A 72,089-nucleotide genomic window follows, 5' to 3' on the forward strand; every position below is an offset into this window, starting at 1 on the left:
TCCAGATAGTGGAAGGAGGATCTGGGTGTCATCTGCAAAGTTAGCATAGATGACACCCATGGCATCCAGAGCTGCAAAGAGCAGTTTAGTATATGCATTGTAGAGGGTGGGGGATAGGGATGAGCCTTGCGGGACACCTTTGGGAACTGGTATGGGGTTGGCTGATTCTTTGCCAATGAAACTCTGAGGTCCTGTCTGCTAAGAAGGATTTGATCCAGTCAGTAGCATCCTTGGACAGGTTGAAGTCATTGGCTAGTGTAACACAGAGTTTATCATGGTCAACCAAATCAAAAGCAACTGAAAGAACTAGTAGCATTAGTAGGCAGAGTTTGCCTGTTTATCTGGAGGAATCCATTTGGATGTTTAGGTCGAGAAGGGCCGTGTCAGTGCTGTGGTTAGGGCCGAATCCTGACTGTCAGTCTCCCAGTAGTTGATAGTGTTCTAGCTGTTTTTGTAGTTGGGAATTTGCTATTTTGTCAATTATTTTCAGGAGCAATGGGACCGTTTTAATAGGTCGGTAGTTTGTGGGGATTGAAGGATCTAGGGTTGTTTTATTTAGGAGGGGGTTACCCATGCTTTTTTAATACTGGTGGGGACTGTGTTTGTGTTGAAGGAGGCATTGACGAATTCGGTAATGATGGGTGAAAGGGAAGGGCACAGAATTTGACTAGGTGGGATGGGAATTGGTCTTCTTTACAGTTAGAGACTTTGCGTTTGGCTATTGTGTATAGCACTTCTTTGTGTGAGACTGGTGAGAAATGAAATGGAGTGTCAAGGAGGGTGTTGGGTGGGTTTGTTATGATGGTAGGAGGTGTTTGTCCCGCTAGGAGTTTTTTTTTACTGTCAATTTTCTTTTGTAGCAGTGAGATTTTGGAGGCTAGGGCGTCTTGTATTGTGGTGCACCAGGCTTTGGTGGGTGCTCTGACTTGACAGGGATTCTCTAGCTCTCCAAGGATATTGACGATGCAAAGGTTGAAGACATTCGCTGTATGGGAGATTATGGCTGATTTGTAATTTTTGTTAGCTTCTTCAAAGGCCTTTGATGATTCTGGGGTGTTTGTCTTTCTGTGGAGGTGCTCGAGTGATCTTTTTATACATCTCAGGGAGACTACCTCCTCGTTGAACCAGTAGAAGGAGCATTTATCTGGTCTCCGAGATTTGCTAGTGATGGGCGAAGGTGAGGTCTGTGGTGTTGTTTTCCAAAGTGAAGCTGATGATAAAGTAGTCTGACCAGTCAACAGGGAGGATGGACTCAATCATGATTTGAGAGTTGAGAGTGAGAGTGAGGATCCAGTCCAGAGTTCTACCTTTGGCATGGTTGGGTTCATTGATCTCACATGGCTGTATTGAAGGCTGATGCATCGAGATCTAGGGGACCATTGTAGCCTAGGTGCATGTCTCCAAGGATGATACATTTAGTATTAGGCTTGATGATGGGTGCTAGTAGTAGAGGGATATCCAGATTTGGGTGAGTATTTTTGTTTGGTGATCTGTACACTACCAGAAAATTGGAGGTGGTTTTGGGATTGGAGGTGAATTTAACTAATAGGAGTTTGTACCCCTGTATTTGTTCCATTGGGCAGGCTCTGATTTGCAAGGTGGTTCTGGCTATTCGTGTGACTCTGCCTCCTTCAGTGTTTGTTCTGTCTGTCCTGAGGATGCTGAATCCTGGGGGGATAGCAAGGGCTATGAGTGGGCCTGTAGCCATGTTTCAGTGACTACCAGGATGTCAAGTTGTTGATCCACAATGAGGTCATGGATACCTGTCCCACTCGGGGTGACATAGCAAAAACAAAGCGGTGATGGCTGGAAGGTTTAGAATTAATCTTAACCACTGGCAATGCTCTGGGCAACCCTCCAGACCACCGTTCTTCGCCTGCCAAGCCATTACAGAAGGGAAAGACCATATGCAAATCAGGCTTGGCCCCACCCCGAGCAATGCCAGTGGTTAAGATTCAGTCTAAACCTTCCAGCCATCACCTCTTTGTTTTTGCTTTGTCACCCCGAGTGGGACGGGTATGCCCAGACGTGGGTCCCGTGCCTGCTGGGCCTAGAGACCCAAGCTACTCCTCACTGATGAGCCCCAACAAGGGCGAAACATGTTTGGGGATGCTTGTGGTCTCGTGCAGAAGGGATGTGACCTAGCAGTTCGGGCTGGACTGCCCCTTTTGGGGTGGGGCCAAGCCTGATTTGCATATGGTCTTTCCCCTTCTGTAATGGCTTGGCAGGTGAAGAACGATGGTCTGGAGGGTTGCCCCGAGCAATGCCAGTGTTTAAGATTCAGTCTAAACCTTCCAGCCATCACCTCTTTGTTTTTGCTTTGTTGAGTCTGTCAAGACCTACTGTAGGTGTTGAGTTGTAGTTTGTTTCAGAGGGTCAGGGGTGTTTGGCAGTATTGTGACTGGGGCTAGGGATAATTGGTACTGCTTTGCTCGTGGTGTTGGTAGGAAAATTGGTTCTGGGTACCGTTTGGGCAGAAAATGGGGGTAGGGAGGGGAGGAACGGGGTAGGGCAGGGGATTGGGTAGTGGCGCGTTGAACCCAATCTGTCTAGGCCTTCATAGGTGTTGATGAAATATCCTCCTGTACATGGTACGGCATGGGGCATTATACAGAAAGGGAACATGATGGTGGTCAGGCATTATTTAGAGGGATTTATACTCTAAGTATATGTAATATGCGACACAATGGCATGGGAGGAATGACCAAGGGATTGCTAGGCTGTGCGGCCCTATAGGCCTAGTAGTCATGTATCACTATAAGCATTGAGTTCTAACAACTTAGCTAATCATTAGGTTGAGATGACAGCAATCAGGTCTTGGGCTGATGCGATTGGAGAGTGGCAGCAAATGAGTCAGAATTTGCAAATAGACTTGTGCAACTGTGCAAGTGCAGCATACACCTCATTATTAGCAGGTAGGCTAGTGCAACTGTGAAAAGCTAGCATACAATTCAGTATTAGCAATTAGGCTAGTGCAACTGTGGCAAGGCAGCATACAACTCAGTATTAGCAGGTAGGCTAGTGCAACTGTGAAAAGGTAGCATGCAATTTGGTATTAGCAATTAGGCTAGTGCAACTGTGGCAAGGCAGCATACAGCTCAGTATTAGTAATTAGGCTTGTGCAACTGTGGGTGGCAGCATACAGTTCAGTAATAGCAAGTGGGCTAGTGCAGCAAACAAGTCAATATTTGCAGGTAGGCTAGTACACAAAGCTTTTGCTGCTGAGGAGCGGCAAGAATCAAGCTATACAGTGATGTGAATAGTTATTATGAAACGGTAATGAACTTTGAGGGAGGTCTCTGTTAGGCGGACTGTCATTGGCTTCGTGAACATAGCATTTGGCAATAGTTAAACATGTGATATTGAGTGGGTCACACTGCAAGGAGATTGTGGGATGACGGTGCAGACACATCATGGTATGCTGTCTCGCTGAGTTGTACTGTGGCTGTAATGTCAAGTAGTGCAATAGTTTGTGTTTATAGTCCAGGCAAGCAGTATTGATAGCTAGCCTAGGTTAGCGATTATCATGGGTGAAACAGGCAGGACTATGCCGATGGGCAGGTCAAATACTATCTTGCTTACCAGTGGGGATTTTGATGCAATCGGTAGATTAGCGTCCAGCGGCCACAGTGCGGCAAGACAGGCAAAGAGAGGATCCTTAGTCCTGATCCTTTGTCGAAAGATCCGTCTGGCGCCTTCCGGTGCCTGTGTTGGCTGGAAGAAGGCTGCAGGTCATGGGGTCAGTCATTCTGCTGGCCTGTTCGTGTTGCTTGGCAACGTGGTTCTTCAGGATTCAGATATCACAACAATGACATCTTTGGCGTGCATGTGGGGTTTGTGTGCTGAGCGCGGTGTGGGCACTTCATTAAAAAGATTAAAAGTGGGCAATATTTAGCAGCTAACACCGCTCAAGGTGCAGTGGAGGCCATGTGGGCCTTACCCCAGTGGGTAGGGGTCAAGGGGCTATGTCGCACCTCCTCCGTCGTCTGGTATAGCAGCATCAGGGGTTCCAGCCCTCAGCGGCAGCTGCAGGGGAACTGGAGGGCAAAGAGATGACCCTTTCTGTTATCTAACTTTGATCCCTACTAGTTTTGCACAACCTAAATTACTTCTTTATGGCAGAGGCTTCTACATTGATTGTGTAAAACATAATTTCCTGGAATCTGTCTTAGTTTGTTTCATCTTTCACCCGTAAACACTTGGGTGGTAGGGCTGTCTCAGCTGGTACCATTTCTTACCTGGATGGTATTGGCAAGGGGCAGGAAACAGTACTTGCATACTCATCTAAGTAATGGCAGTAGGTGCTACCTGCATACTCATCCGTCCCAGTACACTCCCCCCTCTGGTCGAATCATTGACCACCCCATCACTTCTGCCTGTCTCATTATAGCAATCCTTTGGTAGCTATATTTCCATGAACTCCCTCAGGGTACCACCTTGGGTAATCTATTGTTCTGGACCATATGTCATGAAACTGCAATTTCCATCCACTTCACAATCCACCCAATGTTCAGTGTAATTGTGGGGGTCAACAGAACATGTGAACATTGTCCCAGAGGGTCCAATAGGGTGTTTCATTGGGTACATATGGCCGATTCATCTGTTTGTGTATATCTGTGCATTTGTCACCCACCTTTACTATTGTTGTCCTTTCCAGTGCCTTCTTTCAGGATGTTTTACGTGGGTTCAGTGCTATTTTCAGGACACAATTAGCTGTCAGGGCCAGTAGCAGTATGGCCAGTAATATTTTGAATACACTCTCCAACCAGGTGGGTACCCATGAAAACAGGCAATTAAACCAGTCACCGTTTTCAATATCCTCCACTACTGACACCAGTTTGGTGTGCTGCACCTGTAAGGTCGATATGACCTCTATAAGGGACCCATTCTGCTCATTGTTTGCTGGTGTGTACATACAGCAGGATGAGCCTATCTTGGCACACACACCCCCTCTGTGGCTAAGATGAGATCAAGAATATAGCTATTTTGGAGAGCCATTAATCTTACTGCTCTCAATACCCCTCGCCCCCTTCATTGTGGCATATGTTGCTTCCAAAGCTCCCACCTGATTATTTGTACCCACTTGGCATGTGTTGCTGCTTGCAAGCCAGGGCCATCATAGAAGGTAAAGAACATTGCAGTCCTGATGAACAATTTGTTAATCTGGTATTTCATCATATGACACAATCGTTTTGCTAAACATTAAAACTCCCTTCGGGTATGTTTTAGAATAAGAGAACTTTCTTTCTCGTGTGTGTGTTGTAAGGAAAGCATGGTATCAAGCAGTAAGACAGATATACGTTATCATAGTTCAAGGGTGTTTATTGAACTTCAATTAGGTTTGAAAAATACCTTTCTAATCCTAAATCCAAAGATGGGAGCAAACTATGACCATCAAATAATAACAAAGTCCTAGTCGAGTCTGTTAGAAGAAAAGGGCCAATACTAATAAACCTATTGCCAATCCTTACTTCTAAATACAAATAGTGTGGGAAACAATGTAATACAAAAAAAGTGTTCAAGAAATGATATGTCATGATATTCATGCCATTGGCTACCATTCCCCATGTTTACAGGACGGCACAAAGTGGCACAACCAAGCTTAGCACACTCTGTGGCTTCACTAGCACGAGGATGTAGTTCAAAACCTCAACATCAGGTACTTCTGTGCCAAAGTCTCTTTGCCATTCAAAGTCTCTTATTCAAAGGGCCTGATGCAACATGACAAACATTAAAGTTTCTTTCTTCTTGTTCACCCTGTGTCCCCCTCCACTGGGCTCAGACCCACTTTAACACAAAAACTTCAATAAGTCTCCTTCTGCCAGCCTTGGACCAAATGTTTCTACTTTTCCAAAACTTTCTCTACTTCATCAAAATCAAAGATTTGCGACTGTGCAGAGGATTTTGCTTGACCCGTCGCAGGACCATTTTGATTCACAATCACTTGTTCTCTTCTTGATATAACCTTTTTCTCAGTTTCACGTTTGCCACTTCTCAGCTGGATACCTTACAGAGACTTCGATTGAGCACCCACACAGTGCTGGATCATTGTGTCAAAGGTATTTTATCTTGTTTTTAAAGTTCAGTCACTGATCAGAAGTTCAACTTTACTTGCGTCTCTTATCACACATGTTTTAACAATGTTTGTTCCAGCGCTCACCATATAAAGTTGCTGTTTGCAACCTTGACTTAAATACATCTTGATCATTGACACAGGAGGGCCCCCGGTATCTCTGACACACAATGCAGGATTCTTTAGCCTGGTTTCCTGGTCTTACGCTTTCTATTCTTGAGGTCTCTGGGAAGTAATGTTTTCTTGTCGGAAATGTCAAGGGAACCTCCCTTCTTGTGATCCTCTTCTGTTTTGCCATCTTTCTTCCATCATTCAGCTGTTGTCTTTAAAGCGCTGTTTCCTTGTGTGCTTTGCCTCGCTCAGAGTTTGCTCTCATCTTCTGTTTATCTTTGTGGGGAAGCTTAATGCAAGTCAGGTGCATGTGATGGTCAGGAATTGTTTACCTCGCCCGACCATTGTATTGGGACACATCAGGTATACTGCCCGGGTGTATGTTTTCTCTCATAGCGGGCTGTCCATGTAAAAGTATTCATGTTGTAAAAGGGGGGGGGTGGAGTTCCTAAATATCCTACCTGGTAGAATGGGGTATAAAGTGTTATAGGGAAAGGGATACCGTGTCTCACCATCCACTGTCCCAGTCCCACTCCCCGAACATCACCCATGTGATCCTCCCGCACTCGTCCACCCCCCGGAACTGGATCCAGAAGCAATGGCTATGTCCAGGCCATCTCGATGACAGACACCTGGGACTAGTGGGTGAAATACCTTCTGGTTTCTCCAAGTGTTCATCAGGAGAAAATCACCAATCTGCACCTCACTCTTTGGCACCACCAGATCTGGTCAACGTATTACTACTGTGGAGCATAGGCCTCCCAAATTTGGAGAGAGCTGCAAATAGAACCAGGAGCCCAATAGTGGTCCATTAATACAGCCATGCTATGATATGTATATGGCATTTACAAAGGTGTGGCTAGCTCGACCGCAAACGGTCCCTCAAATCTGGGCATGTGCCATTCTCTGGCAAAGTTTTGTCAAAGGAACAGATCTCCAGGGTACAATGGAAGGGGCTGTAACAACTAACACAGTCAACATGTTAATTTCAATCTTCGGTGAGTCTTGAGCCCCCACTGTCTTGCTTGTGCCTGTTTGGAGACACATTTAAGAGATTTAGTCATAGCCACCAAGTAATCATGCATCTCTTTGCCAAGCACTGTTGCTGAATTCTCAGCATCTGTTTGGGTACGTGGAACAGATCTCCAGGGTACAGTGGAAGGGGCTGTAACAACTAACACAGTCAACATGTTAATTTCAATCTTTGGTGAGTCTTGAGCCCCCACTGTCTTGCTTGTGCCTGTTTGGAGACACATTTAAGAGATTTAGTCATAGCCACCAAGTAATCATGCATCTCTTTGCCAAGCACTGTTGCTGAATTCTCAGCATCTGTTTGGGTACGTGTGGGTGAGCAATTGGGGAACTCATGCTTGTGAGGTGTCAGCTGGTGGTCGGATCCTGGCTAATTGTATAAGACAAAAGAGCCAGGGGGAGGCAATGAAAACAATTTTGTGCAACCTGTCTTTCAGTTTCACAATGCGTTCCTTCAACATTCTTAATGTATCACCTGAAGTGAATTTTTGACATACTGTACAGTTAATGATGAATTCGGCCACGTGCCTGTTCAATTCCGGGATGAACCAGTGATCCAAAATCGATGCTGCAAGACACTCACTTAAGGTATGTGCTAGGTAGTGTAATAATTCCAGCGCCACTGTAAGTAACTCGACAGGCATGACAGGTTTCCCTGTGTTATCCTGTCACCAAATTAGCTCTTTGAGGGAAAATAAGCATCCCCTTTTCTTCCAGAATTCCTGCTCTTCTTGTGATCCGTGTCCCTGCAACTCTACAATCTGTGTTACTGGCAGATTATTAAAACTTTCTTTCATCACCTTGTTGCGCATGTGTGTGCATCTGTTTGGGGCAGTTGTAATGTCTAATATGGCAGGGAAATATGTTGCCCTTTTGGTTTCTGATTCGAACAAACATCATTGTGGGAAATCTAATCTACACCTCTTGTGTGCGCTGCGCACTTCACTATGGCGACTGCTGAGGGACATTGCAGCGCTTCTATCAGTCTCTCTAACAATAATGCATGTTGAACTGGCATGCAATTTGCTCGCTGGAAGCCCATCCTTTTCCAACGTGACAGACCCGATAGTAATGTTGTAATCATATAGGTGGATTTGCAGTACAACGTTACCACCTCATTCTGATGTGCTTCAAGCACTAAAAGCATGGTGACCTATTCTGCTGCTTGCGCTAAAAAATGTGCTGCCAATCTTGGGTTTTCTACTACCTCAAACTCTACATTTTAATTCACCTTCACTATGCTGTCCCACTATGTCTCTGTCTACAAACAGGTATATCCCTCTGTTTTTGTTATTGGGGTTCAGTGGTGAACAGGGATAAGTTAAACCAAACATCAACAGCCACCACACTCTACCCCCTCCACCTACCTTTACTGATTTCAGATGACTATGTTGTGAATGACATAGCAGTCCGTTTCTTTAATCACTTCACTCAGAACTCCCACTTATGAAAATATAAAAATACACATTTTATTCTTTTTCTGAAGTTTCTACATCTCTAACTTGTAAGCTCTCTTAAAACATACTAATACAAAATGCAAAAAAGTGCAGATGGGGTTAGATAAAAAGTGACTATTGTGCTTAATACAATACAATTAAGTCATTTAGTTCATGTTCACACATATTCTTACCAGGAATGCAATATTGCTCTCAAATATGTTTTTTAGACCTTTGTGGCTACAGTGAGATACACTTGTTTATCTAGCCCAATCTATATTCTAAATAAACACTCCTCACATGTCTCTGTCTTTTGAGGGAACCTCATATCTCTCACTTCCCTTGAGATTGTTGTTGCTAAATATGTCTAGACATTCAATTAGTATAACAAAGCAGGGATATAATAAAACAATGTTGACACCAATTCCTTTTTGTCCCTTCTTTACAGAGATCCACTCATACACAGCATGCATGTGTTTATTAGTTTCTAGGTCTTCATCAGGACAGAAGTTGATTGTGTATGTTCCAAGATCCTTTTGCTCACAAACCCTAGCTGGCTTTGTCAATTCTTATTTTTCTTCAAGGGGGAGCTCTGCCCTTTCTTTATTCCTGCATGTTTTGAGTTCCATTTGCAGTCTTTGTGTGCTCCTGTTTTGCGTACAGTTTTGGCAACCTGTCTTTCTTTTTCAAACCACTGGAGTCACAGCATCACCCGTGAGTCGGATCTTCGCACCATGAGGCTGCTGTTGGTCAGCTCCTGGTCAGCATCCTTGTTTTTCCTAACTCTGTCTCTGTCCAGAACTTTGATTGATCATAGATGACCCATCAACGAATAGAATTATGCCCCCTCCTACAACATTTTCTTTTACATGGGGCACGTCATCATAATAATCAATATATGTAGTACAATCATGTACATTATCTTCCTTCTGCAATGCTTCTTCTTTAAATGTTGCAGGATTCACTGTGCAGCACCTAACAATTTTGATAGATGGATTAGATATTACCTCGGCCAGATGCTCGCGACGCGGTTAACATGCTTTTGGGCTTTTCAAGAATGGCAAACGGGCATGCTCAACATATAGTCTTACTGAACAGCCCATCGTTATATTGAATGATTTCTCAATTGCAAAAGCTGCTGCAGCCAATGCTTGCTCACATGGTTAATTGCCTCTCATTACTGGATCTAAATGCATGCGGTTTGTAACCCATTGAGGTTTTTTGTGCTAGAACAGCCATAATCACAGTTCCATCTGGATGGGAGAGCAGGAAAAACATGTAATTATAATCTGGGATCCCTAACATCGGAGCTTCTTGCTTTTTTCAAAGACATCTGTACTCTTGCCTGTTCACACAAGATCACTTTTGTCTTTCCGTGCTTCTTGAGTCCTTCTTAGAGAGGCCGAACATTTGTTCTATAATCAAAGTCCCATGCACAGCAATAATTCCAGAGTCTGAAAAACGGCTGTAACTCCTTTATTGTTTTTGGCCGGGGTGTTCTGATAATAGTTTCTGCCCTTTCAGGTGTCACCTATCTTCCTTCTTTTGATATTATTTGGCCCAAGTACAATATTTCCTCCTGACAATATTGCAGTTTCTTATTGCCCACTTTGTACCCTTTGTCAGCTAGTACTGTCATTAGTTTCACTGAGTCCTTACTGTACTCTTCCTCTGTGGAGGTGCAACAAACTCAGGTCAGTGCAGGTAAGTGTCGAGTGTTTGATTCTACTCCATTTCTAAATGTTTGAGCACTGTGTACACACGCAAAGCGTCTGGAGCATTTTAAAGAAAAGAAATGAAATGAAGTTTACAACTATATTACAAGATGGAATGAATGAAAACAACAAAATGAAATGACAATTTGGTAAATGAATGGCCAATAGATACCATCCATATTCCAGCATGGGATTACACTATATATTCCTGGGTGTTAGCCTTATGACTTTGTGCTAAAAAGGTTGAATTTAGAAGTGGAGTAGAATCAAACACTCAACACTTACCTGCACTGACCTGAGTTTGTTGCACCTCCCCACAGGTCACCGGAGTAAAACCAGTTGAACCAGTTGAGAGTGGCAGAAGTGGAAGAACCAGGGAAGGCCATAGTCTCTGGAGAAGAGAATTGTCCACAACATAGTGGCACACAATAAGCACACTTTCTCCAATAGGTGTATATGATCTAGCTGCTGTGCTAACTTTCTCTGATCAAGATAATTGCTGAGTATTTTGTTGAATAGCCAATAATTTGGGAATTGTTTATATTCAGGTTGTGCTATTTTGGGGAAACAAGGATTCATATAGTAAAATGGACTGATGCCAATATCTGAACCACCTGCGCCGATTGACAAGAGCAGGTGAGTCATATTATGACTAATGATGAGTCAGTCCAGATATTAATTATATCATGAAGTAACGAGAGGGGTGACATAGAACTGAGAGTGTTTTTAATTGTTTTATAGAGACCTGAGCTCACCCTACCTGAAAAGACAGCATACAGAAGTTCTGCTGTTGGTTCGTACTGAAGAAGGTTGCTATACTAAGAAGACCCTAATAGTGGTTATGGGAACAATCGAAACACGTGTAGACATTTGGAATCTGTGAGATTAACCTCTACACAGATGGGCTGATTGTGCAACAGACCTGAACCCAGAAAAATGTACTATATTAAAACTGTCATATCTAACCAAAGATGGTTAGATAAAGAAGATACAAAGTACGAATGGAATGGAGAATGAGAGTGAATGAGTGGTAGTATATTTTGATAGGTGAGCTTTGTCTTAGAATTGTTTGTTCTTAGAATTCATTTAGTTTTTTCTAGAAACACAACACAGGTTATTGGATTAAATTGTAAAAAATCTTTCAAAACATTTTCTTTGTAGAATATATTTTGGTATTGTTTTTAAAAAAAATATGTGCATGATACTATAAATCTGATTTTATTGATTGAACTAATTGAATCATTAGTCGATATTTGTAAAAAGACTGTATATTAGGACAAGAGGTCGCCCCTCTCTCTGATTGGTCCAATATATATTGTTTCACTGTCTACAGCCTGAAGGACCAGTTGTGATACCAGTCATCCCCATTGTTGTTTTGACTCTTCTTCAGGGTATTCCTGACATAAAATGTGATATAAAATTGTAATATTTTTGTCCCACGATTCCTTTGTCTCTAAACACCATTTCTCTGACATCGTCTCTGTCTTGTATGTAAGCGACTGGGTCTTCATCCGGTCCCAGATCTCATGTCATTATCGCGCTCATGTCTCTGTCTGGAAATGGTATTCTGAGTGCTCTCCAAATGTCTACTTGGCAATTATTAAAAGTTGCCCCATCATGTCTGGTATTTTGCACTATCACCTCAGGGTACCCTGCCCTTTTCCAAGTGCCTTATGATTGCTCTCCCAATATGGCAGCAAACAAGCGTTTCATGTCCCCAACCGACAAAGTCATGCAAGTTGTTTCCATATCTAACTAATAAATCCACTTCCCTGCACCTGCTGTAAGTAACAGCTATTTATATATCAAGTTATTTTTGTCTCTTTGTTGCCAGGGTATGTATTTAGAGGATTCCGTAAAGGGACGTGTACGAAGAATGAACAAAGATCTTGTGAATTTTAGTCATGAAAAAACATTCCGTACACGCAAGAGAACTACCAACAGGAACGCCAAGCAGCAGGTTTTACAGCTAATAGTGCTCGCGGTCAGAGAAAAGTCGCTTTTGCCAATACCTCATTCAGCTCAAGCGATGGGAGTACGTATGGTTCGGCTTCCACTAATCGTGGAAGAAGTAATTACTGCAAGCAAAATAGAGGTAACATTTCTAGAGGAAGGAACAACTCCAATAGAAGTCAAACGAGAGGCAACCCCGCAAACAGCGGTAATTCACAACTTTTTTTAGAACGGAGTCCGGAGGCCTGGGACTTGGAACCCAGAGTGACCACAAGGAGTATGCAGGCATTGTGGTAAATTTGTTCTCATACATACCCACACAGATCGAAATGAGATTACTCGAAAGGGGTATGGGTTTTGTGTATACAAATCTACACAATCCACTCAAATTCCGACAAGAATTTCATCAACTGGTGAGAAAGATTCATTTACATCAATTCTTTCATAATGCCTGTGAAATAGAATCCTCTGAATCAGGCCTCCAGAACAGATCTAATTTTTGTGCCCCCAGTTCCACCTATAGTCCAGAAGCTAGAGTCTTTGAACATAGGGTCCTTAAAGACCCTGAGCAACTGGAACAAACCCACAGAAAAACTACGTTCCATAACACAAGCACTGCTGAGACTCGAGCAATGAATGATCTCCTGAACAATCACGGAATAATTGTCTGCAAGGCAGATAAGGGAGGTGCAATAGTCCTCCTAAATCGGGAGGACTACATACTGGAATGCAATCGACAACTATTGGATCTTACATGTTATCAACCTCTTGAAGAAGATCCAATGATAAAATTGGCTAAGACCATTACGAATAAAATCACAAAAGGGTGGATAACCAAAAAAGAAGCAGATTTCTTGGTGAAGGATAAACCAATAATCCCCCAATTTTATGTGCTTCCTAAAATCCATAAATCTTTAATTCGACCTCCAGGAAGACCTATTGTGTCCGGTGTGAATTCAGTCTTAGAGCCCTTGTCTCGTTTTGCGGATACATTCTTACAACCATTAGTGAAGAACATGACTTCATATGTTCAGGACACAACACAGATCATTATGGAAGTAGAGGGTATGCCTTTTGATTCACAAACCAAACTTCTATTGAGTTTAGATGTGACAGCATTGTATACGAGTATACCGCAACAGGCTTCACTTGGAATGTTGGAGGATAAATTGCTGAGGGACCACACTACTGTCAAGTAACCCATATCTTTCATCTATGGTGTGCCGAAATGGCCTTGACTGAAAATTATTTCCATTTCAATGGGAATTTTTTGAAACAAATTCAGGGGACAGCAATGGGAGCCACACTAGCACCTAGTGTGGCTTACCTGTATATGGAGTTCTTTGAGACTGGAACAATCATGACTAACACTAATCCCTTTCAGGACAATATTAGACTTTGGTGTCGCTATATTGACGACATCTTTGTTGTTTGGAGAGGCACGTCAGCACAATTGGAAGAGTTTCTGAAATGGTTTAATCAACAGAACGTGTTCTTAAAATTTACATCCTCATATAGTATTCAGGCGGTGGATTTTTTGGATATTACCATCATGTCAGACGTCTTACATAATCTTTTTGTAAAACCATTTAACAAACCAACTGATAAGAACTCTGTTCTACCCTATGATAGTTTTCATCCCAAGCATATACGGACAATCTTCCTATCGGACAATTCCTGAGATTGAAGAGGAACAGTTCAAGAAGAAGAGATTATAAAACAGAAGCCAACAATATGCAGACACACCTCCTGAAGCGAGGCTACCCAAAGCACATTGTGAATGTTGCTTGGAAGAGAGCTGAAAATAACAATAGAGAATCCCTTCTTCAGTACAAACAGCAGAGGAACGACAAGGTCAAAGATGATCATCTAGTGTTTGTTAACACCTATAGCCATATGTCTAACACCATCAGACGTCTTATTTGCAAACATTGGGAGCTATTGAAAAGGGCTCCAATCCGATTGCTAGACCAATCATAGCTTTCAAACAAAGCAGTAATATCAAAGAAGCAATAACCCGAAACGACATCACAGTAAGATCTACAACTCCCCCCACTTTGACACGACTTTGGGGTCTTCAAGCGCCTAAAGGCCATCTTCCATGCAGATCCTGCAAGTGTTGTGCCTTTACAAAAAAAAGTACATCTATAGACATTGGTCTAAAAACCCCCTGGTTACAGAAGACTCTTACAAACTGTAATACAAGTTGGGTAATTTATATAATATGGTGCCCGTGCAATAAAACATATGTAGGGAAGACGGAGAGAAAAGTTAAGTTACGCATAGGTGAACATCGAAGTTGTCTGAAAAACCGGACCAAAAATGCCCCATTGGTAGACCATTGGGTAGAGAGTATTCACCACATACAGGATCTCTCTTGGTCGGTGATCTACAAATTAAAACCCAGTAATGATGTCAATCGCGATAGAATTGCTCTGTCAAATAAAGAACGTGAACTCATTAATTTGACTAAAAGCATGACACACGGCCCCAATGAGAAAATTGATTGGGTAGCACAGACCTGGTGATCAGTGTCGAGGAGCCACGTTAAGAAATTATGAGTCTAACGTGGTGTCTCTTTCAACACACGTATCCACATCAATACATAAGCACTCAGACATACTTCCTGTTTCTCGGGGGTCCCAATCTGTTTTTATTGTCTATGACTGATATGCGGTTCTCATTGAGCATGTACATTTGGATTTTCTCATTCAGCGCGCACACTCTGTCTCTTTTCCCCTACCCGACCTCGGTTTGTGGACGCATGCTTTGGGTCGGTTCAGAGTGTGGCGGGTGGGCAGAACGCGTCAGCGATGTAGCTTTTTCGGGTATGCCCACGTTGAATGATGCTGTCACGTGATTCTTTGGATTCACGTGTCAGTAACGGGTACGCCAAAGGGCCTTTTTTGATTGGCTTCTATTTCGGCATCTGGAAGCATTTAAACATGCTCCGATACACGGCCAGTACAGAGGTTGTTTTCGTGTCTGGCGGGGACCGATATCATTCGTAACGTGATCTGCAGCATAGCAGTTTGTTACTGATTTAATTGAAGGTAAGTGAAGCTCTCGCCATCGGGTGTTCAATTGGGTTGAGTAGTTCACTCTCAGCATGAGCCCAAGGGGCATCCCAGTGTGAATTAAGGAGAAAGTGCCGGTTTATGGGAAGTGACTGATAACGTGGGATGATTCAGTTAGCTTGCCGTAGCTGTTAGACTTTGTGTAGACCTTGAAAATTAAATGTACACATGAACGGACAAAATGCACGTCTGGCTACATTCGAATTATATTTATGAACAATAGGCACGTGTAATACTGTATGTTTCCCTTATATAGTGCTACACATAAGGGCACCCGGACGAGGTGCGAGCGAGATCGTAATAACGTGAGTTCAATCCGCTGTGGCGCTGGACATTCTGCCGGTTAAAACACGAGACAGAAAGTTTGTGGCTAATCTAAGGGATTTCTTCTCCTACCTAGTTGTGGGTAAGACTTAATGTTTCACCATTTTTTACCGGCTGGGCTAAGTTGTCTTCTCTGATTGGATGTGGTCAATTAGAGTTCCTGACCGTAGAATTCTTGATTTACTGATTTCAGAATCGAGATGTGTGGTTGAGTTGATGCTCCATTCAAATGAAATGTGCTCCCGTACCTTGAACTGAGCACTTGCCGGAGTTGCATTCAAAGGACCGGAGGGCAACCATGCAAAAGGTGTACCCTGGACCACATTGGAATGTGAATCTCCCCGAGTTTGTTTAGGAGCACAGACCTGTTACTCTGGTGAGCCCATAAGGCACGACATGGAATATTGAAAGTTCAAGACCTCACTTGGTTGTGAAATAATGTTTTTTTCTCAAATAGTTTGATTGTGAGTTAGCGCAATTAGAGCCCAATGCAATATACGATCGGCTGGATTAGGAACTGCCAACTCTTGATTGGTGAAATATGATGTTTTGGGTGGTGTTCTTTTTCTGTAATTCTTTCTTTTTCTCTGACTGTGATCCCTACTTTATGCTGATCTAGAATCTTTGTTCGGGCTTCTGCCATATGAAGAACTCTTTTGGGGTTCTGTGATTGACTTTCTCACCTGTTTGGTTTTCCGCCTACCCTAAGGTTGCTAGATCTAGCCAATTCTCCGGCATTATGAGATTCAGGGGGATGGGAACCTGAGATACAGGTGTCATTTTCTGAAACTGCTGTAAACAGAGCTAATTATAAGCATTGATATATCGGGCATAAGAATTGTGATTTGCCTTTGATTTAAAATGTTTTGATACATAACCGAGAATAGAAATTGATAGACTGTTCTCCTGTACCGCTTTCTTGTAGGAGAAGAGTTTGTTTGAAGCCCTCTCCCTGGATTTTCTACGAAAAACACAGATTTGAAAATCCACCACACAAAGTATTTACATTTTGAAGGGAATAACCTCAATTGTGGAAACAGAAGACTTTGATCACTGCTATGATGCAATGATTCCATTTTTCCTGCCCCTGAAGAATTTCTATGGAATTACCCGCTAAAAGGAAAGAAACATGTTGGGCTTGTTTTTATGATTGCTGAAATTTACTGATTGTGTATGAATGAACAACGATTCATGAATGAGTGTGTATGGTACAGATGATGAGTGGGATAGTAAGTAAATGAATTGTATCATGCATTATCACTGGGTTTAAGCCACTTAACCATCTAGGTCCCCACCTTCGGGACTTAATTGTGGAATCGTGTTGTAATGGTAGTGCACTTTAGTGTTCTGTGTTTTATCTTCAATTGCTGATTTATAACATGCTAGTGAATGACTGTAGTTTATGAGAAGTTACCTATATCAATTTTTGTATTTATCACATTTATTGTATCTGTATGAATAATAATTAAAATATGCAATTTTTATATTTTTTTACCTTCTTTGTCTTCCATAAGTGATGACAATGGTGTTCATTGAAGACATGCACTAACATTCTCTGACTCTACAGGAAAGTGGTAATTTTTGAGTCACAAGCTCTTTTGTTCCCTTAATGTGAGGGTCTTCTTGTGATTCTAAGTTTTCCCTCAACCTCCTAGTGTTTTGTCAGGGTATATATTGTCCTAGTCCTCTGCCTTTCTCTAATAATGGAAATCGTGTCAGTCCACTTCTGTGCATGGATGCACCCCCACCCTTTATCTTTGTTGGTGTTGCTGCCATTCAAACCTTTTTACGGCCTGGTTGACCCCTTAATCTGTTTACATATGGCATGTCTCTCTGGGTGCAATGGATACCTAATAGGCTCTATCGCTCTGCCCTTAAGTCTATCAAATCTATCTCTCTCCACACAGGAGTGCTTTTAGAAGGTGCTTGTTGTGTAGCTTCCTCATTCCAGCTCTCATTGTCATCTTCCAAAACTGTATGTCTTTCTTCTTCCAGCCCTTCTTCATCCTCCACTGCTTCCTTAACATCTACCATTGTCAGGGGCTCTCTCACATACGTCCCACTCATCTCCTCAAATACTTCCCTTCCCATACCTTGAAGAGACTTCCCCCAACTCTCTCTTCTGCTCATGCTGTATTGGCCGCTCACTTGATCTGTCATTGTTCCTTCTCATAACGTCTCCCCTTTCTCTGTCTGTCAGTCTATGTCTGCTATGTCATTGGGCCTCATTATAAGTATGCAGACCGGCATACTCCGAGTTCCGCAAGCGGGTGCCTTTCAGCCCGCCAGGTTTGACCTGGCGGGAGGAACGGCACACACTCGCAGACCTTGACGGTAGCACCAGCACTATTATGAATGGTGGAAGTGCTACCGTCCTCCCCATTCACATTGAGTCCTATGGGACTTGAATGGGAATGGGGAGTAATTTTCCCTGGCACCTGGCAATGGGGAATTACCGGACCGCCAGGGCTGTAATGTCCCGGTAATTCTTCATTGCCAAGGGCCGGAAAAAAATGACCCTGGCGGCAGTCGTGCTGTTTTTTACCGGAACGACTACCGCCAGGGTCGTAATGAGGCCCATTGACTTCCTTTCAGAGTCTCTCTTTTCCTCTCATTTCCTTTCTCCTTCCCTCTTCCTCCTCCCTTTCCTCAATGCATGTTTCCATCCTTGAGTGCCTTCTCTTTAGAATCATCTGTGTCTTTTCAATCACGTTTGAGTATTAGTTGCCCTCTTGTCCAATTATCTGACAAATGTACCATATCATCTTTGTCTCCCTACATGCTTCTTGCTCCTTGATAGTTGTCCTCTGCTTCTTTTAATTTTGTTTGCAAACTATGCTGTGCGTCATATTCTACTTGCAGTGACAATGTTCTTTATCTGTTCACCTTTTCTAGCCTTATGTTATCATCATCACTATATGCTTGGGCAAATATTTGGGGTTGGTATACCCTGCCGCAGCCTTTAATTGATATAGTCCCTGTACAGTCGAGGATGGGGCACTTGTTAGAAGAGGAGGAGGTGGAATAGGAGCCGTATATATGTTCACATGTGTTGCTGCACTTTTTTTGAATGAGTACCATCTTGGGGCCACGGCCTACACATTTTGCTGGCTGTATCTTTTACCCACTAAACGTGGTATTTCATGATCTTATCTTTTTATCTGAGAAGTAACTTACACAAATGAACAATAGACGTGTCTGACATGATAACAATATAAAACACAGCTTACCAATGGTCGAAAAACACTGCTTCAAAACTTTCTCACCTTTGTCTCTCCTTTTTACTACCGCATCACGAAAAATAATTTCTACTACATTAACACACCCACATCTCTCTCTGAGACACATGTTTCAAAATCCTTCTCCTGATCAGCCCCATAAACATGCTGCTCAAAGCCGAAACCAATTTTCCTTATGTATAACACAAGCTTACCGTTCAACTAACACAAAAAAAATCTATATCCTTAGGCAATACTGCAACACAATAAAATGGTGCCAACAATCATAAACACAAATCAACAATACAGTTGTCCTTGCATTATGCGGGGGATACTTCCCTTGTATATCTTTGCACCTAAAAGCGGCTAACTGTTTAATATTTCAATGTCTTAATATCTCAAATATCTCACAAATCAACAATGCACAAAAACATCAAATCCCCAGTTTTGTCAGGCACTATTTATATTCACATGCAAGTATCCTCTGAGGGTCTGCGGCATTGAGTCTCCTCTATCTGCCTGCTCCACCCTCTGCGCCCAGCGGGGCGGTCTGTTAGACCAGGCAGCACTTTGTATCATCAGGGGCTCTTGCTGTCCTCTCTTCCCAGGTGCACGTTATTCCACTCTCTCCAGGTAGCCCTTGCCCTCCAAGGTGGACGTGCCGAGGAATACCTGAGAGTTTGCAAAAACTCCTACCGAACCATCCTCTGCTACCAATTGTTGAGGAGGGCCCAGTTTATTGTAGTAATAAACTCAAACTCAAAGTGCATGGGAAAGCCTAGCTTTATTCAAAACACAGAATAATGCCTGGATTAGCATACAGGTAGCTCTTGTTCTTACATTGAGTGTGCACGGCTTCTGTATCAAAAATACATCCATGACATCACACTACAATATCGATTGCAAAATATATGAGCATCTCACGTTGATTAATACCCAAGCTACATAAAGAATACTCTGAGAAACCAGGAATGAGATGAGGACACAGAGGATTTATGGTTTTGGTTATACACTTTTATTTAAATCAAGAAGTGGTTTGAAATTACCCCTAACCTAGGAGGTATATCCCTACCTCAACCAATAACTGAAACCATAATTGTAGGGAATGGCTCCACTTCCAAGGTTTACTTTTTCCCCCAAAGTGAAGAGTTACAAAAATAAAAATTAACCAAGTTCCTTGTAGCCCCAAGAGGGTAACCCCCTCCTCTCGGTGTGCTTACAGTTCCAGGGAATGTCGCCCTTCTCCAGATTCCTCCTTGTATTCAAGACAGCTGACAATCCCAAAGGCATGAATCCTCTGTGCATTTTATTTTCCAATATTTGCAATTTGGGTGTGGGTCCCAGACTCGCAAGTTACCTGGTATACTCCCCTTCCAGGTTTTCTCTCCACCTTGAAAACAACTCACAATCTCAAGGGCATGGGTCTTCCTTAGATTCTCTTCAACTGTAGTTTATCACACACCTTTTGACTTTGCCTGGTGTACCCCCCTAACAGGTATTGGATGCAGTCTTTCAAATATTTAACTTTCCCTGATATACTCTCCTGGCAGGGTTTCGACACATGACCTTGCCTGGTATACTCTCCTGCAGCGACTAATTTATTTGTTTATTATTATTTATTTTAAAACATTTGCAAAGCGCTCCAAACGCGTGGGCATAAAGGCACTGGTTGCAGGATTAATAACAGAAAATGAACCACAATGTCACGTGGGTTGGCTCAGCCCAGGGCTGGGCCTTGAGAGAAGAGCAGAGTCTTGAGGTGTTTATGAAAGGTCCAGTAAGATTGCTCTGATCGTAGTGTAAGGGGTAGAGAGTTCCAGTTCTTACTGGTGATGAATAGGAAGCTCTTGCTTCTATCTCAGTATGGTCTGTATCTTGGTGTGATAAGGCAGTGAGTGTGAGTGTACCAGGTGGGTCTTCATGTTTGCACTTTTTTGATCTGTTCAGTTAGGTAGATGGGGACGGGTTGTAAAGGTAGTTGTGGGTGATTGCTAGGGTTTTACACATGATGCTCTCACGTATGGGGAGCCAGTGAGAATTTCTTCTAGCCTCTGATATGTGCTCTCGCCTTGTGATGTTTAGGACAGCCCTGAGTGCATTATTCTGAATGACCTGGAATTTGTTAATGTTGCAGGAGGAGATGCCTGCAAAAAGGGCTTTGCAGAAGTCAGGTCTTGAGCTGACAAGTGCTCGGGTGATGGTGAGGCAGCTGTCAGTGTCAAGGAAGGGTCTGCTGACGTTAATTAGCTTAGTGGTGTGTTCAGCTGAGGAAGCAATGGCATTGACTTGACGTGCAAGGGAGAGGGTGGCATCACGGTGCATGCCCAAGGTATTCTCTGGAAACTTGAAAAGAACAGCCATTGATAGTTAAGATGCTATCCATATTGCCCAACTTGTTGAGAAGGGCTTGAGAGCTGACCAGGAGAATCTCACTTTTCTCATCCGAGAGGCAAAGGAGATGAGGGTCATCCAGACCTGGACAGTTGGGCATACTGTGTGTAGAGTAGATGAGTCATTAGAATCGTTTCCAGAAAGAGGAAGGAGGATTTGTTTGTCATCCACGTAATTAGTGCAGTGGATGCCAAGGTCATCCAGATGGCCAAACAATGGTTTGCGTGAAAATGTTCTAGAGGGTTGGGGAAATGCACAAGCCTGTGGCATGCTGCTGGTGACCGGAGATGGAGAAGCAGAAGCATTGTCCACGAAGACTCTCATGGATCTGTTGGCAAAGAATGAGGCGATCGATGAGCTAGCTTTAGGTGAGAAGTTAGCCACTGAGGCAAGGTGCCGATATAAAATGTAGTGATCCACATGGTCAAAGGATGCGGATAAGTCTAGCACAATCATTAGAGCTGGCTTGGATGAATCTATGATCTCATCAATTTGGTTCTTGAGCTCCAATAGTGCAGATTTTGTGCCATGGCCAGGGCGGAAACCAGATTGATTCAGACCTTAGATATTGTTGAATTATAAGAATGGCTGGATCTGCAGATAGGCTGCCCGATCCAAGATTTTCAGGAGGAAAGGGACGGTGGTGATCGGGCGGTAGTTTGTAGGGATGGAGGGGTCAAGGAAGGGTTCTATTCAATCTTTCAACCATTTGACGTACAGTCTCTCTGAAATGTTTTACTTATATGCAGTTATCTTTCCTTTTGCCCACATGTTGGCTCATCACTTCCTGTTTCACAAAGTTTGTTTCAATATTTGTATTTGTATTTGTTGTATTTCCTATTTTCAGGTATGTGCCAGCGACATGTTCATGTTATGGTTTAAGACCACGTTAAACCCTTCTCAGGTTTCATTCAGAATTTCTCTTGCTACTTTCATGAAGCAGCATGCATTCTTAGGCACCCTGTTAACCCATCCACCTCTGCTGGGTTTACTGCGACATTTGAAAGCTTCTCTGCCCTCTTTTTTTCTTCTCCATGCAGTGTGTTGGCTCAGCGTGTGTCCCATCAGCTTCTGTAGCTTTGCTACATTCAGTTGCACTCTGTGCAGTTCATGCTGCCTCTCTAACACAGGCGACAAGCCCTCTGCCAATTGTTTTCCTCTCACGCTGTCAGGATTTGCCTCAGCTTCACTTTCGATGGTGTGCTCTCCCGTAGCATGTTGTCCCTTCTCTGTGCAGCTTGCAGCATCACCCAGCTTTTGCACTTCTCTCTCATGTCATCCATCAGCTGCTGTGAATTTAAAGTTCCCAATAGAATGGAGGAACTTCCAAAGACGAGACCACTGAGTTTGCTTATCGGTCCCAGTCATCTTCAATGTCTGTTCTCCTCTCAGTTAAAGTCATGGGGTCTTTAGTGTGATGAAACTGACAATGGTCCTCACTGGGAGTAATCTCTACTGCTCCCTGCCTCTTCCTTGTCTCAGTTATTAACATATCACTCCCTGTCTGATGTGGGGACTATGAAGAAGACTTTGCAAGGGTTTGAAGGAGAGGGTTTACAATATGCCATTGAGGCATGAGAAAAAGAAGAAACATCTCTTATAGCAAAGGGCGGTATGTATCTTTATCGAACAATGTCTAGTCATGCCCCTAAGGGTTGCCTCCCCCCTTGTGGCCCTCCCTGATTTATCTGCCCCCTGGGTGAGGATCAGGTAGCAGCTGCCATCCCCTGGCCACAGGAGGAGAAGCTACCTCCGGGGAAAGAGTGATGACTTAGTTTCATCGCAATACATACGTGTTAGTTCTATGATTAGGTCAGACATATCAGTCTCCTCAGGGATGTTCCTGATGGCTTAACCTGGGTCCAGCCCCTTACAAACACTATTTTTGATAAATCATTACAACTATTCCGGATTTTTTGGCCCCGTTCATTATAGGCAGTGCGGTAAGAGGGATTTCTATTGGTTGACCATTACGATCAACCTGCAATAGGTCTAGAGTGCCTTCTCGTATCAAAAATCTCCTTTGCGCCAAAATGAAGAGAAACCAATTGGAGATCTGGTCACATTCAACCATTCCAGACATAGACCAATCACAGACCACGGTGGTCCCAGTCATCCCAGCACAACAGATATCCTGGCAAACAGGATGTCTATTGGAACTAGACAGCTCCAGCCCACATCCTTGGCGCACACACACAAGGCATGCAGAAGCCCGCAAAATCTTCGGTTTGTGCAGGATTTCTGCATGACCAAATAAGGAATTTTCTGGGTCTGCTCAACTTGGGGAAGGCAAAAGGACAAGATGGCCAAAGGACAGAACATAGGACCTTGTGGCATGGCCATTTTAAGCACTGGCCACTGTCATGGCCCAAACACGGTAAATGCGGTTTGGACCATAGAAAAGAGTAAAATATGCTTTAAAAGTAACTGCTGCCACCAGCTCAGTCCTGGGCACACTTGTACATTCACAAAAAATATTGTGTGGGCTTCTAGGGCCTCAAAACTGAAAAACAGACCCCCGCACACTCTACTGGAAGGTAAATTGTAACTGATTTCCCCTTAACAAGATGAGCAAAAGCCAAGTGGAATACAGTAGAAGGCTGGGCTCCAATGTTAAAAGTCAGGCTAGGATGGTCAGGCAAAAGCAAAAAGTGGGGGGTTTCACAACTGGAGGGAAAATTGCACATAAATGTAGATCTTTCCTAACACTGTTGGGAGGAGAGAAGTCTCTGGTCCGCAATAATTCCTAATAAAAGTACTCCCATACTTCCCAGGCCATGTGCCCTATATGCTTTCTTTGCATTTTAGCTTTGTGTATCATCTTGTGTCTGTGTATGTGCTAGGGAGTTTGACAAGTGTATTATCTTCACTTGGCTCTTAATGAATAACTAGTGTTCTTCATGTCTTGATCACTTGTTAGGGAACTGTGACTATTAATTGAGTTTTTAGCTTATTCTAACTTGCATGTTCTATTCCTTGTGGCCTCTTGTGACACCCTTCACCTATTCTCTATGGAGTCTTTTGGCATGATATTCTTGTGCACCTGGACATCAATGACGCTCTGTGATCCTATTAATTCAATAACTTGGAAGGCTAATGATTCATCTCCTGGGAACAATTATCTATTTCCTTCTTTGCCTGACCTGGCCGTTTCTACAACTGCAGTCGGGGCAACTTCACAGCTTCTTAAATACATGTGTTTTTGTAAATTTAGCATCTCATCTGAGATCTTGCTAATTTCTAGGCCTGCTGTGGCCTCTGTGCTGGGAAAATGACTGTAGTCTTGTGATCTGATATGATATGATATGATAGGTTGTTCATAATGCGCTTAATACCCAGAGGTTTCTAAGCGCGGAGCCGGGGATTGAACCTGTGTTGCTCTGTGTAATTTTCTTCCAAGGCAAGCATGTTGCCCCTGAGCTATCCTCCCAAGACAAATGCTGGTGACCTCCATGATGGTGACCTATATTCAGGTCTAGTCATGTTGCATTCACCTTGTGCATCTGCTAGACGTTGGGTTCACTGCCCATGTACTCTGCACCTAACCTGCCTATAATTTCATCTACCATATCAGTGTAGTGAGTCCCTCTCTTGGTATCCTGGAATCTTCATCCCTTCTATACTATATCCAGCTAACTACTTGGGCTTTCTGCTATCTAACTCTGATCCCTACTAGTGTCACACAACCTAAACTATTTATTTATCACAGAGTCATGTACATTGATTGTTTAAAGCATTGTTTCTTGGAATCTGTCTTAGTTTGTCTTGTCTTTCACTCCTAGATGCCTGGGGCAGTACGGCTGTCTCAGCTGGTACATATATCACCTGGACAGTAATGGCGAAGAGCATGAGCAGGAAGCAGTATTTGATACACATCTGAGTAGGGGCAGTAGATGTTTCCTGCATATTCATCTGCACAATTACATGTTATTTCTGGTATCTTGCCCCATTCAATGCCCACACTCCCTGAGGGGTCCCCCAGCATCCTATGTCCACAAGTCCCCATTCCCTCTGCTGGACGCTGCCCCTCCTTGAACAATTGAAGGGGCCCTGTGTTAGGTTGAGGTGGTGTACCAGCAGGTAAGGTTGTGCACTGTCAATCTTGTTCATGGCTGGTGATGTAAGCACCCCAAACGTGGCATGATGTGGCACACGTAGAGTTTGCATGGATGTTGTTATTTGCTGATGTGTGGGTGATGTCACTGAAGATGTGAGTTGGCCTAGATGACTGAATGTGTGCATGTCTCTTTGATGAGATATGCGTGTGCTTTGGTGGTTGCACATCCACGACGTACTGCTTGGAGACAGACTCCTCTGAGATGTTCCTGTGCACATGCTTTTGGTGAGGGCTGATGCAGTAGCTTCATTTTTTGTGTGGCCTTCCATTTGTACTCCTGTCATGTCAGTCGTGCATGCCCTCTCCTGCCATGTGTCATATCTGGTAGCCAATCCATAATCAGGCGTTGACTGGCCTACTGGCAACTCCAGTAATTTCATGGTAGTTCTTCACCCTGCACCCTTTCTGACTGACCTTCCCAGGTTCAACTGGGCCCCTTTCTCTCCCCTATCACGCTCTGCACCTGCAGCATCCCTCAAAGCTCTGTCCTCTCGCTGTGGCTCTTCAACATCTACCTTGCTCCTCTGGCCCACCTAATCTCTTCCTTCTTTCCTCACTTCCAGTGTTACGCTGATGACACGCAGCTCTCCTTCAATCCTCCCTCTACTGCAGCCTCTTCCTCCTCTTTCATTCCTGACTGTCTGATTGCTATTCGGCATGGTGGGCTGCAAATTATCTCTGCCTTAATGACAATAAGACTCAGGTTCTTCTCATTGGACCCCAGCTCCCTCTTTCCATCTGGCAACCCCACATGGGTCCCCTCACCCCACCCTCTGTGAGGCAAAAAACCTTGGTGTCATCTTTGACTCCTCTCTCCTGTAGTAATATATATAGCGCTTTATAATATTTATAGCGCTTTAGGGTATATAGCGCTTCACTAAGTGTGATGACATTTCTTTTTTCTGTGCTCAATTTGCAGAAAGCAGAAAGCCTGCATAGCAGGAAAAAATAATTGATACACTTGCTCGATGAACAAGAATTCCTTTGTTAGAAAAGTAAAGCGTGCAGTTGAAAAAAATCCTTTTTAATATGATTGGAGGAAAGTGTCTGCAGATATGCCACGTAAAATGTGGAGAGGCTCTAAGTTTTTCTAATGGGAAGATGACAGTAGGGAGGTTAGTTCGTGCTGACTGGGCTCTGAAGACAGAAGTGCCTTGACACTGAGCGCTGGCTGGAGAACCTCTCGTTCTCGCCACGCATTCCAAGCATCCAAGATTACAGGAGCAGTTTGTTGGCTGGGACTGCTTTTCTGAGGGGAGCAAGGACAAGGTCGTGTGGGATAGATTCAAATAAATACCTCTGGTAAGCAGACACAGTTTAAGTGAGGTCACTGTGTGCTGTTGGATGAATGACCGATCTAAAAATGTCATGTAGGCAGAGTAACAAAGGAAATCCCCTGCATTTTAATTTGTCATGTTTATAATGTTCATATTTTTAAAAAGGCTTGTTTGCTCTGTTTCTGTTTTTTTTTCTCTTCTTCTTTTGTTACAGATAATGGTGAAATGTACATGGTAAGATTTGAATTGTGAATTGTACTTGTCTGCAATATAACCAATATATAAAAATGAACTGTTTAGAGTCTTGTATTGCATTTGGGATTTTATATGTGGACACAGGGGAGATCATCTCTTTGGTAATACATTTGTCAATCTGCCCATGCAGATAGAATAACAAATAGAATAAGCGTGTGTGAAAAAATACGTGTGTGTGTGTCCTCCTTGCATGTTGTTTGGAGGGAATCTAATATAACACATAGATTACTGGAGGTCTATGAGCCAGTAATGATGCCTACAGGCGCATAGATCACTAGTGAAGGTAAGCCCGAGATACCGGCCACAGGCTGTAGGTGGCAGTCTATATAAAAGTGTTGGTTTTCTTGTGTGTATAGGTCCAAGGCTCTCTATAGATCACTAGGAGGTATTCCATTAGAAAAGAAGGTTTTGTTTATGATGGGGTTATGATGTAAGGAAGAAAACTATGCTCACCATTAAAATACTTCAAACCATATATTACTAGGTTCTCCAATATAATATAACAAGGTATGGTCACTAAAATGATATGAGGCCAAACCCAATCTAAATGCAAGGATAAGTTATCACCAAACTACTGCTCATCTTTTAGCGGTAAGAAAAATACTGCCAAACTCCAAATTTACACAAAATATCCTACATACATGGTGCGTTGACCGGGAAAGTAGCTGTAGAGCTCCTACTGGGTGTGGCAAGTGTATCTCACACTACCATACGTGCATTAGAGGGAACCCATTTCATGATAGCAGTGTGACACTAAAAGTGAATTTTGGAATGTCTCAAATGGAGGCCACATTCTCAGAGCTAGTGCAATATCTGGAGGCAAAGCTATATGCACATGGGACATGGTCATCAAATAAAGCCACAGAATGGTGAAGTACAGAAAGAACCACTAGACAGCATTTTTGCAGAAGGTAGCATAATTCAGGTCTGCCTTTTGAGACTACTAAATGCAGCTGATAAACATGCAGAAAAAGATTGTCTGATACGGCTATGTGGCAAGACATGGTTTATCATAAATAGATCCCTGCAAATGCAAGACAATGATGCCAAGCTGATTAATAGGTTAAAAGCTGATCTGGATGGAGCAAGTGAAAAAGAGGAAATGTTAAGAGCAGAATTGGAGGTATGTCAAAAGGACATGCAGTCAAAATTTAGAGATCTCGACACTCAATTGTCTCAAAGCAAGAAGCAGTTTGAGGATAGTGAACAAGAATTGAAACACTTGAAAGCGTTGGTAGATCATATTAGGCAAGACAAAGATGAAATGCAGGTTTTGCAAAAAGAACATTTTAAGAAAGAAAGCGATCTCAAAATGCTGAACAGGAAATGGTTAAAATGTTTCAAGAAAGAGATAAGAGAAACAAAGAATTCAATGAATGCCAAATGCAAATGGGCGATATGCAAAAGGTAATTGATAAGATGGGTGAGGAGAACAATTATTTGCGTAAAGAGGCAGACAGGGTCCTTAAAAAGTGCAAGGATTTGGAACAGCAAATATGTATTTCCAGGTCCCAGGATAAACGGCAGTGCATTACATTCAATGGAGTTGAGGTGAATCCTATTTCTACACAGAGAACTAGTGCCCCAGTGACTGGGCCGGTGACTGAACTTGTTTGCAGCGCCCTTGGGGGATTTGATTCACCCATCGGGGGCAACCACCAATCCTATACAACTGAAACCAGGGTTGAATCACAAAATAGTGCAATTCCATGCATAGCAACGAGTAGCCCCATAAAAATAATGAAATCAATCAAAGCTCTGATCAAACCATTTAAAAAAGGAGGGGAGTGCTGTATAGAGGACCACTTAGAAGCGGTGCATGATATATTTAAAGCCCTCCAGATACCTAAGGAACAATACAGGCAATACTTTGACTTAACTCTAGATGCTCCCACAGCAAGTATCATTAGAGGATTAAATGAACAGCAGAACCAGACATGGGCGAGTTTGGAAAAAAGATTAGACCTCATTTTTATCCTTTCCAATCATTGCAAGAGGCAAAGAAGGTTGCATACACGATTACGGCTGGGCCTAACACGTCACCTCGCCAGTTTTTGCAAGACTTAAAAAGAGTTTTTTTTCTCGCTTTGATGTATCTTTTGACCCCAATTCCAATGAGTTTGAAACTGCATACTTCTATAGGCTACAGAAAGACATCATATCACAGTTAGTCCGTGAATTTGACTGTGACAAGTCCCTTGAATGGATTGTACATCAAAGTACAAAACTATATGACGTACTCTATTGTCTGAGTAGAGGAAATGACAAAATGAAAGACACTAGATCAAAATCTAAAGAACCCTCAGTAACAGTGATGGAGATCAGGTCAGCCAAAATGTGCCTTGAGTCTGCTCAAGGTTCAGGTAAAAATAATGTGGCACCTGAACAAAGGGGTAATCAACAGAGGTCGTCACTTCCTGCACCAATGTTTCAATAACATGATCCTAGTAATAGGGAGAGATACATTAGCCCTAGGTACTTAGGAGACAGACCTCGGGCAGGATATCGGCCTGATATGTCAGGTATGAATAATAAACAGAGACAAAATCTGGATCAAAGAAACAATGGTCCCTACCAGACATTGGGGACACAAAGCAGATTTGATCCTAATACCATGACATATGGTAATCAGGATAGACCCCAATATGTGGATTGATTTACTGAAAATGGGAATCAGCATAGGGGACAATATTCACAAAATGAGAGACAGGACATGAGGCAGAATATGAATTATGCCAAATGTCAATACAATGAATCACCACCACCAGGGGACTACAACCAAAGGATGGGTGCATCTCGCTCACCTCCACACATGAATCAAGAGTTCAGAAGCAATCCCAATAGAAATCAGTCCCCTGAAAAATATCAGAATAGCTTCAATCAGGGGGAAGACAATCAATAATGACGTAGGCCACAGAGAGAAGATTCTAGGAAGATGGAAAGATTCCAGTATCTCAAGGCTCAATTGAAAATGTTGGCTGAACAAATAGGAAAGCTCTACATGGTCCAGAAACAGTCATCAAAGGAGGGGCCAGAAGGCCATAGCAATGACCGGGTGGCTTCTGATAGTAAGTGACTAAATATTCGTGATAACTGCGATGATAAAAAGACAGATTGCCCTGATTTGATTTTGCATAAAGACTCTGAGATGCTTAGTGATTTAAAAATGAAAACACCGGCAAAGGAACATGTGACATAGATTGTAAATACATCTAAAAAAGAAGTTTGGTTTAACCTGGAGCTAAATCAAACAGTAGAAATTTGCACAAATGAAAAAGAAAAACATGAATCTCCAAAAGAGCAAAGGGATAGATTTAAAAAAGACAACTCATGTATAGGTGATACAATTGAATAGGGAGTAAGTGAGGGTGTTAGAACCCCTTCCTTGGACAGTCAAGACACTAACCAAACACAGGCAAAAAGAATAAATACTCCAAAAGAGGGTATAGATCAATCACCTGAAGAGTTCTTTGAGCCACAGATTTTTGAAGAAGTTAAAAAGACTGGTATCATACCAAATAACCACAAATACACAGGATTAGATCATGGCAGATTACCAAGTGATGTTTTTACACAGATTCAGTTGGAGGATTGTAGTCTGACCTCTGATGATCCCGGATAGGTAGGCGAACAGTGGCCACACTCCAAAAGACCTCTCAATATGGGGAAATGAATAAGGTCTCTCACACATAAATGGACAGAAAAACATGTTTTTCCATTTACCAATGTGCTTAGCTAAAAGTGAGAAAGGTCTGAGCAAGGTGAGTTCTGAAATCAGTAAGAATTCACACTTTTTTTGTGTATTAGAGGAAGTTGAAGACAGATATTATGCTCCCATCACTGTGGAAGAGAAATGCAATGCATTTGCGATGATTGACACCGGCGCACAGGCCACAATTATGTCCAAAGAATTGATAAAAAGTATCAATGAAGGGAGATCCCCAGAGAATCAGATCACAGTGAGGCAAAGTGAAGGTCCAGTGCATAATTTTAATGGTGAGGAGGTGCCGATTATAGGTGTTACCGAAGTTGACATAAAGATAGGAAAACATAGTATGAAACAGGAAGTATTGATCACATCTGTTTGTGAAATTCCATTTTTAATGAGGACAGATTGCCTGAAAATATTGTCTCCTCTCATAGATGGGCTGAATGGAGTACTGTGGTCCTTAAGCAAAAAACCATTGAGACCTAAGAAAATAAAATCACAAAACAGCAGTATAAATGAATGTCACACAGTTGCCAAAACGAATGATACAGTGGAGGTATACCTCCAGAATAGCTGTGTACCTAGTGTTACTGTCATTTTGATGTGTCAAGATAAAATGCAAAGTGAAAAAGAAAAACAATCTGTGCAGATTTATTTAGATCCTAGGAAAAAATGGCAAACTGAAATAGATGAGCACACATTGTGCTTCTATTTAAAAGAGAAGAAATGCAAACAGAATACTACTCCTAAAACAGACACAGAAAAACACATTACCACGCTTGCTGAAATACACATGGAAGATGAGCAACCATGGGTTCACATTGGTATAAAGTGATAAAAGCTACCTTAGCGCTTGAACAGGAAAGGAGCTTTATTAATGAGAAATTACTGCAGAAAATAATGGAGAGGGAGGAGATCCCAAAATTGTGGATTAAAAACCAATATGTCTCTGGTTTGGACAATCCAGACTTTGAAAACCGAATTGCAGGGAGATGCATGCTGAAGATTAATATTGGGCAGAAAACAATTTACCATAATATGTGGATAGTGAGTGGAACAGAAAATGATTTTACATAGGCAATGATATCATGCACAGAATGTGTATAGTGTTAGATTTCCTTAATCAAAAAATATGGTCACGGCTACGTGGGCCTGCACCTGAATTTGAAGGCAAAAGAAAGGCTTATCATTGCGCACAACTGGTACCATATGCTACTGCATTACAGGTGAGGAAGGATACTACTATTCCTGCTTTCACCAAGCAGGTTGAAATAAGGCTAAAGTGCAAGAATGGACAGCAAATGAAAGATGCTGATGCATTTGTGTGTTTAAATGAGTCCATGAAGCAACAAGGCCTGGATTATGAATATACCCCATTGATAGATGTTGGAGAAGGATCTGTCAAAATTATGGTGAATAATAAAGGATGTCAGGATATTCATTTAGAAGCAAATTCACCATTAGGAATGGCCATACAAAAATCCCATCATACTGCAGATTTCAATAACATGGTAATTGGAAATATTCCTGAGAGATATGTAGATGCATAGGGTGTGTTGCCAGAATATGTGGATTCTCAGCCCAAAGGGATCTTTAAATTTCAATCTTTGTAAGCTTATGATTCCAATGAGACAGTGTGCTGTCACCAAGAAAATTGTATAGTATTTGACTTAAATAAAAATGAAATAGAAAATCAGCACATTCAAATGGAGGCTAACATACCAATATATTTACGAGTGGCACCTTTACAGAGAGACACAGCCACACAGTTGGAGGAAAGCACAGAGATTCCTCCACTGGAGGATTTTCCATAATTTTCAAAAATGGTAGAGGAACAGATTTTGTTAGCAGATGCATGTGATAGCGATGAGGATAAAAATGAATTGAGAAAGATGCAGCCTAACTAATCTACATGTTGCCACTTTACCGGAAGGGTGTAGTAGAAATCCAGTATTTGTGCGCCAATATAGATCACCACTGGCATGTTTAGAGTCACTGGCAGAAATAATTAAAAACTTGGAGTCTCTGGGAATTATCAGGCCCATTCATAGCACATCCAACACTCTTATTTTGGGTGTGTTAAAACCAAATGGTCAATGGCATGTGTGTGCAGATTTGAGAGAATTAAATAAAAGAGTGCCAGTGTCCAGATGGCCACTGCCATTCATTGATTAAGGCCTGGCTCAGGTGCATGGCTCAAAAGTATTTACATATTCATAAACAAAGAGATAGGGCAAAAAACACAACTGAACAATTGTAGGTATACAACTGGGAACCCACACAGTTCTCTAAATGATGAACTGGTATTTGTATGTTGAAAAAATAAAGTACACCAAAGAATGCAAAAATATATTAAATGTATTGTAAACAGAAAAAGAAAAAGACTGTAAATTGGCACAGTTAATCGTATGAAATACAATTGTGTTACTCAATTTCCATAAAAAAATCACAATTTAAACAAATACATAGACACGGATATAACAGCGTATCACAACATCATAAAACGAATGTGTCACAGAAAACATATATATTCCTGACATGTAACATGTTTTAGTTCCTGATGCCGTTATGTGGCTGAACTTTCTTCAGGGGAAAACACTTCTTTTTAATTTAAAATTCTTTCAATATTGTGCGATAAGGGTCCTAAGGACATCCACCAACGGATGTTGTCAAATGAGCTGAAAAATAAAAGAGGCAAAAAGCCTTCAGTTCCCAGTAGTACCATCCGTAGTACCACTCACCACCTTCACCTCTAGAGTGACACCTGAGCCCAAACCGTGAGAGAAGGTAGACACCCATCACCATGACAGATTACTCAAGGGTCCAACGGATCACCCTTGAAGTGAGAGGTAATTACGATAATTACTAAGAAGGGTCATTGATTACTACTTCTTATAAGGCAAAGTGTCACTAAATAAGTTCACCCAGACCATTATAGTTAAGGTTAATACATTATATTAGGTGCACGAGTCACCCAGGGATTGTAAGGAAGTGAAAAACATCACTAGAAGCCAAAGACAAAAGTTATGTATAAAATCATACACCCTGGAAATGGGAAAAAGAGCAATCTGAGGCAGTGGCTAAATTAAAGGGATGTCTTATAAAGGCACCATGTTTAGCATACCCCATAAAGAACAGGGATTAATTTATAGAAATAGGTTTCTCTGAACATTGTATGTCAACAGTCTTATCTCCAAAACATGAGTTGAATCACAAAACCATTGCTTATGCAAGTAAGGCATTTTCTCAAGTTGAAATTAAATTCAGTGAATGTGAAAAGGCCCTTTTGACCACCGTGTGGCGTTACAGCATTTTTAGAGAGTAAATGGATTAGGTCAGGCAACCTAGCACAGTCCAGAATTACTTCATGGACACTGGCATTGAAAGGCTTTCTTGTAGAAGTGAGATATCGACATATTCGCCCCTTCAACTAATCCAGAATAGGACTACAAAACTTATTTTCTTGGCCTCAAGTCCAGGGTCCACATCTCTCTGGCCCCAAAATCAAAATCTCTCCACTGGCTCCTGGTTGTAGCTAGGATAAGGTTCAAGTTCAAGACCCTCTGCATCATCCACAAGGCTTTCTGGGGCCTGGAACACCAATACATCCAACCTCCCTGCTAGAGCCCTCTGGTCATCTAGCTCCAACTCTCTGCTGATTAGATGCTTCTCTAAGCAGAGAGTTTAGGGCAGATCTCTCTCCTCCGCAGGAGCCTCCCTTTGCAATGGTCCCCCTGATCCTCTCAGACTTGAGCTGGATCTCTCCCCTGCTAACACACCTGTCTGCCGCAGTGAAAAGCTGCTTGGTTCCCTCTGAGTTCTACATTGCACCAGGCCCTGCCACCCAGTCCTCCTCCTCCTCACACTTAGCTTGTTGACCATCACCCCCTGCACTCCTTGCAGTCCCTGACACTTGCCCTCCTGGTTTCCCCTTAGTACTAGCCTATCCCATGTGGCCCTCTTCTCCCCATCCTATACCCCCCTTCCACTTGCGCTCTCCTCTTTACCCTGTACTCCCCTTGCCCCTAGCCTTTCGCATCTTCACCCCACTGGCACTCCCCCCTCCCTCACACTTCTGTTACTGCACTTGCACAAATTGAATGTCACAAGGTCTAGTAGGGCCGTTATTGTTATCTTTCTGCCCCTCTTTCTTTGTTTTGTGCACCTTTAAACACCATTTGTTGTATAGGTGCCTTACAAATATCCAATAAAATAGAATATGGTGTTTCCCCATTTTCTCATGTGAATCGGGTTGACCTTACAGTTGAAGTGTGATATGGGGTCACTTTGGGTATCATTTCTATGGCCTATTTTGTTTCCCAGTCCAACCCCTTCCATGTTGCATGTGCATGCAAAATACCTGACTGTCTCATTCAACATAGGTGGATGATCTTGTGGGTGATGCTTGTCATGTGTTGTGCATTGCTGGTGAGGTGCAAATGTTGGATGCCGGTATGTCCTTCTCATGTGTCATGTCTCATTTTGCTGGTGTGTTCTCACTGATTTGTTTGTTTGTTTGTTTTAATATTTATAATATTTGGTGGTCATAATTTGGTGAAGGACTGTTGAGGGAGAGGTGTGCGTTACCTTACTTTTTCATTTATATTTGTGTATCCTGTGGTTGGCTAGTTTTCTTTCTGGTATTTCTGGAGAGCATCTTCATGATTGGATAAGGGTACATGTTGAGGGTATCGGAGACATGCATGTGGAGAAGATGGATGGTCAGCTGTTGATTTTCCCCATTGCAGGAGTGTGCACATGGCAGTGGGTTGTGGAGGTGGGCAGGAGCGCCAGAAGGGGGCAGATGGAGGCATCATCAAGATGGTAGTCAGGTGAGCCCTCTGTTGCACTTGGTGCATACCACTCAGGGGGCCATGTTGTATGGAGACATTGTGCCTGGGGATGGCTTCACTCTGTTTAGAATGTAGTGCCTGTGGCAAGGATATTTTTATTTTCACTGGCAATGACTGTGTTGGTTGTTTGTGCACTTAATGTGATGGATTGTGATGGGGTGGCATTGTTGTTTTTGTGTTATGGGGCAAACCACAAAGACGCACATGCTAAGGGTGTTATCATGGACAAGCTGGTTTGGCCCAATTGCATCAATGAAGACCATCAGGGATGGGGCTTCACGGTGTGTGCTCCAGAAGGAGCAAACTGATAACTGATTGTGTGTGTCCTGCCCTTGTGCATTTTGATCTACTAAGGGAATGGGTGGTGCCTGTGGATGAGGGTGGTTGCCCTCCTGCAGCTCTACAGCTATGCCGCGATGTGTGGCAATATTGTCCAGGACACAACATGCCATGATGATCTTACATACTACAGGGGGTGTGTATAGCAGTATGCCACCTAAGTGGCCAAGGGAGCATAAGTGTGACTTAAGCACTCTGAATAGGCTCTCCACTATGCCCTTAGTGGCTATGCGTGTTATATGTGCTATGTTGTAGCTTGCCTTACCTGGGGTGGATGGATTCCTGATGGGTGTCAACAGGAATGGCAAGGGTGGGTAGGGACTGTACCCTGGAAGGGGGGAAATCATTATTGTTTGCATTTATTGTCATTTCTTATGTTCCTGTGCAGCATGTGACTGGTTGTGTGTGCATGATTGTTGATACTGTAAGGATATCCATATTGAATAAAAGTGCTAACTTTGTGGAGCAGCCTGTGCACAGCAGTTGGAAACCACAAACAAAAAGGAAATGTGTAATATTTTGCAGCCACTCAAAAGGAAAGCTAAAATAGGGTACTGACTAATTTGAGGAAAAAGAACCACAGTTATAGAAAGAAACATGAATTTGCAATTATGCTGCTGTATGTGTTCATTTTATTCTACAGAAATAAAGAGTCACGATTAGGCAACCTACCAATGTTGAGAACATCGGCTGTTGATATGGGTTTGATTAGCAAATGCAATATGAACTGTGTTTTATGAAAATAGGCACATTATACATCACAAGTGTGACTGAAACCTACTTTAAATGGAGCCAACAATTCTGACACGAGGAATACTTTCAATTCACAAAGATCTCAAAATCCCAGCATACTGTGAGAGGACCAATAAGGTCCCTTTTCAACCTAAGAAACTCTTTGAAGCTACCCACTGCAAATAAGGATCCTCCTTCAAATGGGAGAAGCAAACCAGACTGAACTATAAAGTTTATTTGTCGATTTGTATTACTTTCCCTGTGAGTCTGTTACCATGTAGATGAATCAGTGGTCCTCTTCAGTCAAATCTATTCAGACCATCTTGCAGGCCATCCTGAACAAAAGCATGTAACACTTGACAGGACTACATAGCTGGAAGCATTCCAAGAGGAGACAGAAGTCACGCCATAAAACCACAGACATGCAAGTTACAAAGGCTCTTTCTTCAGCCACTTCCTGAGCTATAAAGACTATATGAGTTAGACCTGAGTCAAAAAGAGCAGATTTCCAGCCCTTACTCAGTAGAAAATCACCATGATTTTGTCCATGTATATTGGCAGAAGAATTGTAATTGCAATGCCATATTTTTGTATCAAGGAAATAGTCCTGTAAATATACATTGAATTGTTTATATCATCTTTATCTTGGGAACCAAACCTCTTATAGAACTCATTTAGGTGTTGAAACATTAAGGGCATAATTCATAGAATTCAGCGCACATGTGGCACAGCGACCCTTTCTGCGGCAGCCGCGAGCGCTAAAATCAATTTCCGCGCACAGCGTATTCATGGATTTTAACATCCAAAACCAGCCGTGGCGCAGAGTGGTGCAGCGACCCTGGGGTTCGCGGGAAGTTTCACACGCGATTGGCCCTGTGTGAGCAGGGTACGTGTATTACTGGGGTGCACGGGAAGTTTCACACGTGATTGGCCCTGTGCGAGCAGGGTTCATGTATTACTGGGGTTCGCGGGAAGTTTCACATGCGATTGGCCCGTGTGTGAGCGGGGTACGTGTATTACTGGGGTTCGCGGGAATTTTCACATGCGATTGGCCATGTGCGAGCGGGGTACGTGTATTACTGGGGTTCGCGGGAAGTTTCACACGCGATTGGCCCTGTGCGAGTGTGGTACGTGTATTACTGGGGTTCGCGGGAAGTTTCACACGGGATTGGCCCTGTGCGAGCGGGGTACGTGTATTACTGGGGTTCGCAGGAAGTTTCACACGCGATTGGCCCTGTGCGAGCGGGGTACGTGTATTACTGGGGTTCGCGGGAAGTTTCACACGCGATTGGCCCTGTGTGAGTGTGGTACGTGTATTACTGGGGTTCGCGGGAAGTTTCACACGGGATTGGCCCTGTGCGAGCGAGGTACGTGTATTACTGGGGTTCGCAGGAAGTTTCACACGCGATTGGCCCGTGTGTGAGCGGGGTACGTGTATTACTGGGGTTCGCGGGAAGTTTCACACGCGATTGGCCCTGTGCGAGCGGGGTACGTGTATTACTGGGGTTCGTGGGAAGTTTCACACGCGATTGGCCCTGTGCGAGTGTGGTACGTGTATTACTGGGGTTCGCGGGAAGTTTCACACGGGATTGGCCCTGTGCGAGCGGGGTACGTGTATTACTGGGGTTCGCAGGAAGTTTCACACGCGATTGGTCCTGCGCGAGCGGGGTAAGTGTATTTCTGGGGTGCGCGTGAAGTTTCACACGTGTTTGGCCCTGTGCGGGTGGGGTACGTGTATTACTGGGGTTTGCGGGAAGTGTCACACGCGATTGGCCCTGTACGAGCGAGGTACATGTATTACTGGGGTTCGCAGGAAGTTTCACACGCGATTGGCCCTGAGTGAGTGGGGTACGTGTATTACTGGGGTGCGTGTGAAATTTCACATGCGATTTTGCTGTCAGAGCAGGGTACGTGTATCCAGGGTGGTGCGCGGGGAGTCCTACACGTGAATTGGCAGTGTGGGTCCTCCCAGGTATCCGCTCTACCCCCTCCACGGCCCCTGCAGGCAGCCCACACCGCAGGGGCCTACCCTGCACCCCTGGTCATGTCCCGCAGGCAGCCCATCCACCATGGGCATGCCCCCCAGCCAAGCCACATGTCACGTTGCAATATGATCACCAACTCATGTCCCCCAGCACCCCCACCCCCCCAGCAGTGAGGGGCACCTGCCAGCAGGCTCCCACTCATGTCCCCCAGCACCACTACCCACCAGCAGTGAGGGGCACCTGCCAGCAGGCCCCCCACTCATGTCCCCCAGCACCCCCACCCCCCAGCAGTGAGGGGCACCTGCCAGCAGGCCCCCACTCATGTCTCCCTGCACCCCCACCCCCCAGCAGTGAGGGGCACCTGCCAGCAGGCCCCCACTTATGTCCCCCCCCACATGAAATAAAGATGCACAATCATGGCCCACTTCTACACCTAAATACCACAGCACACCGCCCCATTCTTGAGACGCAATGATTTCCCAATCCACCCCACATGACATGCCTATCTCAAGACACAAACCAAAAGTCAACTATGTACATCAACACATGTCCGCAACACACACACACTGGTTGGCATTGATTGTGTAAACCCACATTTTCACATGCATTAACCCAATGAGCGAATCCCACACATGGAACTAAAATATGAAAATGTATTATGTACAAAAATAAAGCAATGAAATGAAAGTATAACAAAATAGCAAACATGAAATGAAAAGCATGTGCAAAAGATGAGTAAATGAAAAGTATAACCAATCCAAAGAAATCCCAAAGAAAAATAGTCCAAACTCTCTCTCCACCAACGCAAATCCAATGGAAACGTTAAAAAAAAAAATCCATTGATCCATGGTGAAATCAAAAGAATAAGTTCAAAATAATCCATTGTCCAACTATGTACAATCCATTGTCAAGGGTCCATGAGCCCAACAAAAGAAATGAAACCTACCTAAGAAACTACCTAATAAAAAAAAACTATATACAAAGGTGTGTGGCATAGTCCATTCACCACAAATCAAAGGAAAAGGAAAAGGAAACCTAACTCTAAAAACTATTTACAATGGCAGCGGACTAGTCCAGCGGCTCACTGCCCGATTTCCCGGGCCAGGGCATCATTAACTCCTGCTCGATGTCTCAGAGGCAGTCCTCTTCCATGGCCCTGAGGGTTCGCAGGGACGATGACATGTGGATCTCCAACTCCCTGCGAATTGCCTCGAGGCACTCGGCCCGCCTCAGAGCCCTCCGCATGGAGTTCTCCACCCTGACCATAGTGAGCCGTGCCTCTTCCGCCCGCTGCCGCTCCGCATCTATGGCCTGGCCCAACCTCTGCCACACGGAAGACACTTCCAATCCTGGGTCCTCCTGTCCTCTGGCCGATGCCTTCCCCTCCGATGTTGAAGGCCCCGAGCCAACAAGGCTCCCACCTTGTTGCTGCTGCTTCTGCCTGTGCCTGTGCCCTGGCTCTGCTGGCTGCACGTCCTCCTCCGGCTGCGGTGCAGTTGTTGAGGTGGCCACCCCTGCTGGACGTCCGACTCCCGACTGTGGCATGGATGTGTCCTCCACCAGCCTGCCCACAGGATCAGAGGCAGCTCCACAGGGTACACAGGTGATACATGGGTGGGAAGAGGACGACTGGTGCATAGGGGGTTCAGGTGAGGAGGGGGTCGGAACAAGGTCCAGCAAACAGAGAAATCTGGCCCTGGTGACCCGTCCCAGTAGGTCAACACAGTCAATGAGGCATTTGAGATGACGTGCAGTGTCGTCACGAAAACACTGCAGGTCACCTCGCATGCCCCGTTGACGCAACGCCATCCCACTCAGGACAGGCTCAACCCGGTCCCGGATAGCCACGTCCGCAGGGAGAGGAAGGCCAGTTGTTGTAAGCGGATCCCCTCCATGAAAACGGGTCTGGACGTAGGCATCCCTGCTGGTGCAGGATGATGCAGTCACAGGATCTGGGACAGGATTACACTCAGGCACCTCCGCGGCAACCTGTACTGCCTCCTGGCCCTGCCCCTGCACTGCACTGCACCACTCGCACCAGTGGAATCCCACTGTCCCTTCCACGGCCTCCTACTCCACCAAACCCCCCACCAACCTGGATGACTCCGTGCCATCTTCCTCCATCGGACCCTGTGTGGTCTCAGCTGCCCCTTCTGTTGCCGAGGAGTCCAACTCTGACCTCCGCCTCTTGGACCTACCCCCGGCAGCTGCGGCCTGGGACACGGCACCGGACTCATCACTCCCTGACGAGATGACAACCTGGGAGGGGAGCCGGGCCTTGCGTCTCCGGCTGGCAGTGCGATCCCTGCCGCCTTGCTCCACAGCACCCTCTCCGCCCTCTTCATCAGTTGACGCTGCAGACAGGGAGAGATAGGAAACAGTCATCAGGGCACTGTACAATGGACTCACATGACAGTGTCAAACTTCATACATGGCATCACAATCCCCAAAACACATGTCATTTCAACTCACACACATGAGCAATTCCACAGCAATATCGCACCAGGCAGCACCATCCATACACATACAACAGCATGAGCAGCCGAAGATGAGCTTGACATCACATGAAACACAGGGAGTGCACAAGACATGCACACATACCACCACACTTACATGCATGTGTACATCTCCACCAACTGTCATTCAGCCTTCTACATATCAGTGTCACATGCATCCATGTTGCATCACAGTTGCACACTTGTCAAATACACACACATGCACACAGTGCAGATACATGCAGCTGGAACCAGCATCCATGTGTGACACCACACCCATGCCAATGTATATACACAGTAATTCAAACAGGTGTGCTCCCACATCTGCATTTGGCCTGCATGCTTACCCACACATACACCATCCATGTGTCTCACACATGAGAGGACTTGCATATGTCAGCCTCACGCCCCTGTACATACACATCCATACATGGCCATACAAAAACACATGTGCAACCTGCACACTACTGGCACACAACAACACGCACAGCGTCCAATCAGTATGCATGTACACTTACCGCTCGACTCCAGACGGGTCTGCCTCTCAAGGACCTGGACGTGGAGCACTGGGCATATGTGTTCCAGGACCGTCATTTGGTGGTCGGACAGGTGGCCCCGGCGCCCCTTGGCATCCACTGCCTTCAAGAGGCACCGGGCCTTGTCGAGGGTCATGGACCTGAAGTCCTCCCAGCGCTTCTTGACATGTTTGATGTCGCGGACTGCCACCCCCTCCTCGTTGATGGCAGTCACAATGTCCATCCAGTTCCTCGTCCGTCTTTCATAGTCGGTGCGAGAACTTCCAAAGAGGGCATCATACTGCCCCAGGACTTGCTCCACCAGCACACCAACTTCCCTGGCACTGAAGCTGGTGGCCCTCTGCCTCTCTGGCTGGGGGTTGCCAGTGGTGCCAGATGGTGGTGTGCCCGACATGGCAACCCAAGATGCAGGTGTGGGTGGGCAACTGAGTGCTGGGGCTGGGCTGTGGAGTGCTGGTATCCCAGTTGGGAGTCTTCAGTTCCAGCAGGGGTGGTCACAACAACTGCACCCCTGCAGATGGATGATGTGCAGGCAGCAAATAGCAGGGCATGTGGGCAGCAGGCAGGCAGCAGCAGAGCGCAGGTGGGAGCATGTTCAGGTCTCTGGGAGGCAGTAATTCGGCCTTCTGGGCAGGAGCGTGGTCTTCCGTGTGTTGTTGCGTGGCCAGCTTGATACGGAGTGATTTGGCATGTAAAAATCTTGCACATCTGTGTGTAATTAGAGGAAAGGCCCTTTGACGTTACGTGCGCGGGCGTTTCCCTCGTGACAAGGTCATAGTGGTTCATGGCGCTTGAAAAAACTGCACGCCCGCATGTGAATGCATGTAATCCGAGGAAAGGGCCTACACGTCTGTGACATGATGTGCGCGGGCATTTCCCTCAACACGGGTGCATGTTCATCGTACACATCCAAAAACTGCACGTCTGAGTATCAGCTTGTGTAATTGGAGGAAAAGGCCTTAGCGTGTACACGCGTAAGTGACGTTGTACATGTGGGCCAGTTTAAAATGTACGTGTAGGACCCCATTTCCTTGTATGTGCTTTTCGTGGAGAACGAGTGGATGAATTCTGTACTTCTTGTCGGTTCAAACACGATTACTTCACAGCGTTTCAAGTTCGTACTCCCTGTTACCTCTGACAGCGTTCATTTTTTTTTTTGGGCCAGTTTCTTCAAACAGTGTTTACTTCTTCTTTTGTCCTGTCTCCTCAGACAGCGTACAATTCTTCTTTTGGCGGGGGGGGTTGTGCGTCTTTTTCACGTTCTTTTTCCAGGCAGACTGAGTCGCGCACGTATTTCCCAACTGTGCTTGCTCCGTGTTGCGTACCCCTTCAAAGGTCATTGTAGGCTGTGTGTAATACGTGTACGCTCATTTTTGTGTTTCTGGGTGCCACAGCGTAGTGCGGGTTCATTTTTCCATGCACGTGGTCTACGAGGGGTTGCATGCATGTTATTTTTTGTTTTTGGGGTGACTGTGCGTTGCGTGACCCGTCATCTTCCCCCAGGGGTCACAGACAGCCTTGCTAGAGCACTAGGGTACAAATTCCATCTAGTACCCTACCCCTTTCACCCCCAGTTGCCCAGGACAATTGTCTACTGCTAATCCCATACGCACAACAACATCAGTGCCATGGGTGGGAGGTGACCAAGCGGTAAGGGAGGCAAAGATGGATGACCTCCAAAAGGTGGGCGTGGTGGGCGTGCTAGGGGATGTTGCCATGATTTGCAGGGTGCTCATAGGCCACCATGTGTGGAGGAGCAATCAGGGACTCCCATGCCCCCCCCCCATGGTTGTGGGAAACGTAGCTGACACCATCCCAGCTCAGCCCTTATTGGACCAGCCCATTGTGGCACCTGAAACGGCACAGGATGACTCCCAGGATGACTTCCAGGTCAGCAAGTCTATGCCACGTGTGGTGGTGCAAGTTGGTGTCACCAGGCCACATGGATCTGGGGCAGCTATGTCATCTGCTGCCCCAAGTAGACAGGGTGGGGAGGCTGCAGGGTCAGCTGCAGCTCGATCCACCCCAGCTCTGAGTCTCAGAGCCGGGACAGTGTCAGTCCCGGTTCATCAAACCGTTGTTGCCCCTGCCAACATCACCCTGCAGCCAATGGCTGCACCAAGACCTATGGTCATTGTGCATTCGCACACTCCTAATACCCAGTCCACCGGCGCTTCTGCCCCTAATGACCAGAGTGGCGTAAGCCACTCAGGATCCACACCACCTCTGAAAAAGAGGAAGAAGGGTGCTCTGGCACTACAGGCTGAGACCCCAAACACGGCTACACACTCCGGCACGTCAAGGAAGCCTAGCTTTAATGACGTCGAACTTGATGCACTAGTGGCCTATGTGTCGGCACATAGCCGCTAAATGGTGGTGACTGCAAGGTTCAAGACCACACCTGGTCAATGTAAGGCACACTGGCAGACCATTGCGGACATCATTAGTGCCCTTGGATTTGTGAGGCACTCAGCTGATGATTGCTACAAGCGCTGGAATGACCTGAAACGCAGAGCAAAGAACAAGCTGGCCTCAAATCATGCTTCTACTCTGGTGACTGGCGGTGGGTCTCCACAAGAGGACAACCAACTCACTGAACATGAGTCTGTTGCTGGAACCTTCGTCACAGAGGAACAGATCCAAGGCGTGGGAGACCTACCAGATTACAACGCATTGTCCGGTGAGTGCCCATGAATGTGTGTGTAATCCATGTGTATGTTGTGTGGGTGACGGGTACTGATTGAGTGCCAGGTGAGGGTGTGTGCACCTGAGTGGTATGGGTCACCCATGTGCTTCCTCCAAAACATTCACTGGCCTTGGATTTGGGTACGATAGTATCCCTTCTGCCCACAGTAGCCATTTAGCGCCACATTACTGCAGTTGCCCTTGAACTGTCATCTTGCAACAACATTGTTCAGAATTTTTCAGTGTTCATTCAGGCTGATTGTTTCAATTCTCCCACTTTTGCAACACATTTTTCAGCCCTATTGTCACATATGTGACATGCTTCTGTCATTGATTACACCCCACATTGGCCCACATTTGTTACCTTGTTATGTGAATGATTAGACCATTCAGGCTGATTGAGTATTGGCCTGCTCACATTGATTTTTGGTGCCTGTTTGTATGTGGTACTTGATAGTTGTTTCCTGTGATGTTTAAGTGACCGACCATTGATGTGTGCATCTGCCTGCAATCATTGTATTCTTGTACACTGGATGTGTTGCAGTGAGTGGCACATGCGTATTTTGTCACACTATGTAGCATTGTTCATCTCATCATGTCCATCTCACATGGATGGCTGACAGTACCCATTCACTGACATATGGCTGTACTTGTCAAATGTACCAAGGCTATGCTACATGCCATCTGTGTGCTGGCATGTTTTATGTCTGTGTATTGGACATGCCACTCACAGGCTAATGTGTGATGCCAGTGCTACCCAGCATGCAGCAAATGTGTTGCTTTTCCATCTTGGTGTCATCAGTGTCTGCTTTTTGCCTCCCCTTCCAACTCAGTGACAGTGCATGCATGCCAGGGTTATAGTCATGTGGGACATGTGTAAATCATGTACTGGATCTCTGGCTTGTCAGGCCTATGTGTGCTATGGTGCTAATGCCTGTTTCCATTTTTTGTGTTTCATGTTTTTGCAGGTGATGACGCACTTGATGCTGTTGAGGTTGAGGAGATGGTGCAGACCCAGGAGGAATCTCAGGCACGACCGGGCACCAGTGGGGACGTGATGTGGTGGTGGGTGAAAACCCTTTCATACTGCAGACCATACTGTCCAGGGGTGTCTCTGGGTGCACCTCCCCAGACCTCTATTCAGATGATGAATCAGATGAGGAGACTTATGTGCCGTCGCAGGTGAGTGTTTCTGGCAGGGATTCTGTTCTGTCCAACCCACCTGCACCAGGGGTAGAACCCTCTATGGGGATGTCAGTGTTGGTACGTCCGCCTTTGGCGGTCACGGATGCAGGGTCATACTCCACAACATCTGATCCTGTTCCTGGTCCAGCAGATCAGAGGGGGAATGCAGTCCTGCAGCCTCATGAAGTGCCAGCACAGCAAGGAAAACTCCATGTACGGTATGGCAACCCAACAGGCAGCATCAGTTGAAATGATGGTTCAGGCAATGGAGAGGGTGGCCACTTCCATTATCTCCCCTGAAAGGCAGATGGAGCAACAACAGCAGGCAACAGACTCCATTTGCCGATCACACAGGGAAGACATGTTGGCGTCCAACAGGGATCGACGGGCGGCACTGGAGACTCTGCGGGAAGCCATTTCTATAGAGTCACAGGGCCACAGGGAAGCCATGAGGGTAGAACTACATAACCTCAGGGAGGCTCTTGTTGAACTTGAGGCTTGCAGACATTTGAGGACAGAACAGCAGCTGGAGCGGCTCACACGTTCACTCTCAGCTGAGCTGCAGGCAACTCGGGAGGAGATCCGGGCATCACGGGAGGCCATGCGTGCAGAAATGCAGGCAACCCATCAGGTGCTGCATGGGGATCTCCGTACTATCATCCTCCAGAACAAGACTTTCCACACTCGCATGCTTGCTGCCATGGGGGACCATACCAGGGCTTCGCGTGGGCTGCCTCCCATAGCACCACCACCTCCTGTTGCAGCAGCAGAGGGTGTTGAGAGCAACAGCAGCACTTCTCCCACAGTAGCGTAGCAGTGCAGGCCATGAGCCCATGGAGGTGTTTTTTTTCTCGCATTTTTGTATTGAACACTGCATGGTGTATTGATATGTGCTTGTGCATCCATGTCTTCCTCCTTATCCGCAGGTACCTTCTTCATGTCTTCACAAGGCCGTCTCCTTTGCAGATGCAGTTCATGTTGTATGCAGTACACTGACACATTTGCCTGACAGCAACACTCTGGAGTTGAAAGGGGTCGATGTGCTAGCTTATTGTGATTGTATGACTTACATTACTTTGAGCCTGTACTGTCATATTTTGGTGATGTTTCATGCTGTGTTGCTGTATTGTGTTGCTGGTAAGTATTTGGTCATGTGTGCTGTTTGTTCGTGATTACTGGGAGCATATTGTCTGTGGCCTGTTTCCATTTGGGACAGTGCACTTTGTGACACTTGTGTCATGTGTTTTGCATTCCTTTGTTTGCTTTCACATTGCAGGACATACCATGGTGTGTTGGGTGGCGGAGATGAGGAGGGGTTGGGTGACATGGCGCTATTTTCATGTTGTATTTTGCAAGGGGGTAGTCATTCATGCAGCATAAAAGTGTGTCTTTTTGTGATACAGCATTGGTTGTCTTTCGGTAGGTAGGAATGCACACAATGTAACACTTCCAGGTGACCAATCTCAGGCTGGTATGGTTGTGACAGTTGACTGTCCCTTATGTCATCATCATTTATTGTCAGCTGGTATGTGCCAGGGCTGTGTGCACTCCACAGGGGTGTGATTTTAGGTGAAGTAATTAGCCACCAGCTGCGTACGGGCTGCCTCACCACATGCCCTTTCCCCTCCCATGCGCAGCGGGCGTGCTTGTGGTTGGGGATGTGGGGGCACCACCATGTCCATCGGCAGGCCCCGGCGTGTTGCAATGTTGTGCAGGACACATGCTGCCACTATGATCCTGCACACTACTGGGGGAGCGTATAACAGCTGCCCACCAGAGCGATCAAGGGAGCGAAAGCGTGACTTGAGCACTCTGAACTCCGAATGTGCGCTCCACTATGCCCCGGGTTGCAATATGGGCTGTGTTGTATCTTACCTCGGGTGGTGTGGTGGGGTTCCGAATTGGCGTCATCATGTGGGTACTCAGAGGGTAGGCACTGTCCCCTCGGGAGGTGATGATGGGTATCATTAGTGGGGTTGTGACATTACTCAGTATCTGACATGCATGCATGTGCAGGGGCATTTATACTCACCAAGCAGCCATGTATCGCCATGCCACTCAGCTTCTAGGTCCCGGTTTAGGGTTGACATTCTGTAAATGAAACTGTCATGGGTGGACCCTGGATAGTTGGCATATACTGAGGTGATGATTCCCTTGGCATCACATACTACCTGCATGTTGATGGAAAGCCAGTGCTTGCGGTTTCTGTAGATGTGCTCAGTTGCCCTGGGAGGACGTACAGCCACATGGGTGCAGTCAATGGCACCTAGCACTTTGGGGCAGTGTGCCACCCCATAAAAATCCTGAACGACAGCCTGCCTTTCTGCAGGTGTTCTGGGCAGGTATATGTGCCTGCGGACTGATGGGTGTGCAGTCATGATGGCCAACACCTGGTGCAGGCAGCGTGACTGCGTGGCCTGTCACATCCCCCCCGACTATGGCACTTGTCCGCTGAAATGAACCAGTGGCCAAGAAGTGCAGTACATTGAGCACCTTTTCCAAGGGGCTCAGTGCTTGGGAGCACAGGGTGGGTGATGTGAGGTCATCCTCCCACTCACTCACCAGGTAGAGTATTATGTGAGGTGGAAACCTGTACCTCCCATACACCTGGTCATAAGGCATCCCAAAAAGGCTGGTTCTGGATGTAAAAATTCTGGCCCTGACTATCCTCCTCCTCCTGCGGTATCCCACGACCACTGCTACGAGGAACGGTATATTCATCTTAGCGTCTGAGCTTGTTTGTTGTTTGTGCGCACTTTTATACTGCACGGGTCCACGTACGCCTGCTTCCTGCTGGCGTACATGTTTCCGGATTAGCTCATCTTTTTTGGCGCACGTGTTAGCCCCGTTCAATTCCATGAATACGTGTTGTAGGTGCGCGTGTGGGCGTTCCGTGCATCTGCCTCGTGTGTTTCCCCTGTGACGCCCACATTTTCACACGTTGTTCCCCATTCCGCGTGTTACGCCTACTTTTGTTGTGTGCACTGCGCTATGTGCGCTTTCGCTGTGCACGTAGCACACGCTGTTTGAAGACGTGTGAGCCAGCGTGCGCCACGCAGGATTTTAGCGCACATCCATGAATTTACACGCACATGGACTTCCATGAATTGCTGTGCGCGGGTTTCGCTGTGATTTTTTTCGCACTTGCGCTGAGATTTGCACGCTTTCGCATGCTTGCGCGGAAATTTTCAGCGCACATTAATTCCATGAATCAGCCTGTAAATAGCAGTGGAAAGTGCCATGGGTTGGATTGGGTGTGAGCGAGATTGATTGATTGTTGACTAAGGTGTTTTCTTCTTTATATGGCTCGTTTTCTTTTTAATATAAGGTGAGGTGGTGAAATAACAGGAGATACGGGAACCTAGCTCCGAAAGGGGGTGGAAGGCAATGCTGCATAGTTCTGTCTCAACCAGTGCAAGAATATAAGTCAGGAAAAAAGGAATAAGGTAGAGAGTTATTTATCGAATAGACTTGGAAAATAGCAGCAGTTCTTTCTTTTGGAGTGATAATGAGTTTTTAGAGGTCGGAATACAAGGTGTGAATGAAGGGGAAATATAGAATTTCTGAAAGAGGACAGAGGCTATAAAGGGTTGTCATAAATACATGTTTCATGTTTTTCATTGTCAGTAAGGTGCGTCAGTTTGTCAGGTCAAACCTTTAATTGGTCTATGTTTCTATGTTTTGTTCTTCCTATAAACTGATCAAAGCAATATAAAGGACAAGCAAAATGTTTTGAAATGTAATTTGAAAGATTGGTGTTAGAGATATCACATGATTAAAGTATTGACAGTGGCGACTGACACACACACGCACACACACCCAGACAGTGGGAAAAGGTTGAAAGAAACTATGGGAGCAGATACACCCCTCCTGCATATCTGGCAACACCTTCCCTTGTATAGTGAAAAAATAAAAAAGTACCATGGGCAGTGGCTAACAGAGATTAAGGAGGAAGGGTAATCTCAAATATGGCCAGAAGGAGGGTCATTCGATAATATGGTGTTAGACCTTGTGGCAACACACTTAGTGGCCAAATATAAAGGGAAGTAGCTCCAAAATAGAAGGGAATTGCTAGATATCTGGAGGATGTTCGAAGAAAGGCCTCCTACAAATAATAAGGAAAAGGAGTCACAACCTGTAGTCGCCACAAAACAGGGGGGGAGGTGGAGGAGTAAAGAAAGTGAGGAACCAAAAAAGCTGTACCCAATGCTGACGAAACCTGCTGAGGGATATTGTGATCCGTTATTTCTACCCAAATCAAGTGCACCCACGATGCCGGCAGTAGCCCCCCTCCCCCTTATGACCCTAAGGGTTTATATGGTCCAGACAAACACACCACCAGCCCACATAGGACACATCACCCAAGATTTAGAAGCAAAAATGTCCAGCACCCAAGCAGAGTTGTCCCGACTAAGAACATTGTGCGAAAATACACTACCACTGCCAGGGGGAGGGCAGACACTGCCACCACCACCATTGAAAAACTCCTCCATTATAGCAGAGGATGAATGGAAGTCCGGGGCTTCCTCTTCCGCATCAATAGTGCACCAGTTTAAATAGTGCGGATAGAACAAGAAGGTGACCCGGTAAGTGTGGGGCACGGTAGTGTGATATCTGACAGGGAAGAAGAAGAATGTTGGAGCAATCTTGATGAGTATGAGGAAGGAGCAACAGGAGGGGATCTGCAAGTGCAGTGACAAACACCACAGGTGGGAGGGGAAGAGGGATGGTGGGAAGGAAGGCTCAGGAACAGGATAGGGAGAATAGCACTTGCAAAGAGGAAAGGAATGAAGGTAAGTAAAGGAAGGGGGAGAACAAACCTACAGATGCCCTTCATCAATAAAGGGGCGGGAAGGCCTGACTACGTGCCTTGGGCGCTGCTGAATAAAATCAATTTGTTGAAAGCAGTACCCCCACTTTCTAGGGTTGTGGGGAAATTGATATATGCCTTTGTGAAAAGTATAGCAGGGGTTCCACCAGCCATAAGGGATATCAAGAGCCTGCTAGTATCTGCAGTGAATGATCAAGCAGACAGGGTGTGGGTGAAGGCAGGGTTCCCGGGTGTAACAATGGGCTGTGCACAGGTGTGGGATGCACTGCGGAGAACTTTCATTGACACTCCCAATTTACACTCTGTGATGCAGTGCACAATGGGGGGTGCAGAAGATGCTGCACAGTTCATTTTCTGGGTACAGGATATGTGGAGGGCGGAGACTGGCGCGGCTTGGGACTTGTCAATCTCCCCCTTTTACTTCATTATCAAGCGAGGCCTCCCAAAGAAGGTACAGAAGGCCCTTGGTAAAATTGCTGGGATAGAAGCCAAAGGTTGGCCAGAAATACAAAGCATTATAGTATATCATTGTAGGAGGATAGACGAAAGAGAGAAAGAAATCGCACAGAAAAGATTGGCAGATGAAGTGAAACTTGTACAAAATAAGTTGGTGAAGGTCACAGCAGTAACAGCTGCACTACCCCCAGAAAGGCAGGGAAACAAGGAGGAGTTGACAGCGCTGCAGGATAGGATGGCAGCCACATAGCCAATAAATGGTCAGGAACAATGGGCTGGAGAAGAGCAGTATGGAGGGCCCCAGTGGCAAAGAAGGCCTGGAAGAGGAAGAGGTGTGTACCGGGGACAAAGAGGAGGGTACGAAGGACAAGGGCCCCGAAGAGGAGGACAAGGAGCATGTTGGTCATGTGGGAGGTGGGGCCATTTTGCAAGGGAATGTCGTACCCGTCCCATGGTGTATTATCATAACACACAAAGATCTAGTAATGACCAGCAATATGGCCATCCCCACCCATGCAGTCCTTATGGGAGGTTATAGACAAGAGGAACAGACCGACACCTGGTTCACACAAGGGTCCAGAACACCACAACAGGGCGATTACAGCCGCGATTAACACGCCAAAGCCAAATGGGGAAAACACACAATAATCCTTTCACCTCCACTGCAAACAGTGCACCAGCGCCATTCCAGGGAAAAGCTATGGTTGGGGGGACAAACACACACCCAGATTAGGACAGCCCGCAGAGAGAACTTGCGTGTCCAGTCCTATCAACTACCCTATGTCCCGATGACGAACCACTGGTGGGTGTGGAGATAGGAGACAGACAGTACATCTTCAGGGTGGACTCGGGAGTGGAAAAATCGTGCCTAATAGAAGGCGGAAATGCAGGGATATCTGGGACTGGGGTCACGGTTCCTTACACTAAAGATTTGTATGTAAAAATAGTGGGAAAGACAATGCGAGCACCCATGGTGTATCACAAAGTAACTTGCTTTGAAGAGGCCTCCTTAGCAAGCTTAATATGACAATTTCCTTCACTGAAAGAGGTACAGTGTGCTCAACCCCAGGAATATACCCCCTCTGGGCAATGCTGCTGATTAACACAATAGCAAATGAAATAACCATCTGGGATACAGGTCCTGGCAAGAGTGGTGCCCGAAATAACATGAACGGAATGGATAGTCCCCTCTGACTTTGTTTTCTGCCCTGTAGCTACCCTATGAATATTACCAGGTACTATCATCTCATTAGATCTCCAGGGAGTACAAGTATCAGCTGGACACATTGTGGCAATAAGTCTGGACACACATGGGTGCGAGTGGCGAACTGTACTGTGGATAGACCCAAATATAGTGCTGCGTGATCTGACATATGAGGAGCTGTTCACCGACAAGGACAATGATGGAGAAATAATACCAGATATATGCATTCCATGTGATATAATGATACAAAACAGATGAGTAATGAACCCCCTCATGGCCATTGTCAGTGCACCACCAGCATTTTTTGATGAGGACATGAAGCAGGTACCCAAAAACCTGTGGACGACTAAACCACATGACGTGGGGCTTTTACAAGAAGTAACTCCAGGAAAAGTTTAACTCAAGCCCAGTGAAGCACTTCCCCGGGTGAAGCAATATCCCCTGTCACAGGAAGCATAGGAGGGGATAAAAGAAACCATACATGCACTATTATAACAAGGTATCATTGTACACTCAAACTCCCTTGTAATACGGAGATTTGTCCGATTAAAAAAGCAAAGGGAGGGGCAGAAGGAGTTTGCCCTTGTCCCAAATCCCTCATCAATTTTGTGCAGCATCCCAAAGAAGGCCACACACTTCACAGTGGTAGACATGAACAATGCTTTTTTCTGGGTGCCCCTCAATCCATTTTCACAATACCTGACTGCATTTACCCTGGGAGGGAAAGATATGAACATTGCAGATTACCCCAGCGATACTGTGAAAACCCAAGCATATTTAACAGAATATTGCAGGAGGATTTCAGTAATATTGGTATTGATGTTAAAAGCACAGGGATACAATACGCGGATGACCTCTTGATTTGTAGTGAGAGAACAATACAGAAAAGATTCAATAACATTACTGAAATGTTTAGTGCACAAGGGGTACAAGGTAGACAAAGGAAAGTTGCAGTACTGCCTAGCAGAGGGACTGTATCTGGGAAAATTAATATCTAAAGATGTCAAGAGAATAATTCCAGACAGAGCAGCAGTGGTACATGCAGCATGTAGACCCCACACAGTGAAGGACATGCAAATGTTTCTTGGCATATCCAATTATTGGCAAGCATGGATACTCAACTAGGCAGCATATACACAACCTCTACTACAAGCACTGAAGGAGGCACAAAAGGAGAGCTCAGCTATCACATGGACACCAAACATGCACACAACATTTACAAAACTAAACGAGCTAATTTCTACAGCTCCCGCTCTGGCCACTCCAGATTATGAACAGGAATTCTTCCTGTTTTCACACTGCAATGGGACACTCATGACAGCTGTATTAACACAAAAGACATCTTTAGGGCACAAACCATTGGCCTATTACAGTGACACCCTTGACTCTGAGATGCAAGGGCACTTCACCTACGAACAGCCTCTCACAGCTGCCGCCTTTGCGATTGACAAAAGCGCCACCATAGTAATGGGGTGCTCAGTAACACTGTTGAACACTCCCTGTTTGCAATTCTCGGATGATCTAAATCTACACTTACGACAAAAGAGTAACATCTTACAAAGTAATACTTTCTAACCCAAACATTCACATAGTACGCTGCAAAACTGTAAATATAGCCACATTCCTCACTGAGCCATGCACGGTAGAAGACATGCAAAATCATGATTGTGCTACATATGAAGGGGAAGGAGTCGACATTCCCGAAGCAGGCAAGAACATCCTTAGTGGAAGGTGAAGTGTACTTTGCAGATGGGTCAGCATCCATTTGCCCAGAAACAGCAGAAAAACATGTGGGTGCAGCAGTAGTAAGGTTAGAAGAAGGAGAATATGAGATTATTGTGCAAAAATGACTGCCAATGCATTACTCAGCGCAGGCAGCAGAGCTGGTAGCACTGATTGAAGCATTGCATACAGCAAAAGGATGTGCAGTAACCATCTATTCAGATTCAGCATATGTAACAATGATAGTACATGCAGTATTGTCCAGGTGGAGAAGGAGACGTTTCATAAGAGCAGACGAGTCCCCAGTACAACATGCTGAGCTTTTGAACAAGCTGAACCCTCAGTAGTAGATTTGGTAAAATGGCAATCCAATACAAACAACAGTGACATAATCTCACTGAGAAACTTGGCAGCAGAAGCTGCTGCAAAGCAGGCAGCATATTTTCAGCAGCCCCAAACAAAAGAGTATCTGCTAGCAAACATGAGGAAAAAGAAGGAGGATATAATTCACTGCCCATTGCACAACTAATTGAGTTACAAAAAAGGCCACCAATTGCAGAGCAGGAATTATGGCTGAAAAGAGGGTATATGCAGTCCCCCACTGATCTCCTTTGGTGACAAGAGACAACAGGAAAGGTAGTAATGCCTGTGGAACTATTGCTGCTTGCATTCCAACAACTACATTTTCCAGCACATATAACAAAACAACACATAGCTGCCGACATCCAGGAAGACTGGTTTGTCCCAAACCTTCAAGAGCACCTTGCCAAAATGACGATTGAATGCATAACTTACCAAACATAAAGCTCTGTAATGACCCTGAGGACACTGCGAGGGACACTGCCCCACCCCTTCAGACCTTTCCCATGAGCTGCACATTGACTACGCAGACATGGGAGAAAGGTGCAATGGAGCTAGATACTTGATAGTGGTGGTCTGGCCCTTTTTGCGCTGGGTGAAAGCAGGACCCTGTGCTCACTCAGACTGAAAACATGCTGCAACATTTTTGGTAAGAGAAATTTTCCCACGTTGGGCCATTTGTGATGTCATACGCTCCTACAACAGAACACACTTTGTTAACAACCTCTTTAAGGAAGTAACTTCACTACTAGGAATACACCATAAACTGTGTTCCATTTACCACCTGCAAGTGAACGGAATGGTCGAGAAAGTCAACAGCCTCCTTAAGCGCAGACTGTCAAAGTTATGCCACACCCTCAAAAAGAACTTGGTATATTGCCTGGCCTTAGCATTATTTCAATTATGAACACAACCAAGCAAGGACCACCACTTGTCCCCACACAAAATAGTAACAGGGAGGTGCATACAGACACCTCTATCCCCAATAAGGAGAGTATCAGATGCTCATAAAACTGCAACGATCCTGGGGGAGGAATATAAAGAATATTTGACACAATTCACACGGGCTGTGAGGAGCATAGCCAAACAACTGGCCCTGCCCTTCACTAGGGAGAGTGAGAGTGACACAAACACCACGGCACAGTTAATGCCCACAGAGTTGGTAAATGTGCAGAGTTGTGTAGGGAGATGGAACTCTCCAAGATTTCACGGCCCTTACAAGGTGATATATGGTTCACCCTCTGCAGTGAAAGTTAAGGGCCTGAAATATTGGATACACCTCTCTGATGTTAAAAAAAAAAGCCTCTGGCAGCCTAACACCAGAAAGGGAACAGCCCAATGAACAAGAAGTGGCAGTACCATAAAGATAATGAATTGAGTGAAAAAAGAATATTTTGGAATTACAAACAAATGAGGTACCCTTGTAAGTAAAAAGTATGAACGGATGATTAATATGTACATAAGTTTGAATTATGATTATATGCTATATATTTCTCTTTCTTTCTCTCTCTCTCTGGAATGATGCTATATATTTTTATATATATATATATATATATATATATATTCAGTAAAAACACTTTGTTAAAGGGACATTATGGTTAAGTTACACTACTAAAAACCTATGATATTCAGTAAAAAAACAGTTATGGTCTCAGTTACGCGCAGAGAATGGAGACGGTAAATATCATGTAAGCTTGCTTTTGACGACATAAAAAAGACAACCACACAGAAAGATAGTACTTCAGTTACATTGCCAAAATGAATGTTCAGATAATCATAAATTATAGCTTGTTCCGGTGTACAGTCGTCAAAAGCAAACTTACATGATATTCACCGTCTCCATTCTCTGCGCGTAACTGAGACCGCAATGCTCAATGCACTCGCACCAAAGAATCTTCATGAACGGATTTTACATGTTCCTTACAAACTTTTGGAATGCATAACCTTATTCCAAACATCCTCTCACTGCATTTTTAATGAATATTCCCTTTCCCTCAAGGTCAATAAACAATTGACCCTTATAGTTTCTGTCCCATGCGTGGGCTTCCTTAGCTCGCAACCAAAAACATCAAAGCTGGTGACCTTCACTCAGAATCTAAATACATTCTCACTTTGCAACAACATGGCTCAACGCATTCATGAGAAAGCATACTCGCATACACGTGCAGAGCTGCTGTTTCCATCAAACACTGCAGGTGGCTGCCTCAGATGCCAAACTCTATGGGACGCCAGTCTGACTCCAATATTATTTTAAATACATTGTAACGCAGACACATTAGTCCTTCACCTGTACTTTACGCACATTATATTGAGGAACACCTCCAAATGTACGGTATGATTTTTCAGACAAAAAAAACACCACTTTTTTGCTTGTTGCTGCCACATCCCATCCCAGCCTCATCAACCCTCACCTTCCAAGACAGTATTTGATAAGTTTAACTAGTGCAATGTTGTGTTTTTTTATATGTTTTTGCGGTGATGTCCGCGGACACCAAAACACGGATGAAAGATGGCGGGCGCATCAGAACAATCTGACACACTTCACGCTCTTCACCATCCAATGAGTGAACGTATCACATGTCCGCGGACATGACGCACCCAATTAGCCAATAGTTAGTTTGTCCGCAGAGCGGACATAGATATCACTAATTTTTTTAGACCTATTTTTTCATCATTTCAAAAAAAAACTACTGGACTGATTTTCACCAAATTTTCAAAAGCACGCTTTTGGGACCAAACCACTGCTCCTGCCTTAAATTTGGTGAAAATCCGTCCAGCGGTTTGATCTGTAGCAGTGCGCAAAGTTTTCCCCCCATTCAGTCTATGGAAAAAAAAGAAATTTTGGGCCCCCCCCTATAAGTTTCCCCCCCCGGACCATAAAAATTCAGAGTGGCCCATATACTCTTTTTGAAAAGTTTGGTAAGGATTCCTCCAAAAAGTGCTCTTCCTATGGAAACAGCAACTTAACCATAACTACACGGCCACGGTAATATATATATATATATATATATATATATATATATATATATGTAGCTGAAATTGTCCTTAACCCATTGTATTCCACTCTATAGGTACAAACATGGCCGAAACGAGGGCCCTCAATGACGTCACAACAGAGATAGCTAGTAGTAGGGGCAATGTTAGCGCCACTAGGCCCTACTCATACAACTGCGTCCTCTACTTCATGGCCATTGTATTTTCCACATTATTATTATGTTTAGGTTCATATAGATGCATTTCTTTTATTTTGAATGATATAAAAGAAGGGGGGTGGGGGAAAACTGGTACAAGAGGGAACGCAGTTAATTTGGGATGGGGTAAAATTGATGTGGGCCCACAATACCTCTACAAATCTCACTTGACTGCACAATAATCACACATTGAAAGCCCCTCAGTCCGAGTACTCAATAATAAATAAAGATGAAAATGCATTGTATGTTTATAACGAGGACCAACCAACTTCTGATGCATTAGTATTACCATACGCTTACCCACAGACAACCTTTGATCCTACCTCAAATGACAACTCTATGCACTTTAATTATGAAACACCCACCCAAGTATGCCTCCTACCACACAGTACTGGCAACATAATTATGATCAGAATGAAAAGATGAATTTAAACATTGTTCCTATCCTCTATCAAAGAATTATGAAGCTACACAATGGTCTAGGGGGAGTAACAGAAGGAAAAGGGAAATGGAATGTAAAGGATATGATGCATACCATGGCCTAGGGCTGGATGCAATAGAAGACCCCCATCACCCAGAACAGTCTAACAAATGGTACTCTGGCATGAGCACCATGGGCAAACAAGCAACAAATGAAAGTTGCGATGTGTGCTCCCTGATACCTCATGCATCGGGAACATCCAAGGTCCTGTTACCACAGGAAATCCCCCATAGCAAATGCCCATTGTCTCGTTCATCTTGCACTTTGTAGAATTTGAAGTACCTTCCAAGCATACACAGTAACGTTACAACTGCTTCAGAATGAAAAGACCTGTCACAGTAAGCCCCAGGGAGTATTTTGCATCAAAGGACCGTTTTTTGTCATAAAAGGAACAATGTTCACAGAAAACAAATGGCAAGAGGAAACAGTGATGTCTAAGGCAGAAGCACTACGAGGACTTTCAGAAGAAAAATGTCAATGGGTCGAAAGAACATGCACATAGACGTGGTCCCAGCACATGTCCAGACTGACATGGGTAACAGCTCTCGAAAAGCCAATCAACTTCCAACGCGAAGTGCAATACGAACTTTGTTTTCACGGAGAAGGAAATGTGCCCATGGGATCAAACAAACATTGCAACAAAATGATTGTCCTCCCCGACATGAGAAAAGGGGATAGCTGCATTGATGGACAATTATTGCGTATGTGGCAAACAGGCGTACTTGCACCTCCCGCCGTCATGAAGATGTACTTGTGTCCTGGCCACGCTGCATTCAGCCCTGATGGTGATACTGGAGTGCCACATCCAGGGGGCGAGGGTGCCCTCCAGAATGTCCCTGGCACCCCAGTCAACAACTAAAGGACCCCCCATATATGATATACTGTTTGAGGAAAAGCTACAAGACAGTGTCACGTAAAAGGAGAGCATCAAACTACATCTCTAAAGACTCTTCCAATCTTCTGGCACAGATAACGGACAAGTTTAAATTGTTTAACTGGGCAGAGAACTTGTTTGCATCACTCATACCAAGCATCCAGGAACGAGCAAACACCAAATGGTTGCAGATTGTGAGGTGGGAGCTGATCCAACTAGCAAATGATACTGAAGAAGGGTTCAAGGTAGAACTCAGAGCCCTGCAGTTGATGGCCATGCAAAACCGCTACGACTTGGACCTCCTCAAAGCAATGGGAGGCAGTCTTTGCCAAAACATTGGGAGTTCATGTTGCACATTTGTGCCTTCTGCAGATGGGACATTATCACATGTAACAGCTACAGTACATGATTTCGGAGAAAGGAAGAATACAGTTAATACAGTTTTTGATTGGATACCACCCTAGTTCCGGACCACAAGGAAGGTACTGGTCCCCATCATAGTACTTTTGCTGTTGATTTTTTGTGTGTGCCAGTTAGAGGTTCGATGCTGTGCAGCATCTATGCCTAGTAGTGCAATGATGATGGTGGTAGTGGGCAGTTCAACAAAGATGCCTCATAATGTGAAGGATGCACAAGTACAAACAGGGAAACAGGGGAGAACCATGAGCCCAAATACCACATGACAGCAGTGTACAACACAGGAGGTAGAGTGGACAACTTGTGGCACACAAGCCTCAAGGAACCACATGAATTTGAATGGTATAAGGAGGTGTGGGTGGACCTAGCTGGGGATGATGGGTGCATATACCTGACCTGCACTCCTGGAGAATATTCCAGAAGTGATCAAAGCCTAAGATCCATGTGTAGGGTTTGGATGCCGATAAAGGGAGCAGTGATTGAGGCAGAAGAACATAGGCACACTAATGGCCAGGGTTATTCATTACTTTAGGAGTAACGAAAGGGGGGAATGTAAGGGAGGAAGGGTCTTTTTGCCCCCCTTGTACATTCTGTGCAGAATGGATCTATTGCTCATCCCATCGCAGGGAGACAGCCCATTGTCTGTCCTCTTACACCAGAGGAAAGAAGCCAGTGGATGACATATACAGACTCGCTTTTATGCCACCGCAGAACTCCATATTTACACTAGGCCGCACAATGATTTCTACAAAGACATCGCTCCCTTTGTCCAGCGCCGTGCACAGCCAGACCAGACACCCCCGTCCTCCTCCTCCCCTGTCGGCACTGCACAAACTCTTTTCTCATGGAAGTACAGCCATGTATTGTTGCAATTTGCCTGCATCTTTCTCTTCCTCTGAGTTCATTGCCCTGTGTGTGACCGGCCCAAATCTTGACTTGTGTACTCATCCATCTCCACAAACCCACATTTGCCATCTCTACCCCCACCTTCGCATCCACTGCTCATGAAACCCAGACCCCACTGTCCCTTTGATGCTGATAGACATCTAACCCCCCTGGAGTGACCATAGGATGCACCCACCATGGCCCTAAGACCCCCTGTACTATATATCCAAGGAAGAAACAACACCTATCAATCTGTATCATGAGACACCAAGCAGATCAAACCCGTTCGTGAAGGGCGCTGGGATTAAGGCACTATGTTCTATTATCCTTTGAGGGCAAAGTATACGCTGGATATATGCTTGTTAGTTGAACTTTATAGCACATCCACTAAATGTCAGCATGTAATTCTGATTAGTTGTTTCTAGCCTTTTTTTCTGTGTTGTCAGAATAAAGAGATTAGTTAGCCGATCTGTGCCCGATGCCTCTGACCTTCACACCTCCCAAATGAGCGCAACTGCCCCACGTGTGGTGAGAAGCACCAGCCCAGCAACGGCAAATCAAGCTACATCAACCCAGCATAGTCTATAATGTAACCATGTAATGCACCAATGACCATGTAGTATTCATAACCTATACTGTTAGTCACTGATGATGAACATTGTTCTTATAATGTGCTGTTTTTGTACTGTGGGGCAGAGCGCTTTCAGGCAGCAGAATTCTCTGCGTGCATCTTTTACCTGATATAAACTTTGCTCAACTTGCAATCTATCTTCCGGTCTCATTCCCTACTGGGGTGTGTCCATTTCTTCCGAGTTTGGCATCTGTGTTTTGGGAATGGGTGCCTTCACATTTCAATAGGATAGTCACCATTGAGACAAATGAATATTCTCTTTTAACGGTGGACTGACAGCTAAAGAAAAGTGGGTTCAAATTAAAAACCCTGCATCTGAGAATGTAGAAAAAGAGATTGCGAAGTGCAAAGAAACTCCTATACATGAAAGCCAATCAGATCAAACAGATATTATAAGCTCAGAAAATCCAGAAACAGTATTGGAACCCTCCTTACTAAAGGATTCTTAGGATTGTCCTCTGAAAAGAGAAGACAACACAGTCTAGGAAAAGGGGGATACACCTATTCCCTATTTTATTTCCAAATACGTGTTTATCACCTGAACTTTACCTCAAGGAACGAAATACAGATATGAGGGACAACTCATGGTCCTGCCTTAGAAATAAACAACATCAACATAATTCATATTGAGCTGTCAAATAACTCACACTTTCTTTGTAGACTAGAGTCTAAAGAAGGTAGGTTCTATGTTCCTGTCCAGATACCAGCTCATTGTGAATTTTCAGCTGTGTTGGACACAGGGTCACAGGTGACCTGGATTTCAAACGTTTGAGAAGCTTAACCTGGGAAGAGGGGAGATCCATAAAATTAATCTCAAACCTCTTCCAAGAGAACTCAAACATTTTGATTGAGGAAAGCACTTTTTTGTCAATCGGATTGCAGATCTGGAAATCAAAATTGGGTTACACTGTCTGAAACATTCAGTGATTGTCGTGGCTACAGAAAGCACACCCTGTTTACTTGAGAGCAATTTCCCTCAGAGGCTGTCCGCTCTGATTAATTTCATGATCCAAGTTCTCCGGACCCAAACAAACTATCCCATCATGCCGAGAAGTAACAATAATATCATCCTGAATGGTAGTTGTCACTTGATTGAGTGACATCCCAATCAAATTTAATTTAATTTTCAAAATAATCAGATTCCCAAAAATCAGCATCATCTCAGTAGGAGAACATAGTAGTGAGGAGACCATGGGCCTCATTAGGACCCAGGCGGTAAGGGGTTTACGGCGGCGTAAACAGCGCCGACCCTTACCGCCTGATTCCGAGGTCCCTTAGCGCCATGGCAGATTTAACACCTGCTTTTAGCAGGTGTTAAAATCCATGGCGCTAAGGGACCATGTTGTTAATTACGCCACCGTAATTTACGGTGGCGTAATTAACGCCTTCCCCACTCCCATTATGCCCTATGGGGCAAAAATGGGAATGGGGAAGGGTAAATGGGGATTGGGGACTTACCGCCCCGCCAACCTCGGAATGGGGCGGTAAGTCCGCCAACCACCATGGCGTAAACATAGTTTACGCCATGGTGGTAAAGGTACGACCCAGGCGGTAATTTACCGCCTGGGTCGTAATGAGGCCCCATATCTCAACTCCTAAGAATTAAATTCCCTCCTAACAAGAAATGGTTTTCCACATTGGAAGGAGATACCTTGAAGATCTATATCAAGAATTAGCAGGAATTAAAAGAAATCCTCTGTTGTTCCCAGCCCACACATATAGCATTTTGCCGGGTCTACCTACCCCATTTGATACGGGCCTTCAGAGGCAATATATTAATGTCAGCAAAAAAAGACATATGAAGTTGGGGGAGGGAATTGTACTCACACCTCCACAACTCCATGCTGCATCTCAAAGCTGAGAACAGGCTCAAGGATCCCAAAAAATGTGCTGCCCTCCAATCCTTGACCTGGTCCTCGCCTAATACACCCATTTTAATAGAAGATTTCAAGACTGCCAAACTTTAATCTCTAACCATATTCACTGACACAATCCCACCCTTCCTTAGAACTTTAAGGTCTTGGTGAACCACCTATACTTCAGCCAAGGGGGTTGCTTTTATCATTTCCGCCAAGATATGTTGCATGTTTGGGTTCTTGTGTTCAGCCTGCAACACCTTGAAAAAGAAAGCACCAGACCTAGTTTTGGCCTGTGTTGCAAATTTAGGGACCCCAAACTCCAGGTGTAAAGCATAGTTGGGCATTCCCAAGGGGAGGCCGGTCAACCACTTCAAGATCTTGTTTTGGATGGCCTCCCTCTTTTGATACTTAGTGAACCCCCATTGTGCACTATGATACAGTAACACTCCCAAACATACTCTTGTAATCTTCTAAAGCTTTATTAAGCATGTGCCACCAAACCTGTGATAGAATCTCATTAAACTGCTCAACCTGATCCTGGCTTTCACACTAACCATCTCCAAATGCTTCCCCCACTTCCCATTACTTTCGAAAATCAAACCCAGGTAACAGAATGAATTCACAACCTCAATTTTCTCACCAGAGTTATTGTCTTTTCTTCTGCCCTCACCAAAAACTACAATTTTGGTTGTTTCCCTGTTCAGATTTAGTAGAATAATCAACGCTAGCCTGCAGCCCAACCTGAGTTTGGTCAGTCAGATCTGTGTCATCAGAAAATAGCAGGGTTGCAAACTGCATCCCACCAAAAATGATGGATTTATTTTCACCCCACAGGCTGGAGGATTAAAATCTGCAAGAACAAGAATAAATAAGAGCAGGGCCTAAGAACAGCCCTTTTTAATGCTTTGTTCTGTGGGAAACTGCTCTGTGATCAAGAGGACCCGAAAGAATGTCAACATGCTCCTGAAAATAGTTTCGAAAAACATAGTTATAATTTGACCAACATCCAGAAAGAAGTCGAACACACATTCTTTGCGATTCGGATCATTGGAGGCAAAGATTATGTGCTTAGGCGGTAACCCTTAAATCCTGCAGTAGTGCTATTACCACTGTATTTAAGGGTCCGCGAAATCAGGGCTTCAGCGGATTTCGCCCCAGCTCTGAGCTGAGGGGAAATCTGTGGAAAATTTGCGCTCATACCACCGGCAGGAAATCCACCGGCAGTATGAGCGTGAAATGTCCCCATTGAGCCCAATGGGGAATGGGGCATTCCGAATGGGCTCAATGGGGAATGGGGAATACCATTACCGCCGAACTCGTGATCCGGCTCTATTAGCGCCGGGGGGTTCGGCGGTAGGGCAGATAGCGCTGGTGCTAATAGTGCCAGTGTTATCGCCCAAGTCATGATGAGGCACTCTGTCTAAACAATGGAAAAAGCTTCATAAGTGAATCACTGTTTTGGCGACTCCAGAAATATTGCACAAATAAATGGACAGTTGGTCTGGAAACCCAAAATTCAAAAAAATGTTTACATACAAGTGTAAAAATGTCAATTGGCAATAAAACTATTGCCATGAATTGTTGGATTGTCAAAGATGTAAATTCAAAATTTCATCTGGTAATGATATTTTCTATCGATGTGCAATTCATTACATTTTTAAAGTTGAGGAAGCATTTCAAGCTCAATTGTTACATTATGCTGTTGAAGTCCAAGCAAAAGGAGAAGTTACTATCGCAGGACAGGTGTGGCAATTCACTGTACCAATCAAATTACAAAGAGGACAAACCCTGAAAAATCAGGAAGCATTCATACATTTGAGTGATATCCGACAATAACAATGATTGTCACTACATCCAACACCCTTAGTCCACCTAGATGACCACCTAGATGACAACACCATTTGAATATTGGTGGACAAAAGTGATCCTCAAGGAATTACTTTGGGCGCAGACATCTCTATGAGAATGCCAGTGGATTCCCAATTTTATTCAATTGACTTGAAATTCTATGCCCAATTGCTGAAAATTGTTATGATGTAACAGACAGTATCCAACCAGAAAAGCTCAACACCCAACATGCAGAACATTTCTTGTTATTTCCTCTTACCTTTATGTGGTGGAAGATGTTACCTGTGACATCTTGGAAGATGAGGTAGTGTTTAGAGTTCATAATAAATATCTTAAATCCATTTAACCTTCTGTCCAGGTAAATATCATTAAAGTGATCTCTCTATCCAACTGTAGGATAATTCTGAAATATCGACACCAGAGGGTGTTTCTGGGTTTTGGGCAGATGGTAGAAGAACAGATCAGTCTGGTCAATGCCTGTGAAAATGATAGACAGTGTCAGAAACAGGTATTCCAGGATTTCCAGTGTATCTTTTTTGTTAACTCCTATGATTGTGGGCATACAACTATCCATTCTACGACAATACCATTGGACCCTCAAATGGCTCCTGTGTTTGTAACACAATACCGGTTGCCTCTTGCGCTCATGGAATCACTGAGAAATCTGGAATCATGTGGCATAATTCATCCTATCCACAGTATTTTCAACAACCCGGTTCTGGGCATCATAGACCCCAAAAGACAATGGAGATTTTGTGCTGACCTGAGGAAGTTGAATAAACGGGTCCACAAGTAAAGGTAGCCTCTCTCCTATATCAAACAAGGACTGGCCCAGATCCATAGATTAAAAGCGTACTCACCCCTTGACAGGCCAAACTGTTATTTGACATTACCCGTGAATCGGGAAGATCAGTATAAGTTTGCCTTTCACTTCATGGACAACAATATACATGGATCCATACTCCCTTCGGATACATTGGTAAAGAATACAAGTATATTTTCCTTCACAAGGCCATGCCTGATCTGAGTGAAAGAGGAAATATGGCCTACGTGGATGGTCTGTTGATCAAAAGCTGAACTGTGGAAGAATATCTGCCAGAAATCAGTAATGTACTTACCTGCAAAAAGCTGGGGCAAAATTATCTTCCAGAAAGCACAATATTGCCAGAGTGAACTTTCTGGGACATGAAATTACAGAAAAGGGCCTAAACCCCAGAAAAAGAAAGTAGAGGCCTTACTCAAATTAAATTGCAAAGCCTCCTCGAACTGACGAATTATAGTTGAAATTGGTCCAGTTATTGAAGTCCGGGGTAAAGTGACAATGGGGTGAAGCACAATCCAAGACATTGAAGCAATTGAAAAGAGACCTGTCACACGCTCTTTGTTTAGCTTAACCCTTCAAGAATAAGGAGTTTTTCTTGGAGACTGGTTTCTCAGATATCCATTTGGCAGCAGGGTTATATCAAAAACTTAACAAAGTCAACAAAGTTGTCTCCTATGCGAGCAAAACCTTATCCTCCATAGAAGAAACATTCATTGATTGTGAAAAAGTACTTCTGGCAATGGTGTCAGTGTTTACAAATCTAGGGGAGCACATCATATTAGAGACTCCCACCAGCCATTACAATATCTCCAAAGAGATAAAATATGGGCTGGGAATGTCTCTAATTCAAGAAGTACTTCTTGGATTCTGTCAATACAAGGCTTTCCTGTAGAGTTCAGGTATGGCCAAAATCTGGCTCGAGGATTGGCACACTTACATGATTGCACTGAAGCACACAGTCTCGAGGATGAAAGTCTAATCATCAATAGATGTCCCCGCACAAGGTATATGAAGAATATGTGTCAGGGGATACCTGCAATGTATGTGGATGGGAGTTCCTACCATATTTAAAAAGACGGGGAGAAGAATTGGTTGCCGGGAACTCGGGTGAATAAGCTTCCAGAAACCTCTGATGGTTACAAAATATGCCCCTGAAGTAGTCAGGTGTCAGAGCTGACGTCAATTTATCAAGCTGTCCATTCTACAGTAAATCACCAACTCACAGAACTGGTGATTATCACCAATTCTGATTATGTGTGAAATGGGTTTGTGAAACACCAGATTAATTGAAAAAACAGAGGCATGCTTTGTGCAAATAATAAACTGTTAAAACATGGTAGTTTGATCTAGACTGTTGATGATCTGGTAATGTCTAATGAAAGGACCATCTATTGGAAAATGATCGAAGGACATTCCAAGATAGGGTCCCGATAAGACTGGAAATTACTTGACTGATCAATTGGCCAAAACAGGAGCTCTACAGTGGAACTTTTTAGACATGGAACACCTCCTGGGAGAAATCTAGGTGACAGCAGTGACCAGATCGCAAACTTGCATTGCCGGTGAACTTACAGCTCAAAAAGAAAATCCTATTATTGGGAAATTCGGTAAATACTTAAAAGATCCAATCAGATGTCCTCTGCAGAATCAGATTATAAAGGAAAAGGAGATCTTCATATTCTGATGCAATTTCCCAATATGTTCATGATTCAAGATGGCTGTTGGTGAGGAAACCCCAATATGGGTATGCTCCATAGCATTTGCATGGCCACTGCTGGTCATAGGGGATTTCAAAAGGCCCTTGAGATACTGTGAGAAGTCACTTACTGGCCATGTATGGGCCAGGAACTGGATACCTATAGAAAGGAATGTCTTGTGCATGCTTAGTTCCAACCGAGTTCTCCTACAGATACAGCTCCTTCACAGAAAAGCGTAATGACATTACCATAGTCTGATTTGCAAGTAGACTTCATTTGACCAGTAGCCCATTCTTCAAGAGGAAACAAGAACATGTTGACAGTGACATGCCTTGTCACAAAGTGGATTGAGTGCCTTCCTGCTCCAAATTGCAAGGCAGAGACAGCCGCAACGTTGATGATTAACCACACATTTTCTCGATTAAGTCTTCCACAAAGGAGCGAGTCTGACATAGGTAGTTATTTTACCAGTGAGGTGATGACTAAGATGTGGGAATTTCTGGGAGTTAAAAGACAACCCCATATCACCTACCATCCAGCAGGGGGTGTGGATAGACACACATAAATAATTGGGATTATCTAGAAGAAGTTTGTGGTCAATTCTGGACCCCGTTGGGACATCTGATTGCTGCTTGTCCTGATGGCAATTTGATCTGCACCTTCTTCTGCCACCAAGATGTCTCCATTTTAATTGATGACTGGACGAAAAATTGTATTGCCTCAACATGCTTTACCAAACTCAGGATCATATGTTGGTAAGTGCCTCACGCAATCTGGAGAATTCTGCTGGAGGAATGAGATCTTACTAGAATCTCAAGATGACAACACCGGAGTACGAGGAAGGTGACAGGATTTATCTATGCAATTTTTAAAGAAACCAAGCCAACAAGAATATGTTTTTAACTTCTTTGCAAGGTAATTTTGAGATCATAGAAAATATCTTTCTGGTAACATACAGGATCCAAATCCCAAAAGAAGATTTTGTTGAGGAAAAATGAGTCCATATCAATCAACTGAAAAGCTGTCACCCTCAATCAGCTTTGAGAATTGTTGAGAAGCCATCTGAAGTCAGAGCTGAAGACAATGCTGGAGAATGAAAACTGAAGAAAAGCAAAGGAACAAACAGGAAAATTAACAGGTAAGTAAGCATTGTATAGTGCTAGAAAATGACTTAATGAAAATGTAGCATCGAAAAATTCCATGATAGGATGTATTGTTTTTGTAAAACAATGTGTTTCTCTATGTGTTGCTCAATCAGCCTTTCCATCCCTCTCTTTAGTTCATTAAATACATAATTATTTCCAGGACCTGTGGAATGGCAACAGATGATTCCAAGGAAATCTCTTCAAGTTAAAGAACAGATAGTGAATGAAGCTGCATCTGAATAAGAGCAAGGGGGGATCTGTAAGGATATACACATTGAATAACAGTGCTAACTTTGTGAGGTGGTCTTGTCACAGCAGTTGGAAACCACACACACAAACCAAATGTGCAATGTTTTGCAGACCCTCAAAACCAAAGATGACAAGGCCTGAGATGAACTTTTTAAGTACCAGAAAATAACCTGCAACATTTGTTGAAATGGGGACTGGCCTAATTTGGGGAGAAAGAACAGCAGTTACAGAAAGAACAGGATGTGAATGTATGCTGCTTTGTTTGTTCATGTTCTTCTACAGAAATAAAGAGTCAGGATTAGGCAACCTACCAATGTTGGGAATATGGACAGTTGATAGGAGTTTGATAAGCCAATGCAATATGAACTGTGGTGTTTTATTGAAATAGGCACATTATAAGTTGCAATTGTGACTGAAACCAACTTGAAATGGAGCCATCACTTAATTCTGACATAATCAATTTGTATTCATTAATTAATTTAATTAATGTGTTAGAGCTCACATGGAACGTTTCAAATATAAACACAATAAAACATCTAAAACATCAGAATAAAAAAACATTAGAATAAAGAAGCATGGTAAAAACACTTTGACTTCAACTTTAACATTGACTTGTCCTACACATAGTCCACTTACATTTCATGTTCTTAAGTTCGCATTTCAGCCTAATCAAAACAAGGCTCAATGAACCAATTCATTAGAATAACTTAGTACTGAATAATAGACTTCGCCCAAATTAAAATCTGAAAATCTGATCACACAATCACAATCACATTCCTAACGGAGTCCTAAAACCTCTTTTTAAAAACATATAGCAGCCAATGACCATTTAAAGGATTTGCCTGTCAAGATGCATTGCCATACCCAGCTTTTGTGTTCCTCGTTAAAATCCTTTCAAAGGTGCGAAAAATTAGTCTGATTTTGCAGGCTCAACACAGGGCACTTAATCGTCAGATGTTGTATAGTTAGGATCGAATTTTCCATTTTACAGAATCTACAACACCTTAATTTATGGCCTAACCCAGTTCAGGTACCCAAAATGTCATTGGTAGGAAACAAATTCAGGCAGAATCCTAGACACTGGCCACGTCAGTATAGGCCCGGGGAATTTACTCAAGTAATAAGGCGATGTGTTGTAGGGTCGGGCATCTAACAACAGCCCAGAGAATAAATGTTAGTTCCCAACGCAATCAATCGTGTCAAACCAGTCAGTCTCCCTGAATCTCTTTTTTACTTTGAGTAGGTTCGTTAGTAGGTACTCCACCGAGGAGTCAATGGTAGTTAGTATTTCAAGACACTGTCAGAGCCATTCTAGGGGCCGGCTGGGGACTTAGACTCTAGCCCACGCTTTAGCAACTCCCAGCTTGAACCCTCTTCAGCTAGGTAGATCTTTCAGAGAAAGTTTAGGTTTTTCCATTTCGATACAAGCTTCCAGCGAAACCAGACCTAACTCATACCTCAGAACCGGTGCTGGGACACTGGCTGTTAACTTTAAAATGTTCCTCTAAAACGCTCCTTCAAGCTTGGGCCATTGCCCTTTAGGAGAAAATAATGTCGTCTCTGCGCCATACATCATCACAGGGAGACCATTTTTGCAGTAAAACACTCATACAGAGATTATCGAGTAGTGCCCACATTTCTTATTTAGGCAGACGGCCTGTGCGGCCAACACTGTAATCTTGTGTTTCTTTACAGCAAACCGCCAGGCTCTATTTTGTTTTGGAAAGATTGAGAAGCCTGAATAAACAAAATAATCAATTTTCTCTAAGAGATTGCAACCAATGGACCAGCTGAATTGTCCTACTGCCTTTCCTGGCCCCTTTTGCATAGAGAGGATTTTCAGTTTGTGGACGCTAATCGTTAATTTATTCTTTTTGGTAAAAACCTCCAAGGCATTCAACTGATGCACAGCCTGATGGGCGTATCATCCATTAAAATCAGGATGTCAGCATACAGTAAGTAGTTAATCATTATAGCATTTAGTTTTGGAGGGAAAAATGTGGTATCCAAAAACGCTTCACCCAAATTGGACGAGAAAAGAATAAACAAAATCGGTGCCAGCAGGCAACCATACTTCAGGCCTCTTGCCGAATTAATCGGAGCAGATAATCTGTCCTCTCTATTGAATTGAACACATATAGTGGAATCTGTGTGTAATGCTATCAGGATCACGATTAAAGCAGGAGGGCAACCCCACTTGTTTAATTTGGCCCATAATATGTTCCTCGAGACAGTATCAAAAGCCATTGAGAATTCTATGAAGGAGGCATAAAGGGATTTGATATTTTTAATTGCCCCCTTCTTTAACAGTTCCAGCACAAACCGTTCTTCTCAGTTCCTACACCCCGACAAAACCCTGTTTGGAAGAGATCCATCTTTCCACTCTCTTTTGCCCAGATTCAAAGGTCTCTTAATACTAAGCCTGTGAATATCTTGGCAGGGCAATCCAACAAGGAAATCAACCTATAGTTGGAGATTCTTAGAGAGGAGCCTTTTTAAATATTGGGACTACAATAGCTGTTAACCAAGACTCTGGCATGGATTTCTCCACGAGTATAGTCCTAAACACACTGTTTAAGGCACCTACCCAAATTTCAGGATTATTTTTCAGGACGCACATCCCCAAACCATCTGGCCCCGGAGCCATAGATTTTTTACTCTTTAGGATTAAGTGCAGCAAATCTTCAGCGTCCCATATTAACACCCACTCTGTCATTCTTTTCATGTCCCCAATCCACCCGTGCTCACAGTCACCATATGAGTTATAAAATTCATAGAAATGGGCCTTCTACATTTCTTCAGATTTCAGGTTTATTTGGGACCCCGTTGAAACCTTATCGTTATTTTTAAAAGTTCCAGAAGTCGTGTGAGTTGTTAATTGCTATGACCTCCATCATTTTACGGGCATCCCTCTGATGGTGTTAGTGTCATAACCATGCCTTATAAACCACCTTTCAGACACTTCCTGTCCAACAGACCGTCTTGGCAGGTCTCCTTCAGGGAGCACCATAATTTTCTCTATTCAGGCAAGATAACCTGGTCTAATTTGTGCCCATGGATAATTTTACCCGGTTTCCTTTTTGGCAGGCGCTTGTCTATTTGCTCCCAAATTGCTCGCACACCTTTTCCATCATACCTTGCCTCAAAGTGGGCATTAAGTTCCATGGAGGACAAATGCTGTTGAAGGCTGTTATTTTATGCTCATTCTAAACTATTTTGTTACCCACCGCATTTACGTCCAAGTCAAAGGCGTAGCCTTTCGGGTTCTAATTACTTGAGGGGACAGCCCTTGCAATTCTCAGTAGCAGATGGTCACTCACCTAAGTTTCCTCCATGGACAAAGACTAAATCTCGGAGTAAACATCCTCCAAAACATAGATGTAATCCAATATGTTATTTTGGGAACCCCTATCCAAAGTGTGGTATGGCACTTCATCACCCTAGATGTTCCCGTCTGTTGATAATTAATAACCCCCATTCCTCCATAAATTCCCCCCATGCCCGCCCCCTTCCCCGACATAACTGTTCGGGCCTTGAGACACCTTTGTCAGATAGCCATTCCAAACACCTATTGTTCAGGTTTCCACGTATGACAGTGGAGTTTAGACATTTACCAACCCAACTAAACAGGATCTCTCCAACAAGTCTGTCTGGGAAATGTTTGCATTATTCCAATAAATGTTAATTAAGATAGTGTTGGTTCTACACAGGAAGCTTTCTTTATTCCAGATGAGCTTGATTCCCTGAATTTAGGGATTAGGGTTAGCAACGTTCTCTACCTCCACCCAAACCTTCTTTGACACACCTATCATCGGACCAGCCGACGTTTTTATTTCGGATTTCTCCATTTACAAAAAATATAAAATGACATCAAAACATTTTTCCAAACCTATATGACAATCTTCTCAAATCAGTACA

The sequence above is a fragment of the Ambystoma mexicanum genome, chromosome 3q (assembly GCF_040938575.1).
Source record: "Ambystoma mexicanum isolate Mex_15411 chromosome 3q, UKY_AmexF1_1, whole genome shotgun sequence".
In the NCBI taxonomy this organism is placed as follows: domain Eukaryota; kingdom Metazoa; phylum Chordata; class Amphibia; order Caudata; family Ambystomatidae; genus Ambystoma; species Ambystoma mexicanum.